The sequence below is a fragment of the Quercus robur genome, chromosome 10 (genome assembly GCF_932294415.1).
Source record: "Quercus robur chromosome 10, dhQueRobu3.1, whole genome shotgun sequence".
NCBI lineage: Eukaryota > Viridiplantae > Streptophyta > Magnoliopsida > Fagales > Fagaceae > Quercus > Quercus robur.
The window spans coordinates 46041284-46113372 of record NC_065543.1 but is presented as its reverse complement, the minus strand read 5'-3'; the positions used below and the strand labels follow the sequence as shown (position 1 = coordinate 46113372).

At 39.3% G+C, this 72089-nt stretch overlaps 1 protein-coding gene across 1 annotated transcript; it reads left to right on the top strand.

Annotated features, from left to right (window-relative positions):
* The first annotated feature begins 59196 nt into the window (after positions 1-59196).
* Positions 59197-60942, top strand: LOC126704239 (G-type lectin S-receptor-like serine/threonine-protein kinase RKS1). Its single transcript, XM_050403256.1, has 2 exons — positions 59197-60493; positions 60748-60942. The coding sequence occupies exons 1-2, from the start codon at positions 59197-59199 to the stop codon at positions 60939-60941; spliced, it is 1491 nt and encodes a 496-aa protein (XP_050259213.1). The 3' UTR covers position 60942.
* The last annotated feature ends 11147 nt before the right edge of the window (positions 60943-72089 follow it).

Below are 72089 nucleotides of genomic sequence, written 5' to 3'. Positions count from 1 at the left end.
CAAGGAGTCGTAGGAGGTTAGAAAGGGAGCATAGAAGGGAACAGCAGCACATACAAGAAGAGTATCATACTAAACATGATTCTAATGAAGGGTTTTCACAAGGGGAATGAAACGTGTCTTATATCCACAAGCAATCGCGTCCTAGTGATCGGGAATGAGAGCTGAAGAATTTACGAAAGCAAGTTAAGGACCTGGAGATTGAGTTGAGAGGCTGATGCCATAGGAGGGACCATGAGGACTTGTCTGATGACCCCAATTACACAGGGGTAGAGTCATCTCATAGTGGCAGTTCACATTGATCGAGGGAAAGATCTCACAAAACCATGGGGCGTCGTCATGAATCCCCTCATCGTGATAGGCATAGGCATCATAATAACACGTTGGACACTATGAGCCGGGTGTTGAGGAGAGCTACTCGTTCACCCTTTTTCGACGAAATAAAGCTTACAAAAATGCTTCAGCATTTCACTCGCCCTCTGTTTACCATTTATGACGAAAAAACTAATCCAATGGAGCACGTAAGTCACAACTTTCAGATGATGTCGCTTTATTCCCAAAACAATGGTTTGATGTGCAAGGTGTTCCCGTCTAACCTTGAGCCAAAGACAATGAGGTGGTTTAATGATTTAAGATAAGGCTCTATTCAAAAATTTCTAGGCATTGATGCAGGCATTCAGAGCACAATTCATAACGTGTAGCAAGGTTCCTCAACCGATCGATGCATTGTTGTCCATGAGGATAAGGAGTGGGGAGAGCCTCCAATCTTATGCAAATAGGTACTGGGAGTTATATAACGAGATAGAAGGGGGGAATGAGCAGGTAGTGCTAATACCTTCGAGCTTGGGCTCCCTTAGGAGTCGAAACTATGGACTTGACACAACGAACCGAGGGAGTTAATGTGACGTTTAAGGATTCAGTTTATAAGATCCTTAAGTGCATCAAGAATGAACCTTACTTTCGATGGCTAAGGAAGATGGGTGGGGACCCAACTAGAAGGAATCAGAGCTTGTATTGTACTTACCATAGAGAGAAAGGTCATATTATTGAGCAGTGCCGTGTGTTGAAGGATCACTTGGAGCAACTTGTAATGGCGAGGCATTCGAAGGAATTTCTGGTCGGCCAAGGAGGGATAGGTGCAGGCTAGGGCTCAGGAAGCCGAAGTAACAACAAACTTCCTCCACCCCTGGGTATTATTAAGGTTATTCATGCAACATCCATTGGAGTAAGTGTGAGTTGTCTGAGGGGCATATTAAGTGTAGTGACCCCACCTGAGGTAGAGGCCACGAACCGACCTGAGAAAAAGCTTAGGAGGACTTCGGTCCCAATCATTTTTGGTGAAACAAATTTGGAAGGAACATCCCAACCACATGATGATGCCTTGGTGGTGACTTCGCAGATTGGTGGATTCTTAGTGAAGAGAGTTATGATAGATCAAGGGAGTGGGACTAAGATCATGTACCCCAATCTATATAAAGGGCTAGGGTTGAAACCAAGGAATTTGAGTAAGTATGACACACCACTAGTGGGATTTGATGGGAAAGTAGTAATGCCCAAAGGGCAAATAAAACTCTCGATAGTAACCGAGGGAAAGGAAGTTGAGGTAAATTTCATAGTGGTTAATGCCTTTTCACCATACACTGCGATTTTGGGACGACCTTGGATTCATGCTAAGGGGACAGTGCCTTCTGCGTTGCACCAGAAGATCAAATTCCCTACTGAAGATAGGGTTGATGTGGTCTAAGCCAACCAAAAGGTAGCAAGACAGTGCTTGGTGACCGCGATAAATCATGAGATTAAGCAGAAGGAGCAAGTTGAAACGGAGCAGTTATAGTAATTATAGGGCGCCGAGAGCCTATCAGGGGTAGACAGTGCGGAGGAATTAGTTCAAGTGCAAATATTGCCTTATACTAACAGGTACTTTCGGATAGGGAAAAGTCTGCAAGTAGAAGATCGGGTAGAAGTCCTTCTGTCATTAATACAAAATTTGGATGTGTTTGCATGGAATCTGTACAAAGTGCCTAAGGTGGACCCGACTTTCATTACACATCAGTTGAATGTAGATCCTCTAGTCACGCCAAAAAAACAGAAACCGAGGAGATTAGCAAAACCAAACGTGGAAGCAATAAAGGAGAAAGTGAAGAAATTAAAGCAGATGAGGGCCATCAAGGAGGTGTTTTTCCGCATGTGGTTATCTAATATAGTGGTGGTGAAGAAGAAAATTGAGAAATGGAGAGTTTGTGTTGATTTTACTGATCTCAACCGAGCATACTTGAAGGACCCGTTCCCTGTACCAAAGATAAGTCAGTTGGTAGATGCCATAGTCAGACACTAGAGAATGAGCTTTTTATGCCTGAGGGTAATTGCTATTACACAGTGATGCCTTTTGGGTTAAAGAATGCAGGGGCTACATACCAACGAATGGTTACTTGAATGTTCAAGGAGCAGATCGGTGAAATGGTAGAAGTTTACATTGACGACATGGTGGTGAAGAGTAGAAGAAATGAAGAGCACATTCCTAATCTAGTAGAAGTTTTAGAAATATTGAAGCAACATAAGTTACGCCTCAATCCAGACAAATGTGCCTTCGGCGTGGGGTTGAATAAGTTTTTGGGTTACATGATAACTACTCGGGGAATAGAGGTTAACCCTAATCAGATTACGGCAATTCAACAACTCAAACCACTCACTAACCCTAAAAAAGTGCAAAAACTAACTAGGATGATTACTGCTCTGAATAGGTTTGTTTCAAGGCCAGCAAATAGGTGTAGACCGTTCTTTCGGTTGTCGAAGAAGTGGAAGGTTTTTCAGTAGACTAAGGAAAGTGATACAGTGTTCAAAGACCTGAAGCCTTATTTGGCTAGCCCACCTATTTTATCTTAACCTAAGCCCAAAGAAGATTTGTATATGTACTTGGCGATTGCCGACCATGTGGTAAGCTTAATATTGCTAAGACATCAAGGGAGGATCCAAAGACCAATGTATTATCTCAGCAAAACATTGGTGGATGTAGAAACTCGGGATTTTCCGTTAGAAAAAATGGCATTAACGTTGGTGCATGCTACGAGGAAGCTGCCACGTTATTTTCAAGCCTATAGGGTATGGGTGCTAACCAAGTAGTACCCCCTATAGTCACTTTTGAGTAGGTCAAATTTCACTGGAAGGACAACTAAATAGGGAACAGGACTTGGGACGTTTGACATACGGTACAAGCTGAGGAATTCTATTAAAGGGTCAGGTGTTAGTAGACTTTGGAGCCGAATTCACCCTCGAACCAGGAGTTCCCATTGGGATATGCTAGGTTATGGTTAAGAAATGGCGAGTGTATGCATACAGTGCATCTAATATATCGAGGTTGTAATGATATCTCCCAAGTGGTTATGATTGGAAAAATCACTAAGTTTGGGTTTCTATGCTTCAAACAACGAAGTTGAGTATGGAGCTTTCATTGATGGTCTTAGGGCGGTTCAGAAGCTTAGTGCCAAGGAAGTTGAGGTATTCTCGGACTCAAAATTGGTGGTAAGTCAAATTGAGGGGAGCTTTGAGGCAAATGATGCCTGTATGCAGCAGTACTTAAAGTTGTTTGGGGCCCTACGAGCGGCTTTTCAAAAAGTAAGTGTGGTCAAGATACCGAGAGGTCAAAATAGTCAAGTTGATTCATTGGCTACTTTGGCTTCGTTGTCAGATGAATGTATTCCCCGAATGATCTCTATAGAGTTATTGGAGCAACCGAGTATAAAGCATCATATGATTGTAGCCTCAACTACGGTGCTTAAACCAAGCTAGATGGATCATTATATTTCTTTCTTATTTGATGGATCTTTGCCGATTGATTCGAAAAAGTCAGAGAAAGTATGGAGAACGTCGACTTGTTTCTAGCTTTTTAAGGACAAAAGTTTTATCGACGTTCATTTGGAGGTCCTTATTTATTATGTCTCCATTTAAACAAAGTGACCGAACTTCTAACCGAGCTACATGAAGGGATATGTGGTGGATATTCAGGAGGAAGGTCTCTGTCTCACCGAGCTATGACTCAGGGATTTTGGTGGCCAAGTATGTAGTAGGATGCGGCCGACTACGTTAAAAAATGTGACCAATGCCAGAGACATGCCCCAATCATTCATCAACCGGGCGAAAATCTGAACCTAGTCACTAACTCTCGGCCCTTCGCACAATGGGGTCTAGATATAATCGGATTGTTCCCTTGGGCAATAGGAAACAAGAGATTTGTGTTGGTTGCTACTAATTATGTCAGAAAATGGGTGGAAGCCGAAGCTTTGGCGAACATTAGGGATGTGGATGTGAAGAAATTTGTGTGGAAGAACATCGTCACAAGGTTTGGGGTACCCCAAGTGCTAATTTTGGATAATGGACTGCAATTTGATGGTAAAGCCTTTCGAGAGTATTGTAGTAATCTTGGCATAATTAACAGGTATTCGTCACCAGCTTATCCTCAGAGCTATGGACAAGTAGAAGTAACGAATAAGACAATAGTGAATGGTTTGAAGAAAAGGATGGAAGGGGTGAAAGGAAATTGGGCCAAGGAATTGCCAAACATTTTGTGGGCCTATCGAACCACACCAAGGAAGACTCCCTTCACCATGACGTACAAAGTAGAGGCGGTAATACCAATTAAGATTAGCTTATCAAGCATAAAAGTTGCAGACTTCTCATGAAACGATAATGACACTCGAATGGTCAGGAATTTAGACTCCTTGTAGAAAAGATGAGACACGGTATCCGTCTGGCTTGCAGGAGACCTTGTAAAGCCTAGGGAATTTGTAGTAGGAGACCTTGTTTTATGGAAAGCGATGGGGAATATGAAAGATCAAAGTGCAGGGAAGCTCGCCCCGAATTAGGAAGGGCCCTACCGGGTGACAGCCATAGCTGGAACAGGGACTTATTACTTGGAGGATATGGAAGAGAGACCTTTACCTTGACCATGGAACATTTGTAATCTGAAAAAGAATTACCCGTAAGTGTAGAAAGGAAGTTGTAAGATATGTTTGAGGTTGTAAATGAGCTTGAATAGAGAACGTGGAAAGAAGTCAGTTATTACATTTTGAGTTGTTAAACAGTTATTGAATTTTTCTAAGGACAGAAACCTGGCCTCGGCCTGACTCCAGTCACCGACGAGGTGGAAACCCTAATAGATTCTCCTAAGGACCGAAACCTGGCCTCAACTTGACTCTAGTAACCGACCAGGTGGAAACCTTAGTATATTCTCCTAAGGAGAGAAAACCTGGCCTTGGCCTGACTCCAGTTACCGACCAGGTGGAAACTATAATAAATTCTCTTAAGGATAGAAACCTGGCCTCGGCTTAACTTCGGTCACCAACCAAGTGGAAACTATAATAAAATCTCTTAAGGATAGAAACCTAGCCTCGGCCTAACTTCGGTCACCGACCAAGTGGAAACCTTAATGAATTTTCCTAAGGACTGAATCCTGGCCTTAATCTGACTCCAATCACCAGCCAAGTGAAAACCATAACAAAATATTCTAAGGATAAGGACCCTGCCTTAATCTGAACCTATTCACCGACTAGTAAAAAAAAACAATTAACAAACGTTTCCCTTGAAACAAAGACTATCCTAATAAGGAGGGCCTCAATTGAAATAGCTCATTGTTTGAACCTATAGTCCAAGGGACTATGATAAATCAACCTATCGAACATGGAACGAAAAAATGTTGCATATGTGTTACCAATCATTCACACTTGGGATTTTTTGAAGTGTAATATTACAATTCCACTTAAAAATAATAAATCATATGTATGAAAGGGTTCGGCCACGCAATCATGCTCTAATTGGAGTATTACAACAGTGTGAAAAGCATATTGAATGTTATATGGAAATAAAATGGAGCAATAAGCAAACAATTTAACTAAAGAAATTCAAACATTCAATATTAAATAAACTAAATAAAGTTTAATACACGAATAAAATATCACTTGGTTACATACAAAAAAGTTTGACTAGCCCTAAAAGAAATAAGAAATAATAAGTACAAAATGGTTCAACAAGTCAGGTGGTTGTGGGAACTTCATGAGCAACTGAAGGGACTGAACCAAGGGTTGATTGGGGAGTGCCTTGCACCTCGATGGGAGTGGCAGTTGTCGGGTTCTCCTCATCAATCACCACCACATGAGAATCAATTTGTTGGGACAACTCCCCATGTCGAGGCTCTCCCCACTCTTCTTCATCAGTGTCCTCGGGTTAATCATTAGCTAGACTTCTATGGGCGGGTCATTGGGCAAGGGAATTTGATGGCATCTCTAAAATGGGAGGTGTCAAGGAGACCAATCGCGTTCACCACTGCCATCTAACCTTCCGCAAACCAAAATTTTCAAGCTTGAAAGACGATTGCAGTCACCGAGTTTTCAACATCCTTCAATCCCATGTTATAAAAGACTTGCTCACAATTCTTCATTGTCTCTTTTAAGTTGGCAAGTTCTTTGTCACGAGCAGAGACAATGCTCGAAACTTTGGCAAGTTTGACTTCGACCTCGTCGAGATTCCCCTGCAAGTCCTCAGCCTTCTGCTTAGCCAGCTCTCGAGCCCTTTTTGTTGTGGTTGCCTGTCGCTTTGCCATGTTCAGCACTAGGGTTTTCTCGTTCAAGCTAGACTCAGCAACTTGCTTCAGAGCCTTCTCCTTGTTGACTTCCTCCATCATGCCCTTTAACCAACCCTCCAGTTGGGCAGCTTGGGATGATAATAAAGCTCATGGCTATAGTGTGCCACTTCTACTTTAGGACGATATTTTTGTCTCGACAGTCCGCGTAATGGTCGAGGTCGACAAGCAACAGTAAAGCCTTACCAAGGCTATTGGAGACTTGTCCCCCAAGGCCATTCCTCCAAGTCCAAACATAGGAGTTGACTATATGTGATTATGAACAATTGGAATCAATTGTTCATAATTATAATCAATTTGAAATTAATGATGTTTTATAATTTGATTGGCTTGGACTACATCTTATGGTAAGGTTGCACACACTTAACTAATTAGATAATCAAACATTAATTATTCAATAAGTAATTTGTGTAATTATCTTTTTAATTAAGGTAAATTTGTAACTGATTAAATCTGAAATAGAAGTGATTGGAGCCTATTAATGTTAATTGGAAACTAATTTGGGGCCTATTAATGCTAATTGTGCTGAAATTATTTTCCAACAAATGACCTCTGCTCACCATTTCGTTGATATCTCTAAGAATATTTGAATCTGTAAGTGAGGTTAATTTTTCCAAAAACTAGACATCCGGAGTTCAATTTGAGCACAAGAATGAGATAATTTCTATCAGAATTGAGTAAGATATAATTTTTTGAACTTTTCTCTACAAGCTGTTACAATAGTTATGGGAAAATCAAATTTTGCTTGCTCATCACTCCCACTAATCTCTTTATTTAATGCACCAGCTTTCCCCAAAGTTTAAAATAGGTTCTAGGTTCATGATTCTTTTTTATCCTTTGTCAATCCTCATTAAATGGCATTCCATTCATATTTTTTCCACTACTACTGTATAAATCCCTCATCTCCTCCATTCCAAAACACACAGAAACACCCTTTCTACACCCTTTCCCTAACTTGTTTTTTATATTATTATGATGAGATTAGGATTAAAGCATGCTAGTGTTTATTTAAATTCCTTGAATATGTTTGAATTTTCTTAAAAATGTTCATATGCGTTCTTCACATGTTCTTTCTTGTTCATCACTTGTTCATGCATAGTACTAGCTTTGATCTTAAATCTACATAATATATATATATATATATATATATGAAAAATATGTTTGTTTCACAATTCTCTCAAATCCTCGAATCTAGGATATCACCATCCACACACATTTACTAGAATTTATTTTTCAATCCAAATGCAATGCTTAATAAGTTGAATTAGGGTTTGTCATATACACACACATTAAATTCAATATGCAAATTGATTAATAACATATTAGATGATATGATATGAATGTTGGCAACCATAGTTTAGAAGACTGGTTTCACTAGGCAAGATGGGTGCCTAATACCTTCCCACCTTGTAACATTGTCTCTGAGCTTAGATCAAGGGTTGATAGATCAATGCTTATCCTTGTGATTTTCAAATTCTAGATTGTAATTAGGAAACAAGGCCATGTACTTTATCTTAGATTGTATTTAGGACCAAAGCCATGTAATTTCTTTTGATCAATTTAAATTCAATTTCAAATTAATAAAATGATGAATTTTTCAATATGGTTTTCTTATTTATCCCAATAATTAAATAAGTGGTGACTTTATTGTAAAATCCTTAATCTAAAGGGGAAAATATAATCAGTCAAACCTTCATTTTGAGAGGCTCCACCTATTCACGTGAATTTGGCCCAAAACTAAAAAAACGGGCTGGGGGTGCAGTCTCTCACAGTAACAAGTGGGATAAAAGATGCCATGATTAAATCGGAAAATTATAAACATGAATACAATAACTAAACTGGACATTATGAATTTAGCTTATAAACATATAGTATGGAACCTTAATAAAACCATAATATAAAATATGTAACGACAACCCAATCCCAAATTCAATATCCCTCAGCATAGAATGAACATTAAATACTATGACTGATTGAAAACATTTTTCATTACTAGTGCTGTCTTGATAACTCTTACCAAACACTAATAATATGTCGTTATTCATTTAGCCACTAAATACTAATAGCTAGAATTTAATTTAGCATAAAGGATATTATAATATTTAGTCTAGTGTACACCATTGCCTAAAGTAATGTGTAGCCACATTTCATCTACCAATAAAAGTTTAATCTCGTAGTACCATGATACAAAAAACCCTTAGCATGGAATGCAAGGCTCGAGGCCAAGACGAGGTGTTTGGTCACACCACCATAAATCGGGAAGTTCAAACTTACAATGAAATTAAACACCCTCCGCATGTAATACTAGGCTCGAGGCCAAGACAAAGTGCCTACTTCACACTGTTGTGAACCAGTAATGGAGGCTGTGAGATTCAACCCTTCAATCTCTCTCCCACTAGAAATTTTAAAAGAAAGGTTTTTTATTTAGAAAACATGTGTAATCTCATCACACATAGCCTTGCACTTTATTAATGTTTTAACACTTATTGAAAATTCAAAATTCAGTACGTTCGATTGGCCGAATCTTTTTCTCAATCAATCGAAAAATTGAAGATATTCAGCACAAAGTCACTACTTGATTTGATTGATTCTCGATTCCTATTCAATCAGTCAAAAAGAACATTCGATCGATCAAAAGGAATTCTCAACTAATCGAGACTTGTGAAATTGAATTTTTCTAATAACTGTTTTTGACGTTTCACATGTACAAAACACAATCCCTTGATTATAATAGAATAGGATTGAGACCGAAACTTAATTTTATTGATGCTATAGTCTTAGAGTTCAATTTGGCATACTCAACATTAAACTAAAACAACATCACAAAATCAATTTCAGTTTTATCCGACAATAGTTCTGAAATCAAACTATGTGGAAAAATTACCGTAGAATTTTCAAATACCATGAAAATAATTTTCTTTGATTCTAAAACTCACTCAACATGTTATACAAACATGAGATTGAAGACCACTCTTACACCAATTATTGGAAAATATTATTTTGCGTCTCATACAAAAACACACAGCAGAAATAAACGAATCTACTTCATTCATGTGAGATAACATGGAACATCTATATTTTGGAAACAAAGAATAGGAAGTCATGCCTTGATGAAATGAACTTAAAAAAACAAACGAAGATTGAACTTGGGAAGACTTTCAATCTTCATCCCAATTCCACATATGCCTAATATGTGTGGTCTTTTAATCAGTTCTATAAGTACTTGTTCAAGAGAATAAGAGAGTGTCTTGAGAAATATGTATGTTTCTCTTTCAATTATACACATATATTTTATTGCACTTGCAGTTACTATATTTAATAACTCTTATTAAATAAATAATTGATTATCTAATTGGGTTAGCCTTTTGGGCTAGCTCAATTGGGTTTTAGTGTATGGCTTGGAGTGAGACCAAAAGGGACAAATAAAACTCTAGATCCAATGAGCTTCGGGCTTATCTGTCATCTCTTGACAAGACCAAAGTTATTATTAATTATATTTAATATTACTATATAAATATAATTGCACTCTAGGCCTTATTAATTAATTATATCTCAATACTTTATTCTCTAAACATATCACCCCTTCATGAAAATATTCGTAGTAATACAAAGTCATAATGTATAACTGTTACTTTGAAAATTACTAACTCTTGATCCTTGAGTATCCGGCTTAATCCTTTAAGTTATAAATATATATATATATATATATTTATGAAATGCAATTTCATAAAATATAAACTTTAGTAACCAAACCCATTAAACTTATCTTAAGGGAATATTTTACATCTCTATAAAGAAATTATGAATTTCATCTTGAGAATATATGTTCCTTCAACATTACGTGTAGTTGCCCAACATACTAAGGTTTTGATTGTTAAATTAGATCTCACTCCTAATATATCAAAGCAACCTACATTTCATGATTGGGTTCACTATTCTCTCAGGATTGAGATTTTATGTAAATAAAAGTCATGAGATTTATTATTCATTTGACAATCGTTAATAGAATAATAAATCTCACAGCGATCCAGTTCAATATGTCTTATATACTTAAAAAATATTAAGATATCAACTAGAAATCTCCATTTCCGTGATCAAGACAAATCATCTTAATTGATATGTTGTAGTCTTCACAGATGAAATGCCCAATTTCATCACTGACTATGAACTAAGATTCTAAGTTTACAAAGAACTTGTGATTTACATCTTTTGTGACTTAATTACATAAATCACACACTATGCATCTCAAGGACTATATGATAATCTGCAAATATTCATGTTACTATTATTTTAGATAATAAAACAACTTTATTACTTATAACATAATGTCATACATGGCATTATACAATAGGATTTTAGGGCACTAATCCTAACACACTGAATCTAAATGACTCTTTGAGATGAGATGAGATGAGAGATGAGAGAGTAACTCAGTAAAGTGAAAGAATGAAGTTGCTTTAGGGCTACATGTGGTTTAAAAATTGACAGTTTTACCCACCGAGCTTAATTCCCTTGAATTGCCGTAAGCCACCTATGTTAAAAACACAAAATACATTAAAAAAAAAAAAGGAAACAAGATTGAAAAATGGTTTTTGTAAAAAGTATTTGGAAGCTTCAAGAGCATCACCAAACCAAGATGATTTTTTTTTTTTTTTTTTTTTTTTTTTTTTTTTTTTTTTGTGTTTGGCTCCAAAATTCTTTTGTAACTCCTTAATTCTCTATTTCCTTTCTCTAACCCCTCAATCTCTTTCTATAGGTAGTGTTGTGATAGTGGAAAATTAAGTATATGAAGTATGAATCTGTGATTAGCGTTGCTTTTTTCGTCACAACTGCCTTAGCAACAGCTCTTGGTTTCTCCTCTATTGACCTTGTACTTGAGGCTGGGTTTTTTTTTTTTTTTTTGGGGGGGGGGGGGGGGTTCATTGATGGTGGGCTTTGATTTCTGTGAGATTTTGGCTGTTTTGGGTTTCTTTGTTTTTGTAGGTTGCTGGGTTTTCCTTGAATGTTCTTGAACCATTGAATGAAACTCTAGCTCAAATACATATAGCTTCCAACTCCATACAATTTCATACCATCTCAAGAACCATGCTATTTCTATTGCTAACATTTTGCTCTTCTCAACCAGAGTGTTCTTGAGCAAAAGCTTCACCATTTTAACAAATATGCTTTTAGATCTTGATTTTTATGTTTTTTATTTTTTTAATGGTGAAATTACATAGGAGGGTTATGGCATCCTAACGGAGCTAACCTTAAGTGGGCAAAGTGTCAACTTTTAAATTACAGGAAGACAACTTAAATTTTATCCAAACCACAAGTCGGTAAATTGTAATTTTCCTTTTTCTTTTTGATAGACCAAGAATGTATTGACCCCCTTTGGTAACTTAATCAATTAATCAACCAAGTGAAATTAATTAGATTCAATTACATGCAATAAGCGTGGTAGCACAAACAAATCACCAACTAAGCTATATGCAACGGAAAATAAATTTGACACTGGTGATTTGTTTACGAATAGGGAAAACCACCGAGACAAAACTCCACCAGGTGAATTTAAGGTCACTACTCCCGAAAATCCACTATTATCAAAATAAGCAGTTACAAGTAAAAAAAATCCTTGTACCTAATACCAACCTATAGTTGAACCCTTACCCTAATATCCAATTGGACTTGCAATGCAGCAGCAATCTCTTCTTTCAATGCATGAATCTTAGTACGTGACTAACCAATGATGCACAGATCCCATTACGTGACTAACACACTAACTTGAGGAAAATGTTGGCTGCAAAGTTCTTCAGTTCATCCAACAATGAAGATCAAGAAACTCCTTGGTTACAAAACCCTTGGCACAAAGACGCAGTAGCTTCTAGAGAGAATATGATGAACTAGGACAAATTCTGTCTTTGGTCACAATTTGCATGCATAATGACTTTGCATCAAGTTGCATCACCTTTGACGACCCTTAAAATAATCCTTATATATGTCTAGGGTTGTGAGAAAAGAAACCCTACACAAATACACAAGGATGTGCATGAAATCAGATCTAGAAATCTGAATTTCGTAATTCTCGACAGATACAGCTTTTGTCGAGCTACTGTCGAGCTTCATCATTAAACTTCGATGAATATTGATCTATCGAGCTATCTGTCAAACTTTAATGAACAACACTTCTTCACTTGTTTCTCGGATAGATTTGCATGACTTCAATACTAAACTTAAACTCTTGTTCCTCGAAGTACTAAACTCATCCTAGATCTACCCAATTACAAGTAAAGTACATTTTGTCAAAGGATTAGCCAATTTACATAACATATGTCTCTAACAATATCCACATATGTCCTAACACTTTTTATTTTTTATTTTTGAGAAGGAACTAAGATATCATTCAACAAAATAGATCGAAAACAGATACAAAAGCCCCTAAAAAAAAAAAAAAGGAAACCGGCAACAGCTTAAACCATAATCACTACTCCGCCTGAATAGCTCCCTTTGATCTATCTAGCACAAACAAAAATTCTGGAGTCTCCATTCTCCAAATGATAGTTTCTCTAATTCTTCTAGTATGTTGAGCTAGTTCATGGGCTATTTTGATGCTAGTCCTATTAATGTGTCTAATTTTTGACTCCGGAATACTACATAAACTTTGCACAATGCTCTTCACAATGTGGCCAACAGCTCCTATAACATCATTTGCTTCAATAGCTTGGATAGTAAGGAGAGAGTCGCTTTCTATGATAACTCTCTCTAGGCCAAGCTTTTTTGCCAACACACATCCCTGCTCCATTGCAATTGCCTCGGTTTCCTCAACAGAATATCTTCCTTGGAGGGGCATAGACATGGCTGCAAAAAATCTGCAATCACTATCTCAAGCTATAATTACAATTCCTGAGTGTCCATTGGCCAAAGGGATAGCACCATCCACATTAATGATATAGAAGCTCACAGGAGGAGGTTCCCAATGATCCTTCTTGTCCATCTTGTGTTTAAAATCCAGCCCATTTGCTTCTTTGAAGTCTTCAATCATATGGATAGCAGCCCCCCAAATGTGAGTTTCTGAGGTTCCATTTGCCTCATAAAGCACATGGTTTCTATTGTACCAAATCCTCCAAGCCACAACAAAAAATTTCTCCTAGTCCCTTTGGGTTCCTTGGTACAGGATCTCAATAGCCAAATCTGGAACATCCATGTTTTCCAATAGACTTATAGGACAATCATCCCACATCCTCCAAACATTACTAGCTATGTTGCATTTTAGTATAGCATGATTAATAGATTCTACTTCATCATTACACAGCGGGCATATGGGATTGAGATAAGGTGCTAATAGTTTTTAGTTGAAAGTTAAATAATAATAAAAAAAAGTTAAGATAAGAAAATATTAAAAGTTAAAAAATTAAAATGGTAAATAATATGTGAGTGGAATGGGATATTGCACCCGTTCCAAATCCAAGTCGTTGGAGTACAGTTTTTAACGAGTTTCACTCCATTGTTTTCTCCATCCATGCTCCCTAGTGAAGTCGTGACAGACTCTACAAAGTTGAAAATTTTGAACAAATGTTTTGGATTCTTCAAAGCTTTGTCTTTGTCTTCATCAGCACAGGCCACGTATTCCAGGCTATAAGCCATATTATTATTGGATTCTTTGTTTTTGTTTTTGTTTTTTTGTTTTTTTTTTTTTTTGACTTCTTATTGGATTCTATATACATGTGAGACATATGCACTAATATATATAATTAATGATAATTTCAAAATAGTACATTAGTGAACCCATTGGTTATTGTGTTCAAGGAAAGCTTTTTTTATTAAGGTGGAGCAATATCAAAAGGAAATAAAATTATTGGATGAAATTTGAGTCAAGATGAAAAGTCATGGAAAATTGCCTCAAATTTTTATTGTGATTTGGAAAGCTAATTTGGTTTTTTTTTTTTTTTTTTTTTTTTTTGGAAGAATGAAAAATTAATTTTGCCATTTCTCGGTTTATTTGGTGTGAAAGGAAAAGCTATTCTTTAGAGTGGAAAGAACGCCTAATCCGCTAATCCTTGTCAAAAAAGTAATGTGTTTTGTCCACGAATGAATAAAAATTAAAGTCTTATAAATTGATAGCGCTACAAAGAAATTGATGGCTTTAGCCAATGAAGATTCAGCTAAATTGGAAACTTTAGCAATGTAGTAGAAAGAGAGAGAAAAAGATAAGGAAGAACGTATGTGGTTGGTGGGGGCATAGTTGCACTTTCAAAAGCGAGGTGGAAACGTAAGAGGCATAGGCTGAGGCAACAATTCACAAAAACAATCTAGTTTTTTCTTTGAATTGGAGAGATTACATTTTAGTGGACTTGGAGAAAAAAAATATTTAGGCCCCACCGAACCAAAAAAAAAAAAAAGCTAAAGACACTTATACTTTTTTTGGATAAGTAATAAAAATACAAGTGACTTTAGTTTACAAATTGATGAAATTTACAAATTGATGAAATAAAGAATGTGATTAGAACCATGTCAATATCATAATAAAATTTTGAATTAGTTTTTTTGTTTAGTATTTACAAATATTAGAACAGATTATTTAGTTTTTTATTGAAAGTTTTTTTTTTTCCGCATAATTACAATAAATAAAAAATAAAAGATAAATAAAATAAAATAAAATAAACTATTCGATTTTTTCTGAAAGTACCAAAGCAAAAAAGTAAAATGGAAAAGATGATTGGGCATTTTAGGCAAAAAAATAAGAATGGGACCCACATTAGTTGTTGGCCGATTCATTCAACAATCAGCTACCTTTACCCAAAAAAATATAATTATAAAAAAAAAATCCTTTTTGCGGGACTCATGCCGAACAAGCTTGCTTTCAATCTTATTCCAAACGAATGCTATTTTTTTATTTTTGGGGATAAGAATTCCAAACTTATACTTAAAAGTTGCAAATCAAACAAGAAATTGACCTTACTTTTTGGCCCAAAAAATGAAAATGGGGCCTACATGAGTGTTTCGCCAGTTCAACAATCTACTTTTTTTTTTTTTTTTTTTTTTTTGCTGAATAGTTCAACAATCTACTTGTGCACAAAAATCCCTTCTTCTTGCGGGACCCACGTGAGACTCACTAGCTAGCTTTTAGTATTTTGCAAACGCATACTTAAAGCATTTACATTAATCACAGTATAATAACATAAGAAGAAAATTAGGTTCATATAAACTTGTGCAAAATAGAACCATAGTTACAGTTACTGTTTATATGTATGTTATAATTTATTCTCTCTCTCGTCAAATACGCTTTCCAAACACAAATTTCCCCACACAGAGTCAGTATCAAATACTTCACAAATACAAACCCATAGTCAAGACCAAACCCACAAAGAAAAACCCACATCTTAGCCACTCCATTGCAACGAACATAGCCATTGCCACTACCTCCGCTTCACATTAGAGGGTGTATAATATAAAAAGTTGTCATATTTACACATTTTTATAAAAAAAAACTACCTACATCAGACATGCAAAAACTGTGTTAATATATATTGTTCCTATAATAATTATGTAAATTTACATTGACACTATTTATTTTGCATTTATTTTTTATTCTTTTTTTATGTATCCCAAAAATGAAAGAAAAGAGTGAATGATTTTTATTGTGTGAAAAAAGAAACAATTATAAAAAAAAAAAAAGACAAATTTATATTTTAATGAAATGTAGTTAAAATAGATAATCTGATATAAGGTATTTTAAAAAGTGAGTATGTAAAATAGAAAAATAAGTTCTTATACTAAAATAGACAAAAAAATTTGCATGAGTTGATGCAAATACTCTAAGGGGGTGTAGATACTCAATTTTGCACCAATAATTTAAACTTGGAAGGTGACCAAAATAATCATTCTAAGTACCCAAAAATCATGATTGCATTTCATGCATTAAATCATTCATCACATATCATAAAAATAAGGGAGTGTAGACACTCAATTTTGCACCCATAATTTAACCTTGGAAGATGACCAAAATAATCATTCCAAGTACCTGAAAATCATTGTTGCTTTTCATACATTAAATCATTCATCACATATCATAAAAATAATCTTAAGATTCTAACGATCACGACAATATGCCCGGTTCTCAAATCGGACCGTCAGATTGAAAGACATCACAAGATCAAGTTTTCATGGTCTGCATGCATTCACTTGGGTGGAACTGAACACACATGATTAATTGAAATTAATTTTGATTGGTTAATAATTAAAATTAATTAAATGAATTTATGTGTTTGTTTAAGTATTTCTCTTAAAGTGAGATTTATTGCATGGGATTAAAATAATTAAGCTGATAATATTTAAAGATTGTAGATAATTGGACTTTTGAGATAATTATATTCAAAACAATTATTTGAAAAATCCTAATTATCACTTTCGGAATGAAGTTTATCATGAAAATAACTTTGAAGTTCATCCAAATATAGTTTAGCCTAGGAAAACACTTCAGAAACATGCTAATCAAGTAGCAGATTTTAGATTCACGTTCTAGAGCACTTTAGACATAGTAAACAGCAAAATTCAGACTAGGTTATTTCTAGAAAAGTTGTAGAGAATCGAATTTCCCTTCTTTTATTAGAATGTTAGCTTAGGATGTGTTTGAATACCATTTATTTTGCTGAAACTGAAAACTTATTGCTAAAAGTACTATGGATAAAGGTAAAAGTTAGTTGAAATAGTACAGTGGAGCCCATGAATAGTACCAAAAAGTGCAGTGGAGCCCATGAATAATAGTAAAAATAAGTTGAATAGTAAAATAATTTTAATTTTCCGTCCCAATCCAAACGCACACTTAATCCAAATTTTGAGTAGAGAGATATGATCAAAAAACTAAAACATGTTCAGATTTGAAAAATCAGCTTACTCTTATCTAAATCTCATTTTTTTAGGATTTTCCCCATACGTGTTTTGCTTATTTTTCAAGTTGATCTAACTTAATTTTTAAGCAACCTTAGCTTATTTTCTAAGCAACTAACACTCTATAAATAGAGGAGGTCTCCCAACATTTAGGGAAAAAAAATGGCTGATACCTCTGATCCCTAGACCCCTCACTCCCTTTATGTTAAAGAAAATCTAGAAACTCTACTTTAAGAATTTCTTTTCCTTTAAGTGACCCTATTTTAGATCTCAAAGAGATTCATTCCCTTTGATTTCTAAAATAATCCCCTCTTGTAGAGTACATTCATGCAGGTATGTTTATTGGTGCAACGTGCGATTGTTGGTGTGCTGCTTTGGGGAGTACACCTTGGCCTAGTGGACCGGGGCAGAGAAATAATGAGTCACCACCTAGTTTTATGGTCTAGGAACCATGAATATAGTGCCCTTATGTGGAAGGATTGATCTTACTACCAAAGCATAGGTTTGGAGTTTAGGTACGATTTTGGGAAAGTGTTTGGCACCCAAAATCGCCCAACTCGTGGGTGTGGACACAACGGTTGGGAGTTGCCACCTAGTTTTTGTAATGGTCTAGGAACCATATATATAGCATCCTCTCGAGGAAGAACCTTTTTGATTTTATTACTAGAGATATGGGTTCGGAGTTAAGGTATGGTATTGGGAAGGTGTTAGGCACCTAAAACGTCCAACCCTAAGGTTGGCTTCCTCTCATTGTGTCTTATGTCTTTACCCTATTAAAGGCACACTCAGTCTTGTTATCTAACTCACACATACACGAGCATACATCTAAGCACACAACATGGCATCAATCATCCCTAACCATACATCTATCACAGCAATCAACCAAAGCCTAACATTCATCTATCATGGCACATCCTAACATACATCTAGCATACATGTCATATCATCGTGGCATCGCATCACACCACAAACCCTAATCATGCACCTATCTCACATCATAAACCCTAACATACATCTAGCATACATGTCAAACTAACCTAGCATTCATCTTACATGGAGTAACATAAACCCTAGCATACATCTAGTATCATGTCATCACATCCTAGGCAGAAGCATATTAAAATTAAGGAAGATGCAAAGCCATCAAATCATGTCATCATCCAAGACATTAAGAACACAAATGTATCATTAGGAAGTCTTCTACTTAATCCACAACCAATTTACCTTCATCATTTGGTAACGAAAAAAAAAAAAAAAAACTACTGACAGCATACTTCTTTGCACTAGCCTCTTCAATATCATATTTTCTTGGCAAAATTATAAGCTTTATCATATTAATTTTAGAAATGATCAACAAGACAAAAGATAGGAGTGACAATTTTTTTTTTTTTTTTGGAGAAACAAGCACACACACACACACACACACCATAAACTCCACTCAAAAGCCATGTAATTTTTAAGGGAGAGTGACAATTGTATTAATCTTTTGTATACTTATCTCTTTTTCTTGATGGAGACGGAGTTCTGCCTCATTCATCTCATCAATGGAAGCCTTAGAAGGATTCTTCTCAATGAGGAAATAAGCAACTTTCACTATTTGGACTGAGATGTGACACTCGCTCTCTTTAAAAAGATTCAAGCTCTTAGTTAACTAAACTGGTAACCGATGCAAATCTTCTTTGGTTTGTCTTCCCCAAGATACAACAGCTCAACAAATGTCGTATGGCTAGGCTAGCAGGTAGTTGAATCCAAGGGGCCAATTTAATTCCAAAATTTGACACCTCCTCCCTCACCTTCCCTTACACACGTATCTAACCCAATATCTATTCCAATACATTTTAGCCAAATAATCACCATACTTAAAAACAATAAAAATAGTCTCTCTCATTTTTAATGTGAGATTACACATTTTACTAATTCTTTATCTTCCATATAAATTTCCACATATTTACATTTAAGTTTCCAGTTTTATTCATTTTAATTATTTAATATTAAAATGCTATAACATACATAATAATAATATTGTTATTGATAAAGATAAAAGAGATTGATCACAAAAGATAAGACGACGGTTTATAGGTGACGGGATCTACTGAGCCGTCAGCCCCCATTTAATGATTAACGACGGGCAAGAGTTGTAGGGAGAGGCACCAGAGGCATCCAAAGGCTGACAGGATCATAAAGCTGAAGGGATCCTGAAGCTGACGGGATGAAGACTGAAGGCATAATGTAAGCTGACGGCACTAGTTAAAGAATGCTTGCTAACTACGTTTACGTGTATAAGGAAATGACTTGCCCTCCACGTTTTGAGAAACCTAAGAGGGATTCTTATATGGAAAGGATCCCGCAAAATACGCCCAAGAAGACTACTATATGGAAAAAACTTCTACTCCAAGGAAAAGGGGTCAACCCCTACTACTATAAAAAGCCAAGCTCCCTCATGAACCAAGGTATGCATAATTTACCCTCTCTAGCACTCTAGAGTTGTGAGAATAGTTCTGACTTAATCTTCGGAGGGTATTTGGCCGACACCACACCGGTGCTCTCTGCTAGGTCCTTTCTTTTTGCTGTGCAGGTGTTGTTTGGAGCGCGCGAGGACCGTGTGGCTTACTGGTGATATTTTCAGCATCATCAGTTGGCGCCGTCTGTGGGAATCATGTAGTGTAAAGTCATATTAACGCTTCCCGAACAAAAGTTGCATGGTGCTCACCCGCTTAATGGCAACCGCTAACGATATTCAAGAAGAGGAACCACCCACCACCACCCTCGAGAAGCAAGTTAAAATTCTCGTCGTTGTCGTGGAACGCCTCACCAGGCAAAATCGCAACCTGGAAGAACAGCTGTGCCAGAAAAACGCAACACCGGACAATCAAGGAGCAGATCAAGAAGGAACCAGCGCTGACAAGAGGAATCAAGAGGGACCCCAAGCCAGTAACGCCCCAAGCAGACCAGAGCATCAGAATGTGAGCCTCTCTTCCCTCGCAGATACGGCTCCGCCACCTATTATCGCAGAGATGCAGGTGATGAAGGAACAAATGGAAGTTATGATGAACGCTCTCAAGGGACGAGTGTCCAGCAATCTTGACGACCTCGTTAACCGAACTGACTCACCGTTCACTGCGCCCGTCAACTCTTTCCTTCTGCCAAGTAAGTTCCGCATGCCACAGATAGATAGTTATGACGGAGTCAGAGACCCTCTAGACCACCTAGAAACCTTTAAAACCCTGATGCACCTTCAAGGACTAGCAGACGCGATCATGTGTAGGGCCTTCCTTACGACGCTGAAGGGTGCGGCAAGAATTTGGTTCAGCCGGCTGACACCCATCTCCATCAGCACCTTCAAGGAGCTAAGCGCTCAATTTACTACACATTTCATTGGAGGACATCGGTACAAAAAGTCTACGGCTTGCTTGATGAGTATCAAGCAGCGAGAGGAGGAAACGTTGAGGGCCTACATATCCCGCTTCAATAAGGAGGCACTCTCGATCGACGAAGCCGATGATAAGATACTTGTCGTAGCATTCACGAATAGGCTGAAGAAGGGTAAGTTTTTATTCTCCTTGTATAAAAATGACCCAAAGACCATGTCGGAAGTGCTTTACAGGGCCACAAAGTATATGAACGCCAAAGATGCGCTGTTAGCTTGAAAAGAAAGGCCCAAGAAAAGAGAAAGGTAGAAAGACACCCGGTAGGACCAAGGCCGAAAGAAAGCAAGGACGAGAGACTGAAGGGATGAGAGGCGCCCTAAGCCCCTGGGGGGAAGATTCACAAGCTTCACTCCGTTGATCGCCCCGATAGATCAAGTCCTAATGCAAATCAAGGACGAGGAGGCTCTGACGTTCCCTGGAAAGCTGAAGAGTGATCCCAACAAACGTTCTAGGGATAAGTATTGCCACTTCCACCGTGACCATGGTCACGATACGACCAATTGCTATGACCTAAAGCAGCAAATCGAGGCCCTTATCAGACAAGGAAAACTGTAAAAGTTCATTAACAAGGAAAAAACAGATCCACCCCCACAAGACCAACACCCCTAACGGGATAATGAGCGGCCGAGACGCCCGATAGGGGACATAAGGATGATCGTAGGAGGAACAGCTGCCGCTAGGTCATCCAAAAAGGTTCACAAAACCTACCTTCGCGTGGTACAAAATGTTCAACTGACGAGAGCCGTGCCAAAGATAGTGCGAAGAGAAGGCCCCATTATCGGGTTCTCAGAAGAGGATGCGCGACGCCTTCACCATCCACATGACGATGCGCTCGTTGTCAACTTACGGGTAGAAGACTACAACATGCACCGAGTGTTGGTCAACAACGACAGTTCAACAGATATTCTATACTACCCAACGTTTCAGCAGATGAGGATCGACAGGGAGCGATTGACTCCAACAAATGTCCCGCTCGTGGGTTTTTGAGGGAGTCGAGTATTCCCCCTAGGCGCGATCACATTGTCCGTAGTGGTAGGCGATTAGCCCCAGTAGATATCAAGGACGTAACATTCTTAGTGTTCAATCGCTCGTCTGCCTACAACGCCATCCTCGGACGACCCACGCTCAATTCGTGGAAGGCGATAACTTCCACTTACCACCTGACGATTAAGTTCCCTACCGACTACGGAGTAGGGGAGCTGTGCGGAAGTCAGATGGCCGCGTGCGAATGCTACATGGCTATGATGGAGATGGAGGATCAGGTCCAGGCCTTGAATATAGAAAAGCACCGGACGGTGATGGAGCCATTAGAAAAGCTAGAAGAGATACTCCTTGACAGTTTCGATCCTGGCCGAACAACCAAAATCGGAACACTCGCTAACCCCGCAATCCGTCAAGAGCTCATAACCTTTCTCAGAGGCAATCGAGACGTATTCGCCTGGAGCAATGAAGTATGCCAGGAATGGACCCTTCAGTCATGGTGCACAGGTTGAATGTATCGCCCTCCTTTCCACCTGTCCTACAGAAGAAGAGAGTGTTCTCCCCCGAACGAGATCGAGCCATAGCAGAAGAAGTCCGCAAATTACAGGAAGCAAGTTTCATTAGGGAAGTATACTACCCCGATTGGCTAGCAAACGTAGTAATGGTTAAGAAAGCTAGCGGAAAGTGGCGGATGTGTGTGGACTTCATCGACCTTAACAAAGCCTGCCCCAAAGATGGCTATCCCCTCCCAAGGGTTGACGTCCTAGTAGACTCAACGGCCCGACACCAGTTGCTAAGCTTCATAGACGCTTTCTTGAGGTACAACCAAATCCGAATGCACAAAGCTGATCGGGAGAAAACTTCGTTCGTGACCAGCCAAGGCCTCTTTTGTTACAAAGTAATGCCCTTCGGCCTGAAGAACGCAGGCGTAACGTACCAAAGACTTATGAACAAAATGTTCGCGCAGCAAATTGGGAGGAATGTCCAGGTCTACGTTGACGACATGCTAGTAAAAAGCTGAAGGGAGGAAGATCATTTGAAAGATCTCGAGTAAACATTCAACACCCTTCATTCTTACAACATGAAGCTCAATCCAGGAAAATGCGCCTTCGGGGTGACGGCGGGAAAATTCCTTGGATTTATGGTGTCCCAAAGGGGGATCGAGGCAAACCCGGACAAGATCCGAGCCATTATGGAGATAGTGCCACCAAGAAATGTGAAGGAGGTACAAATCCTCAACAGGAAAATAGCAGCACTAAATAGGTTCGTGTCAAAGGCGACGGACAAATGTTTGCCCTTCTTCCGCACGCTGAAGAGATCATTCTAGTGGACTGCCGAATGTTAGCAGGCGTTCGAGGAGTTGAAGGCTTATCTCTCCTCCTCGCCACTGCTGAGCCCATCACAGCCAGGAGAAGAGCTTTTTCTCTATCTAGCCGTCTCCCCCGTAGCCATCAGCACTGCCTTAGTCAAAGAAGAAGAAAAAGTACAAAAGCCCGTATACTACGCGAGCCGAGCGCTTCACAGTGCTGAAGAAAGATACCCGCCTATGGAGAAACTTGCCTTTGCGTTAGTTACGGTGGCCCGCAAGCTCAAATCGTACTTTCAAGCCCATACGATGAATGTCCTGATTGACAAGCCCCTGCGACGGGCGATGAGCAATCCTGAGGCTGCGGGTCGACTGGTGTTATAGGCTATAGAGTTGAGCGAATTTGATATTCAGTTTCGCCCACAAACCACCATCAAAAGACAGATCATCGCAAACTTCATAGCAGAATTCACTCATGACGAAGACAAAGGGGCAGAAGAGTCCCCTCATTGGAGCATATATACGGACAGGTCATCAAACAGACAAGCCGGAGGGGTTGGCATTGTGCTACAATCGCCCGAAGGAGATACAGTTGAATGTATGGTCCGTTTCGACTTCCCCGCTACCAACAATGAATCAGAGTACGAAGCATTAATAGTAGGACTCGACCTCGCCAAAGCAGCAGAAGCCGCGAGGGTAGTCATATACTGCAACTCTCAGGTTATTACTAACCAAATAATTGGAGACTATGAGTGCAAGGGCGAAAGGATAAAGAGGTACCTTAATCAAGTAAGGGCAAGAGTAGATGACCTAGAAGCCAAAATCGTTCAAATCCCCAGAAGAGAAAACGAGCGAGCCAATCGCCTCGCAAAGGCCGCTTCAGCAGAACATATGGTCATCCCTGGTAATGTACTCTCTTTTGTTCAGCTTTCGCCACTAATAGATTCCAGCAACGTGCAGGAAATAGGCTCTGACAGTAGCTGGACCGCGCCGTTAATTTCATACTTAAAAAACGGGGTGTTACCAGACGGAAAGGAGGCTGCAAGAAAGCTGAAGGTCCAGGCGGCAAGGTTCGTCTTAATAAAAGACGTCTTGTACAAAAGAGGCTTCTCCCATCCATATCTGAGATGCTTAGGTACGGAAGAAGCAGACTACGTTATGAGGGAGGTACACGAAGGAATCTGCGGAAACCATTTAGGGTCAAGGTCATTGGTGCACAAGCTTATGCGAGTAGGGTACTATTGGCCCACCATGCAGAAGGATGCCGAGGCTTATGTCAAGACCTGTGACAAGTGCCAAAGGTTCAGCAATATTATTAGACAACCAACCGAATAGCTAACCCCGATGACGACCGCATGGCTGTTCGCACAATGGGGGTTAGATATTATGGGACCATTCCCTACAGCAGTACGACAGTTGAAGTTCCTAGTAGTGGGCATTGACTACTTTACAAAGTGGGTGGAAGCTGAAGTTTTAGCCACCATTACAGAGAAGAACGTACGAAGCTTTGTCTGGAGATGCATCATATGCAGGTTTGGCATTCCTAGAGTCTTTGTCTCGGACAACGGGAGGCAATTCAACAACGACTCCTTCTAGGATTTTTGCTCACAGTTAGGAATAAAGAACCACTACTCCTCCCCCGCCCACCCTCAGGCTAATGGCCAGGTCGAAGTCACAAACCGATCCTTGCTCAAGATTATCAAGACTCGGCTCGAGGGAGCAAAGGGTATATGGCCTGAAGAATTGCCAAGCATACTATGGGCATACAGGACGACGGCAAGGACACCCACAAGAGAGACACTGTTCCGACTAACGTACAGAAGTGAAGCAGTCATCCCGGTTGAAGTTGGGCTCACGAGCTACAGGGTGCACAACCATGATAAAAACAAAAACGACGAGGCAATTGGACTACAGCTCGACCTAGTTGACGAGATTAGGGCTGCGGCAGAACAAAGGCTCGCTAGGTACCAGGACTGCATTGCCAAACACTACAACTCTCGAGTCCGACACAGAGACTTCCAAGTTGGAGATCTTGTTCTTAGAAAGGTCATGGGCGCCACTAGGGACCCTACCCAAGGGAAGCTCGGCCCCAATTGGGAAGGACCTTACCAAGTTACGTCGTGGCAGAGGAAAGACACTTACCACCTGGAGACGTTAGACGAACAAAAGCTGCCACACCCATGGAACACCGAGCACCTACGAAAGTATTACCAGTAGAAGCGGCAACATAAAGACCAACCTTTTTTATTTTATTTTTTACATTTCAGCAAATTTTAGTCTTACTCCTCAGCTTTATCATTTACTTTAGTTTTTTGCAACAATATCTCTTCTTCATTTTAAGCCCAAAAGGCAGGATTTGGTTTTAGAACTACTTTTATTTACAAATGCATGGCAATAAGAGGAGTTTATTCAAAATAGATGAAGTATCTATTTTAGAAATCTACAATTTAAAGTTCACAAAAGTGGACGACTAAGTTCACAAAAGTGGACGACTAAGTTCACAAAAGTGAACAACATAAGTAAACGACTAAGTCCATAACGCATGGACTAAAAAGCTAACGGCCTCACCTAATAGATGAGACTATCATCATACGGACAAGGTTCTAAAACCAACGGGCCTATAAAAGATGACAAGCTCATCAAGCCCATGACAGACTAAAGCTAAAAAGCTTATGGTCCCACCTAATAGATGAGGCTATCATCATATGGACAAGGTTCTAAAACCAACGGGCCTACAAAGATGACAAGTTCATCAAGTCCATGACAAACTAAAGCTAAAAAGCTGACGGTTTCACCAAACGGATGGGGTCATTGTAGAACCAACGGGCTTACATTAAGTCCATAAGATGACTGGAAATTAGAAAATTGATGGCCACATTAAAGCAAGTAAAGTAATAACAATGGTGACAATTGACGGGCGAAGCTGCAAAGTCGACGGGCTACAAGCGACGGAGCCATTACTTGGATAATGTAACCAAGAAAAATGACGAATAAGGTCGAAAATCCTAGGGGAAAACCCGTGAAACTGACGAGATAAGAAGTCGCAGAAAGGCTATACCGACGGAGTCTCCCAACCAGTTCAAAAAACTGACGGGGTTCCCAAAACAGACGGGAATATTTACCAGGACTTCGTTTGGCACAATCATTGATTAAAAAATATGAAAGCGACGGGAATAACATGCCATGTAATAAATGCACCTATAAACAAACAAAAGCCCGAGAAAACCAAACGGGCACTTAAACGATTGTTTGTAAAATGATTAGAATACAAGGTTAAAATACAAATAAAAAGAACTAAGGAACAAGAGCGTCAGCAGGCCTCCCGTCAGCTTGTTGACTTTCAACATCTACAATCACAGCCGGAGTATTGGAAGCAGGAGTAGGAGGGTTTGCAGCAGGCTGGGCTAGAACAACGACATCGTCAGCCTCCGGAGTAAGATTAGGCTCAGAAGAGCCATCATCTCCATCACCCATTGTAATTCCAGACAGGTCCAGCTCTAGGAATGTTGACGCGACCTGCTTAAGGCAATCGTCAAACCCAATGCCATAATACTCAGCACAAGAGTCAATGAATGATTGCATCGCTTTAAAGTCTCGAACCGCGTCAACCCCAGCCGTCTGCACCTTTTGGCCTAGATCCGTCACCTCCCCCTGGAGCTTTTCATTCTGACGGTTAGCCTCCGCCAGCTTCTCCCTGACTTCCTTTAGCTCTTGGTTTAGCGTGCGGACGGCATCCTTGTATTGCCCCTGTTCATTCATCAGATTTTTATTATGCTTCCGAACCCGGGTGACGACTCCCTCCTTGGCGACGCAACGATCCTAAAGGGCCTTGACGCGCACCAAGGCCTGAGAAGAGAACACAAACGTCAGTCAGAGTTTATCAAAATAAAATAAAACCAATCAAAAGGTAGCAAGCATACCCTAGTGAGATCAAAAAGGGCTGACGCCCCTAAGTCATCCGCCCCTAATAAATCACAAGGCCCTATGTCCGTCGGTTTTATGAAGGATACAACCTCCCCGACGGCATAGTCCTTATGGGTCAAAAGGCAGCAGGGACCCTTATTGACGGGACCTGAGGAAGTCATTACCCCCTTGCCCGCACCATGACTTGGCATAAGAGGAGATTTTTCCTTTAGAGCACTATCCCCAGGAGTGACAGCAGCCTTCTTAGACGGACGGTCGTCACTCCCGTTGAGCTTCCTCTTTGCAGGCTTAGCAACGGTCTTAGGGGTTGACGAGGTTTGCCCCCCTGCCTCCTTTGCCCTCTTCTCCTCCTTCTGACGGGCTGCGGCAGCCCTCACCCTCTGTTTAGCAAATTCCATCTCTACACAAAAAAAAAAAAAAAAAAGTTAGAACAACAGACGGAGGAGTAGACTGACGGAGCTAATAAGAAATCTACTCACGTCGGCGAGAAAATTTGTCCAACTTTCGAGCTTCAGCTGATGATTTTGGACCCCCACAGTATAAATGAATAGTGTCAAGGGTGATCAAATCCCTACACTTACGTTCCTCCAAAGGGATTTCCAGAACCCGACGGATGAACTCCTCCTGTTCGTCAGTTATGTGGGGACGGGTATGAGCTGAAAAAAAAAAAAAAAAAAAAAAAAAAAAAAAAAAAAAAAAAAGAGAAGAATGTTAGTGGCGTCACTTCAAAACGAAAGGAACATGGTTGACGGGATTAACCTGAATCCCTGACAAAAGCCCAAGTGTTGTCAAAATAACCATGGGGCATCGTCGCCCATTCCTCCTAACGGCAAACCCAATCCGTCCCCTCAACAAAGAAAAACCTACTTTTCCAGTTCCTATTGGAATCTGGCATATCTAATACCAGTCTTAAACTTTTCTCTCGGGCATTAAAATGGTATGTCCCCTTAGACGAGGCAATGTGATGGGGTCTGTAGCAGTAAAAGAATTCTTCCAAGGTAAGCTGACGGTTTCCTCCACTAAGTCGACCCCACAAGATTTTAGCACCTATGAAAGTTCTCCAGGCATTCAGGGCGATTTGAGTGTTGGACAGACCCATAAAATCAGCTAGCTGACGGTGTAGGGACATCAGCGACAATCTCAAACCCGCAGCAAACATGGCATCATACATGCCAACGTTAGCAGTTCTCCCTGAGTAACATCTCTCATTCTCTGTAGGGAGACGAATCGGGATATGGTCTGGAATTTGGTAACGGGCGCGCAACTCCCTAAAAACCTTATCACTCATCATAAGTAAAAACTTGTTGACGGCCCAATACTCAGGAATAATAAAAGGACGGTTATCCCCTGGACTCTCCGAGGTCCCTCCACTGGATTCCTCATCACCATCACTATCATCCCCGTCAACATCGACGTCATCCTTGTCAACATCAACATCACCCCGTCAACATTAACATAATCCTCATCACTTCCATTTTCTCCTTTTCCCTCTTCTACTTCATCCTTACCCCCCTCAGTATAACCCTCATCACCGTCAAGAGATTGGGCCAACCTCTCCCTCTCTGATGAAGGTGAGAAGTCCTCTGACTCATCACCAGAAACAAAGGCCTCGTCGTAGCCCGCTCCTTCGCGGACTGACGACTCTTCACACGACGCGTCACTCGACATCTAACTACCTACAAGTGACGGATCCGATCTAAGTACCTAAGGTGATGTCCTCACTAAAAAATTATTCAGGCATAAGCGAAAATGAAAGGGAAGAGGAAATAGAACTTGCTGGTAAGTTGACCTTTTGGAGACGAACGACTTCAAGGATAGCAACGGATAAGCTGACGAAAGTAAAGGATGAGTTGACGAAATTAAGGGCAACGGTCTCTCTTTCTCGAAGATCAGCAAGGTTGAAAAAGAGAAAATGAGGAGGAGGTGCCACCTATATATGGAATAGAAGTGCGTGGAAGATGAAGCGACGCCCTCGTCAGAAGCAAAGCCAATGAGAACACGCCACCTGTCCAAAGCATTAAATGCACGGCAGCTCGAGAAATCCCATGTAAATAATTTTCCCGCCTCCTTAAAGAATATAACAATCAACAAAAACGTTAACTCCATAACCCGTCAATATGGAAAGTGACGGAGATATGGAGTAGGGGGCAATTGATAAGGATAAAAGAGACCGATCACAAAAGATAAGACGACGGTTTATAGGTGACGGGATCTACTGAGCCATCAGCCCCCATTTAATGACTGACGACGGGCAAGAGTTGTAGGGAGAGGCACCAGAGGCATCCAAAGGCTGACGGGATCATAAAGCTGAAGGGATCCTAAAGCTGACAGGATGAAGACTGAAGGCATAATGTAAGCTGACAGCACTAGTCAAAGAATGCTTGCTAACCACGTTTGCGTGTATAAGGAAATGACTTGCCCTCCACGTTTTGAGAAACCTAAGAGGGATTCCTATATGGAAAGAATCCCGCAAAATACGCCCAAGAAGACTCTTATAAGGAAAAGACTTCTACTCCAAGGAAAAGGAGTAACCCCTACTACTATAAAAACCCAAGCACCCTCACGAATCAAGGTACGCATAATTTACCCTCTCTAGCACTCTAGAGTTGTGAGAATAGTTCTAACTTGACCTTCGGAGAGTATTTGGCTGGCACCACACCGGTGCTCTTTGCTAGGTCCTTTCTTTTTGCTGTGCAGGTGCTATTTGGAGCGCGCGAGGACCGTGTGGCTTACTGGTGATATTTTCGGCATCATCAATTATTATTAACTAAAAATTGATAGGAGAAATGAGAAATGCTCAATCTTGTTTTGAACAAACCAAACCCATTTTTTATTTTGGAAAAATAAAAATATTTTATTTTTATTTTAATTCTCAATTTTGAAAACAAAAAATAAAAGTAGTTACCAAACATAGACTAAGATTTTGTTTTGAGTTGAAGACAAATGAGATAAAGGTATTTTGGTCTCATTGGAAAAAAAATTAACTTGTCGTGAATGTTTCCCTTATCCATATGAACATGATAGATTCTTTTGAGTATAAATTTGACAAAGCTTGTGCTAAATGCTCTCTAAGTGTTAATCCAACTCTTAAAAAGAAGAGAAGTGTTACATCTACAACTTTTTCAGAACAAATTTTAGGTGGTAAGTTATTGCTGATTTTAATTCATAACACACTGCTAAAATTACTTTAGTCCATCAATAACAGCCAGTAACAATCTACCACTTAATATTTATTGTTAAAGTATTATAGACATAACATTTTTCTTGAATTAATTAAGATAATATACAACATTTCTCTCAAATTAATATATATATATATATATTTATATATATATAACCGAAGCCCTTGAAATTCTCACAATTTTTCACGTCAGCACAATATTTTAAAAAAAAAATCATTATCATTTTTTTTTTCAAATAAAATTATTTTGTTTAGTCCAAACTTAATGTTAGAACATATGTAATTCACTTGTTAAGAATATATGTCACTATTTTATGTAATTGGCTAATCCTTTGACAAAACGCACTTTACTTGTATTTGGGTAGATCTAGGATGTGTTTAATACTTCAAGAAACAAGGTTTCAAGTTCAAGTGTTAAAGCCATGCAAGTCTGTCCAAGATTCAAGTGTGAAAAGTGTTGTTTATTAAAACTCGACAGCTAGCATCTATCAAGCCTTGAAGAGCTGTTCCAGCCCGTGGCTCAACAGCTACTCGATAGACAAGTATCTGTCGAGGTTTATAAAACTCAGAATTTCTAGTCTGTTTTTCATCCAATCCGTGATTATATGTTTGACCTTTCTTTTCTCACAATCCTAGACATATAAAATGATTATTTTAAGGGCCGTCAAAGGAGACATAAGTTGCACAAGTGTTAAACAAAGTTTGTTCAAGCAAATTGTGACCGGAGACAAAATTTGCCCTAGTTTATCTTTCTTGTGAAGAAGCTACTGTGTTTATGCACCGTAGAGTTTTGTAACCAAGGAGCTTCTCGATCTTCATCGTGTGATGAACTGAAGAACTTTACAGCCAACAACCTTCTCTAGTTGGTGATTGAAGTCGCGTACTAGGATCCGCGCAATTGGTTAGTCACGTACTAAGAGCCATGCATTACAAGGAGAGATTGTCACTACAGAACAAGTCCAATTGGGTATTAGGGTAAGGGTTCAATTGTAGGTTGGTATAAGGTACTAGGTTTCCTTTACTTGTAACTTTTTTTTGTGATAATAGTGGATTCTCGAGAGTGGTAACTTTAAAATCACCCGGTGGGGTTTTTACCGTGTAGGTTTTCCCAATTCGTAAACAAATCATTGTGTCAATTTATTTTCCGCTGCATACTTAATTTAATTGGTGATTTGTTTGTGCTACCACGCATCTTGCATGTTAATTTGATTTATCACAAGGGGTTAATTCATTTTTGGCCTATCAAGTGGTATCAGAGCGGGCACATTCTGATTAGGGTTAATCTTTGCTGTATGATCCATTGACCCCTGTTTGTCATGGATAGAGGACAGTCTCTCATTATACCTCATTTATTTGATGGTACTAACTATGCATACTAGAAAGTACGCATGAGAGTTTTCTTGCAGTCTCTAGATGAGAAAGTGTGGCAAGCTGTGGAGATAGGCTGGACCAAGCCAAAGGAAGCACCGGCTGATTAGGATGATGCCAAGATCAAGGTGGCAAACTTCAACTGCAGGGCATTGAATGTTTTGTTCAGTGCAATCACTAATAAGGAATTCAAGAAGATATCCTCAACTGAAACTGCAAAGGAAGCATAAACCATCCTCCAGACAATCTATGAAGGAACTAAGGCTGTCAAGGATTCAAAGCTTTCGAGGCTCACTACAAGCTTCAAAGAGATCAAGATGGAGGAGGATGAGTTATTCGATGAGTTTTATGCCAAGCTCAAGAACATAATGAACTCAACTTTCAATCTTGGGGAAACCATTCCTGAACCTAAGATTGTGAGAAAGGTGCTCAAATCTCTACCTGAGAGATTCCGTGCCAAGATCACCGCGATCAAGGAATCAAAGGACATCGACAAGATTCCTTCTGGTTGGTAATCTTTAGACCTATGAGTTAAGTTTAACAATAATTGGCAAGTCGGGTAAGGGTAAGAGCATAGCATTGAAGGCCAAGAGCAGTGATACTGATAAATCTTCAAACGATGAAGATTCTAAGATGAAGTCCTATATTACAATGCAATTCAAGAAGTTCATGAAGAATGCCAATGGGAAGGGCTTCAACAAGGACCGTAAGCAATCTAGTTCCTCTCAGTTCAAAAGCCAAGACAAAGGGAAGAAGGATGCTAAGGATGGCGGGCAGTATAATGTTTCCTCGGGACCAAAGTGTTTCGGGTGTCAAGGCTTTGGTCACATGAAACAAGAATGCCCCACATATCTCAAGACCATTGGGAAGAGCAAGGCACTTGCTGCTACTTTGAGTGACACCGAGCCTAAGGACGATTCTGACAATGAGGATGACGGAATCCTAAATGCCTTTACTGCCACTATCGATCCTACTAAGAGGATTGTTGAAGATGTGGATGAAGAAGAGGAATTGGTGGAGTCCAAGTTTGAGAAGATGGATGAACAAGATGACATCCACACAGCATATGCAAAATTATACAAGGTCTCAAAAAAGCATGAGAAGATGTATAGGTTGACCACCAAGAAGCTTAGTGATGTGGAGTTGGAACGAGAAGAGCTTTCCACAAAGTTTGATGAAGTCAATCAAACTATTGGAGTACTGAGATTTGAGAATAATTTCTTGGTTGAGAAGACCAAGAAGCTTAAGGTAGAACTATTCCAAGTCAGACCTCAGCTAGAAAGGACTTCAAGTGCTAAGCTCGATGAGATGCCCAATCTTCAGAAATCTGCTTTTGATCGAACAGGTTTAGGGTATGCTTTCTCTTCTCCTAGTATTGCTTCTACTAGTTCTATTGTTTTTATTCCTCCTACTAATAATATTGAAACTGATAACAATGTTGTTAAAAATAACTTAGCTAGTGAGAAAATAGACAAGGGTAAATCCATTTTAGGAGCACCCTCTAAGCAGGATAATAAAGAAGTTAAAAACACTAAGGCTAAGAAGGCTAACTCTCAAAAGCCTAAACAGAAGAAGCAGCATCTCTGTCATCACTATGAAGCAGCCAGTCATACTCGACCTAATTACTATAAGTGGTTAGCCACTCAACAGAACAACGGCATGATTGCATTAGGAAACCAGAATCAGTTTCCATCCTCTTTTTCTCCCCTTGGAGATCTTCTCAAAGCCCTTATGTTCCTTTCAAACCTGAACAGTTTCAATTCTTCCTCCTCACCACCAAATCAAGGGTTCGCTAAATGGAAAGGTTCTTCCAAAATGTGGAAGGAAAAGGGTTCCAAGTGATACTATCACTTTTTCTCTCTCCTCTTCTTGTTTTTGTTTGCATTACTTGTGTGTTTCGCTTTATTGTTTTGAGTCAGTCTAGTTTTATGCATTGCTTTGTTTAATTTGTTTTTGTTTGTTTTCTTTTTAGTTTTGGTTTATTTTGTTTTTCATTAAAAAAAAAAATGTATGTGTTTGTGTACATTGGTACTTGTGTACTTTGGATGACCATTGAAACAAAGTTTTCTAAACTTTGTATCTTTTGTAGCTTAGATGAGCATCTCTATGCACAACTAAGCAAGTGAGCTTTGTGGCTCGTGTTTGTGATGAGTAAGATTAAGTAATCTCTTGTACTTAACACTCGTATCACTCTTTTTGATGGGAATGACTAAAAAATCCTAAGAGAAAGGCATAAATAACTATCTCACCACTGTTGCTCACCAATCATGAAATAACATCAATATGCTTCGGCATAGCAAAAGTGCAATGTCAAAAGCTTAACATCATTGGGTATTTCTTTTCTATCTCTTATGCCCATGCATAATTTGCGTAAAAAGAAAATTAGCAAAGAAAAATAAAAGCAAAAAGATCAAAATGTTTTAAATATGATTGCAAGCATGTCTTCTAGGAGATGTGGGAGTTATAGGATGTACCTCGAAGGTGATAGTCCCCATCAAACGGTTATGATTGTGTGTGAGTTAAATTGATTTTCTCATATCTCAAATCGTCATAACATGTAGACACTTATGCAATCTTGCGATGTTTTTCACACACAACACGCAATATTCTTTGCTAATTTTGATACATGTGCAAGTACAATATGATTTGGCCATCACAAGGTTTACATGTGTTAATGTATGCTCACAAAACTGTCTTGAGTTGTTTTTGAAATATAAAATTGGTTAGACTTGTTTAGTATGTGTGTGTGTTTTGGGATCAAAATGCTTAATATATTTTTTTTCTTGAGAGATGTTTTTGAGAGGTCAAAATGTTGTTTGGATCCTTGGTTGAGTTGTATATTTGATTGCATTCATATCTGTGTTTTTTCTTCTTGAAAAACTGTTTTAAAGCAACCTCGATAGCTCCTTAACACCTCTCGATACCTGCCTTATCTATCGAGCTCTTTAGTTGCTTTTTATCGCAATCTCGACACCTCTCGATAGCTAGGTGGATCTATCGAGAAAGTTTATGTCTCCTCGATAGCTCCTCAATCCATCGAGCTTGTTTTGCTGTGGACACCTTTGGACACCTGCTCGATAGCTGCATTTGTTGAAGCTTTTTAAAGCTCGATACCTCTCGACACCTGCTATCTATCGAGATTTACTGAACACCTATATATAGGGTCAGAGTGATCCGATCTTCATTTTCCTCAACCTCTCTCGATCTGTCCATGTCCTTTCACCTCCCAAACCTCTCTCACTCACTCCAAACCTTTTCCTTAAGGTGTTTTCGGCCTAGATCAAGTTATTCTTCACTTGGTAAGTGTCTAAATCCCTCATATTCATGCATTTCATGATTTTTAACATAATTTTTGGGATTTTTGAGAATTTTGGGGTTTTTCAAAATCAAAGAGGTTTTAGCAAAATATTTAGGATGGGTTTTGAAGATTTGATCTTAAAAACTTCATACGTTGCATCTCATGACATGAGCATTATAACTATATTTTCATGCATTTAGATGTGTGTTATATATGTTATCTGATTATGTGCTAGTAGGATTGGATTGGGCTGAGCCCATAATGCAATTTTCTTTGCATGTCACATGTTCATGCATTCCCATGCAAACGTACTCTCTTTTCAATATATTTTGATATATTTGAACTGTTTTGGGACTTTTCTGGGTGTTTCTTTCTTCCTCTCCCCCCCCCCCCTCACTCTCTAGTTTACGTTAGTGCGTCATGGCACCTAAACGTAAATCTGCTTCATCCCGGAACCCTCTTCGTTCCAAGGCATCTTCTTCTTCTGATCCCACCCCCTCTTCTGTTCGGTTCCATGATGAGGATGCCTGAAAGGACTTCTCGGAGAACTTTTCTTGACGAGGCATTCATTTGGAATGCCAAGTCATTTTGTCGGACTTCTCCAACATTCACCTACCCACTGTCATTCACAGTTAGGGTTGAGAGTCACTGTGTGACGTCCCGGTCACATGTCCATCCGTGCTGATCCAAGAGTTTTACTCCAACATGCATGGATTTGATTATTCAGTACCTCTTTTTTTTACTGGCGTTCGAGGTACGCGTATAGTTGTCACATCGGATATTGTATCTAATGTGCTTCATGTCTTGAGGGTAGAACATCCTAACTACCCCTGTTGTGAGCATCTGAGGACTGTGTCCAAAGACAAGCTTATTTCTGCTTTTTGTGAGTGTCCCTCTGATTGGGGTGATCATTAGTTTACTCCATGTTCGACCTTTGCTAAAGGTCCTAGATTCATGAACATGGTTATGACTTTTGTTCTTCATCCCCTTTCTCATTATAACTCTATTACCGAGCCTCGTGCTCGATTTTTGCTTTTTTTTGTTAGAGCATCTCACTATAGATTTTCCCTCTCATTTCATTCTTTCTATTATAGCTGTCTATAGGGATTCAACGTCCCGTGATAACCTCATCTTCCCTTCTGCTATCACGAAGATCTTATGCCATTTTTCTGTTCCCTTTCCCGTTTTCGACCACTTTCACGTTATGTGTGCCATTGACGCTTCTACCGTTAAATGAAGTGAGGCGCAATTTCATTCGAGGCGGTCCGGTACGACAGCTCCTCCCACTCCTTCAGCTCCATTCACCTCTGCTCCCTCTACTTCAGCGAGATGTGTGACTCTAGATGCGATCATGGCGTAGCTTTAGTGCATGGATGCTCGCCTTGATACACTCTCTACTAAGTTGTATCAGGTGAACACTCGTGTCAGCCGTATTACTAGACGGCAGGCTCGCCTTGGTGGCTTTGTAGAGTCTCCCTCTCCTCCTCCTGTGGCATCTGAAACATCTGAGGACGATGACGACTCTGACGACGATGATGATGTTGAGGATGGAGATGCTAGCCCTTCTAGCACTAACGAGATGTCTACTTGACACTTTTACCCTTTGTCACTCATGACAAAAAGAGGGAGTAGTTTCGGTTATGAGAGTAGTCATAGTTAGGGGGAGAGTTAATATAGGAGATTTTTGATAGGGTGAGAGTGCACATTGAAGGATGTAGTGAGGTTTTGATGTATTTTTTTTTCTTTCTATTTGAGATACATCACATCTTGTATATTGGTCTTGTGACCGTTTTGACATACATTGTACTTATATTCTTTATATATTGATGTATGTATGTTTTTCACCTACCCTTACATGTGTTGTTTCTTTTATTTCTTTATACACATGGTTCTTATATATTGTATGCAATCTATTATATCTGTTTCACACTAAAATGCCTTGATCTTCTTATATATTGTATGCAATCTATTATTTCTGTTTCACACTAAAATGCCTTGATCAATTTTGTTTAAAGTGTTTCAAAAATACAGGTTGTCAAAGTCTTTCTTGCCATAGACTCTCTTCTTGCAAAGTTTTTCAAGAGTTTGTGTTATGATAGATTTTATTGTATTCAACAAGTGAATATGAGTTGAGTAATTTATGACTTCTCTCATATCTCATTTGTTAGTTGTGGTTTTGTCACGGATTGCCAAAAGGGGAGATTGTTAGAACATATGTGATTCACTTGTTAGGAATATATGTCACTATTTTATGTAATTGGTTAATCCTTTGACAAAATGCACTTTACTTGTATTTGGGTAGATTTAGGATGTGTTTAATACTTCAAGAAACAAGGTTTCAAGTTCAAGTGTTAAAGTCATGCAAGTCTATCCAAGATTCAAGTGTGAAAAGTGTTGTTCATTAAAGCTTGACAGCTAGCATCTATCGAGCCTTGAAGAGTTGTTCCAGCCCGTGGCTCGACAGCTGCTTGACAGACAGGTATTTGTCGAGGTTTATGAAACTCAGAATTTCTGGTCTGTTTTTCATCCAATCCGTGATTATATGTTTAGGCTTTCTTTTCTCACAACCCTAAACATATAAAAGGATTATTTTAAGGGCCGTCAAAAGAGATAGAAGTTGTACAAGTGTTGAGCAAAGTTTGTTCAAACAAATTGTGACCAGAGACAGAATTTTCCCTAGTTCATCTTTCTTGTGAAGAAGCTGCTGTGTTTGTGCACCGTAGGGTTTTGTAACCAAGGAGCTTCTCGATCTTCATCATGTGATAAACTGAAGAACTTTGCAACCAACAACCTTACGAAGCATACTGGGATCCGCGCAATTGCGTAGTCACGTACTGGGAGCCGTGCATTACGAAGAGAGATTATCACTACAGAACAAGTCCAATTGGGTATTAGGGTAAGGATTCAACTGTAGGTTGGTATAAGGTACTAAGATTCCTTTACTTACTGCTTGTTGTGATAATAGTTGATTCTCAGGAGTGGTAACCTTAAAATCACCCGATGGGGCTTTTGCCATGTAAGTTTTCCTCATTCGTAAACAAATCATCGTGTCAATTTTTTTTCCACTGCATACTTGGTTTAATTGGTGATTTATTTATGCTACCACGCATCTTACATGTTAATTTGATTAATTAAAAAACTAGGATAATTAATCAATTAATTTATCACAATGGGTCAATTTATTTTTGGCCTATCACTTAACAATGAATGAAACTCTATCTCTCTAACAAGTCTAACTTAAACTGAAACTTATCATTCTTATTTTTTTAAAACAAAATTATTTTTATTTAGTCCAAACTTAACAGGGAGTGAAACTCTAAAACCGAAACATCTAAAACTCTCACACTTTTCCACGTCAACACAATATTTAAAAAATAAAAACTAAATCATAATCATTTTTTTAAAATAAAATTATTTTTGTTTAGTCTAGACTTAACAAAGAGTGAAACTCTATCTCTGTAACAAGTCTAACTTAAACTCAAACTCATCATTCTCATTTTTTTAAACAAAATTATTTTTGTTTAGTCTGAACTTAACAAGGAGTGAAACTCTAAAAACCGAAACCTCTGAAACTCTCATAATTTTCCATGTTAGCACAATATTTAAAAAATAAAAGAAAAATCATTATCATTTTTTAAAATAAAATTATTCTTGTTTAGTCCAAACTTAACAAGGAGTGAAACTATCTCCAAATTTTATTAATAAAATCCACTATTAAGTGAAATATGAAAGTATCACCTATTTTCTATATACAATAAACGAGGACTTTTACAAAGCAAACGCATTATAAACCAATGTGAGTTCTCATGTGATGATGCCGAAAAATCAACAGTAAGCTACATGGTTCTCACGTGCTCTAAACAACACCTACACAACACGAAAAGAGAAGACCTCACAGAAAGCACCGGTGTGGTACCGGCCAAATACCCTCCGAAGGTCAAGTTAGAATTTCTCACAACTCTAGAGTGCTAGAGAGGGTAAAATTATGCGTACCTTGGTTAATAAGGGTATTGGGGCTTTTATAGTAGTCGAAGGTTAACATCTTTTCCTTGCTGTAAAAGTTTTTTCCTTATAGGAATCCTTACAAAGCGTATATTGCGAAATCCTTTCCTTGTAGGAGTCCTTTTGATCAACACTAAATTTGAAGCACAAGGTATTTCCTTATATATGCAAATGTGGAGATCAAGCTAAGCTTTGTCAGGATCGTCAACTCTACTTGATCCCTTTAGCTTTCTCGTAGTTAGCCACCCATGCCCTTTTCCTAAGGTCATCCTGTCAACTCTGAGGCACGCTACGTGATCTCCTTTACGCCGTCATCTCCAATGGATCCCGACGGGTTTAACTAGGGTGCTACTTTATATCTTTTCAAGGGTGAATACTATTGCTACAATTTTTCCCCTTATCAGTTGCCCCCTACTCCATATCCTTGTCAGCTTAAACTGACGGGTTATAGAGTTAGGCTTTGTCATCGCTAATCTTCTTCTTGGCCAGGAGAGAGAAAAAAAATCTTTTATGGGCGACTCCTCGAGCAACCATCATTAAATGCCCGAACACGTGGCGCATTTTGGTTGATTCCGCTTTTGGACGAAGGCGTTGCTTCGTCTTCCGTGCACTTTCCCTCCTATATATAACTCACCTCCTCCCCTCATTTCTCCTATTTTATTCTTGCTGATTTTGGGAGAGAAAGCTCGTCACTTTTACTCCGTTGATTTGTTGACACTGTTGCTTATGCTACTACCGTCACTTTCGAAATCACTGCTTTAAAAGACATACTTGTAAGTTCTTTTTTCCTTTTTCTTATACATATGTTTTTTATTCTAATTGATTAACTCCCTAGCGAGGTTGTCATTTTAGGTTCTTAGAATGAATCGGTAACTTGTAGGTAGTCAGATGTCAAGTGACGCGACGGGTGAGAATCGTTAGTCCGCGAAGGAGTGGGCTACGACGAGGTATCTGGTTCAGGTCATGAGTCTAAGGGTCTTCCTAGTCGTCGGAAAGGGAAACGTCAACCCAATCTCCTGACGAGGAAGTTAAAAGTTATGGAGAAGAACGTGAGGAAGAAATAGTAAGTAAGGAGGGTGAAGTTAAGGAAGGAGAGGGAAAGTGACAGAGATGAAGGCGATGAGGAATCCTATGAGGGAACTTCAGGAAGTCCTAGAGGCAACCATCCCTTCATCCTTCCCGAGGATTGAGCCGTCAATAAGTTTTTACCAAAAATGAGTGATAGGGTCTTTAAGGAGTTGCGTACCCATTACCAAATCCCAGACCACATCCCAATCCATCTACCTAGAAAAAATGAAAAATGCTATACAGGGAGGTTTGCAGACGTTAGTATGTATGACTCCATGTTTGTTGCGGGGCTTAGATTACCATTGGCGGCTTTGCACCGTCAACTGGCTGATTTCATGGGGTTGTCTGTTAGCCAAATCACTCTAAATGCCTGGATGATCTTTATAGGTGCTAAGATCATATAGGGTCGTCTGAGTGGAGGGAACCATCAGCTTTTGTTGGACGAGTTCTTCTACTGCTACAGACCCCAGCACATCGTCTCTTCTAAGGGGGTCATATCATTTTGCCACTCGAGAGAGGGACTTGAGACTAGTGTCTGATATACCAGACTCTAACAGAAACTGGAAAAGTAGATACTTTTTTACCAAGGGGACGGATTGGGTGTGTCGTCAGGAAGAATGGGAGACGATGCCCCATGGTTATTTTGACAACACTTGGGCTTTTATCAAGGATTCAGGTTAATCCCGTCTACTCTTCTTCCTTTGTTTGTTCGTTCCAAGCTTTTAACACCATCTAGTCTCCTTGTTTTCAACTAGCATTCATCCTCGCATTATAGAGGAGCAAGAAGACTTTATTCGCCGGGTAACAGAAATTCCTTTGGACGAGCGGAGGTGTCGGGATCTCATCACTCTCGACACTTTGCACGCTTATTGTGGGGGTCCCATGCCAACACCAAAGGCTTTCAAATTGGATGAATACTCTCATCGTCGTAAGTGCATTTCCTACCATCCCCGTCACTTTTGTTCTTATCGTCTGCTTTTCCAATGTACGTTTGTTGTCTTTTAACAGAAATGGAGGCGGCTAGACAAAGGGTGAGGGCAACCGCAGCCCGTAAAAAGGAAGAAGAAAGGAAGGCTAAGGAAAGGGCCTCCTCGTCAGCCCCTAAGGCCGTTGCTAAGGGTTTAGCCAAAAGGAAGGGTGACGAGAAGGACGATCGTCCTTCCAAGAATGCAGCCGTCACCCTTGGAGATGAGCACCTCAAGAAGTCTCCTCCCAAGTCGAGTCGGGGTGTGGGCAAGGGAGTGATAACTTCTTCTGGTCCCGTCATTAAGGGACCCCATCGCCTTCTGATCCACAAAGATTACGCCATCGAGGGAGTGGAGTCCCTCATAAAGCCGACAGACATAGAGCCTTGCGATCAACTAGGAATGGAGGACCTAGGGGCGTCAACTCTTTTTGACCTCACCCGGGTAGGTTTACTTCCTTGGCTAATTTTAACTCATCTCTTTATGTCCATTAACTGATGACTATATCCTTTTCAGGCTTTGGTGCGTGTTAAGGCACTTCAGGATAGGTGTGTTACCAAAGAGGGGGTTGTTAACAGGGTTAGGAAGAGTAATAAAAATTTACTAGATGCACAAGCACAGTACAAGGAGGCTCACCAAACTCTAAATGGTAAGCTGAAGGAGTTAAAAGAAAAGTTGGAAGAGGCAGGTCATCAAAAGGAGACGCTGTAGGAAGAGCCGTCGACCTTGCGCGGGAAGATGGAGAAGGCTAGGGCTGACTCTGTTATGGAATTCAAGGCATCTCAATCATTTGTCGACTCTTATGCTGAGTATTATGGTACTAGGTTTGAGGACTGCCTTAAACAGGTCGCGTTCTCCTTCCCAGACTTGGATCTATCCGAGATTACCATGGATGCCCCCATTCCGCCAACCCCTGCTAGTGACGCCATCATTGATGAGAGTGACAACTCCACTAAACCAGATCTCCCTCCCAAGGATGATGGCGTCGTCCTTGCTCAACCTGCTGCGAATCCTCCCGTCACCACTTCCAACCCGTCTATTGAGCTTGTAGATGTGGAGAACCCTTCTGCTCAAGATAAAGACAATAAAACCCAAATAACGCTTCTACTGTTTAGCCATAGCCTATATTCTTTGCCACTTTTATATTTCGTTTAATTTTCAAACAATGTTTAAATGCCCTAGCGTTTTTGGGCTTCGTTTGTGAAGACTTTATTTTATATTTGGTATCTTATGCTCATTGCTTTTAACATCATCTAGCTTTTTACTAGTTGACATTTGTACACTTGTATGCTATTTTCACAAGTTGAATACAAACCCATCTTCCTTACACGATAGGCTTATTCGTCTATAGACATCTACTATGTAGACTTGCCTTCGTTCCTTGGCCTTTTACTGAGCCTGTCAGCTTAGTTAGGTCTGTCTACTTGTATGCATAATTATGGACCCGTCTACTTAGTTATAGGTCCGTCCACTATCTTGTGGACTCTATATTTTGTTCTACTGGAAAGAACTTGCCCATTTTAAGGATTGACAAATCTGTCTACTTTATAAGCTCGTCAAATTTCATGGACGTCTGACTTATGTACTTGGGAAACTCATCCACTGTTAAGTAATGATATTTTCCTGAGGCCGTCAGCTTCAATGACCATTTTTAAGTAATGACAATTTTATAAAGCCATCAGCTTTAATGATTTTATCCACTTTATCAAGTAACGGATTTCATTCATCAAACCCGTCCCCTTTATGGATTTTAATAAACTCGTCCACTTTATGGACTTGATAATATTTCATCCTTCTAGGATGAAGTCGTCCACTTTATGGACTTTAATAAACTCGTCCACTTTTTTGGACAATAAGCTCATCCACTTTATGGAATTGATAATATTTCATCCTTCTGGGATGAAGTCGTCCATTTTATGAACTTTAATAAACTCGTCCACTTTTTGGACAATAAGCTCGTCCACTTTATGGACTTGATAATATTTCATCCTTTCGGGATGAAGTCGTCCACTTTATGGACTTTAATAAACTCGTCCACCTTTTAGGGACAATAAGCTCATCCGTTTTTAGGGACATGATAGCATTTCATCCTTTTGGGATGAGGTCGTCCACTTTATGGACTACATATTAGGGTCGTCTACCCATCTACTTCGTGGACTATTTTCCGTAGATAAAAAATTTAGCCATATTTGAATAAACTCCATATTTGAATAAACTCCTCTTATTATAATAAACCATATAGAAAAACTAGTTCTTCAAAGGAGAAGACCTGCCCTTTGGGCTTAAAAAGAGTTATCGTAGCAAAATCAAAAATAGAAAAAACTGAGGAGTGTAGCTAATTTTAACTAAGGTATGCTAAAAATAAAAGGGTGCTCCTCTTCATGCCATCCTCTTTACTGGTAGTACTTCCGCAGGTGCTCGATGTTCCATGGGTGGTGTAGCTTCCGTCCATCCATCGTCTCCAAGTGGTAGGTGCCTTTCCTCTGCCATGATGTGATTCAGTAGGGTCCTTCCCAATTGGGGCCGAGATTTCCTTGGGTAGGGTCTCTAGCAATGCCCATGACCTTTCTCAAAACGAGATCTTCGACTTGAAAGTCTCTATGTCGAACCCATGAGTTGTAGTGCTTAGCCATGCGGTCCTGGTACCGCATGAGCCTTTGTTCTGCTGTCGCTATAACTTCATCAATTAGATCAAGTTGTAGACGCATAGCTTCGTCGTTTTTTCTTTCATCATGGTTGTCCACCCTGTAACTTGTGATCCCAACTTCGGCTAGAATGACTACTTCGCTTCTATACGTTAGCCGAAATGGTGTTTCTCTTGTGGGCGTCCTCACCGTTGTCCTATATGCCCATAGCATGCTTGGCAACTCTTCAGGCCATATGCCCTTTGCCCCTTCGAGCCGAGTCTTGAGAATTTTGAGCAAGGATCGGTTCGTGACTTCAACCTGTCCGTTTACTTGAGGGTGGACAGGGGAGGAGTAGTGATTTTTGATTCCTAACTGCGAGCAAAATTCTCGGAAAGAGTTGTTGTCAAATTGTTTCCCATTGTCCGAGACTAAGACTCCAGGGATTCCAAACCTGCATATGATGGATTTCCAGACGAAGCTTATTACGTTTTTCTCAGTGATGGTGGCCAAGGCTTCAACTTCCACCCATTTCAAGAAGTAGTCTATGCCCACTATCAGGAACTTTAGCTATCGCACCGCTATTGGGAACAGCCCTATGATGTCTAAACCCCATTGAGTGAACGGCCATAGGGCTGTCATAGGGGTCAACTCTTCGGACGGCTGTCTTATGACATTGCTGAATCTTTAGCATTTGTCGCAGGCTTTGACATAAGTCTGAGCGTCTTTTTGCATGGTGGGCCAGTAGTACTTGCTCAAATCAGCTTGTATGCCAACAATCGTGACCCTGAGTGATTTCCACAAATCCCTTCGTGGACTTCTCTCATGACGTAGTCTGCTTCCTCGAGACCCAAACACCTTAGGTATGGGGGGGAGAAGCTTCTCTTATACAAGACGTCCTTCATTAAGATGAACCGCGTTACTTGGACCTTCAGCTTTCGTGCAACCTCCCTTTCGTCTGGTAAGACGCCATTTCTCAAGTAAGAGATCAACGGCGTGGTCCACTTGCTTTCGAAACCTATCTCCTGCACATCGATGGTATCTATTAGTGGAGAAAACCGAACAAAAGAGAGTACATTATCAAGGGTAGTCATATGTTCGGCTGAAGCTGCTTTGGCAAGGTGGTTGGCTTGCTCATTCTCTCCTCTGGGGATCTAAATAATTTTAGCCTTCAGCTCGTCTACCTTTCTCCTTACTTGATCCAAATATCTCTTCATTCTTTCGCCTCTGCATTCATAATCCCCATTTACTTGGTTAGTGATGACCTGAAAGTCGCAATAAAGAACCACTCTTGCAGCTCCTGCTGCTTTGGCGAGATCAAGCCTTGCTACTAAAGTTTCGTACTCCGCTTCATTGTTGGTGGTAGGGAAGTCGAGGCGAACCATACATTCGATCAAGTCTCCTTCAAGAGAGAGAAGTACAACACCTACACCCCTGGCCTGCCTGTTGGACGACCCGTCTGTATGTATACTCCACTGTGGATATTCATCTGCCCCCTTGTCTTCCCCGTTGGTGAACTCTGCTATGAAGTTAGCGACGACATGCCCTTTGATGGCGGTGCATGGGCAGTACTAAATGTCGAACTAACTTAACTCTATCACCCATAATGCCAACTGACCAGCAGCTTCGGGGTTGCTCATTGCCTGTCATAAGGGTTTGTCGGTTAGGACGATTACCATGTGGGCTTGGAAGTATGGCTTGTGTAAGGTTGAATTTATTCAACCATCTAATTGGCTTTATTCCGTGCCAAATTTGCTTGTAATTCAGCATTTAGTAACCCTGTATTTAGGTGGGTTTGTTGTAAGGGTAGTGAGTGAGATAGAGAGAAGTTTGCTCAAGAGTGTGCAAGAAAACAGAGACTCGCGGCTGGGACTCGCGAGTGGACTCGTGGCTGCAAGCCGCCAGAAGCTGCACACGTGCCAAGCATGCTGGAAGATGAATAGTCATGCTAGCTGGAGCACTACAGGACAAAACAGGACAACTGGCCATACGGTTAACTCGCGACTGGATCTCGCGACTTGGTCAAGCCGCGAGGTCAAGCCGCGAGCCACCGCTGTTTTGTAAAACCTGACGTTTCACATTCCTCTCCCACTCCAGTATAAATACCCCTTTAACCCACGATTGAAAGAGAGCTTCCAGAGAGAATTTTGAGAGAGAAACCCTAAAGAAAAACCAGATTGCTTCACCCACAATCTATACCTTAGAGTCTCTTCAAATTCCCTTACTCTCTTCCTCTCCATTGTCAAATCCTTGAGAGGCATTATACCAAACCTAGTTCTCACCATTATCATCTCTGTGAGATAGTTGTTTGGAGTTCTGGGAAGCAGTTAGGAAGGAGCCAATCTTCATTGGTTGATGCTACGGTCTAGTAGCGGAATCCGGGAAGCTAGAAAAGAAAAAGGTTCGGCGCAATCTTGTTGGAGCAAGAAGCTTGGAGGGCTTAGGTGCACTGGGTAGATTAGGCTTGGAGGGTCTATTGCTGTCCTTGTATCCCAACTGTATTTTCTAGTGGATTGATTACCGCTTGGAGGGCGGCGGAGAGGTTTTTCGCCGAGGAATTCGGTTTCCTCTTCGATAACACATCGCGTGTTGTCTTTGTGTTTGCATCTTCCTTCCTCTCTATCTTTGCCTTTACATTATCTGCTGTGGTTTTATTTTGTTATGGCTTAGATAGTTTATAACCAATTTCATATTATAGCATGTGTTAAGTTTCCGCACACTAGTTGTTTGACATATTGCTTGAGTTGGTTAAGTTGTATTTTGGGGGTCTAAACGTTCAAATGTGTTTTGTACACGTTTTTGAACTTTCAATTGGTATCAGAGCGGGTACACTTGTTTTGGTTTTATTACCTAAGTGTGATCCTTGACCCCTTGTGTATTTTGCCATGGATAATGCTTTGTATGCTTCTATGGATATTGTTGATTGTAACATGTCATGTGTTTGTGAAAATGCCTCTATGAGTGTTAATCCTCATAATTGTGATGACATGTTACTTGAATCTATGGGTGTTGTTGACAAACTCTTGAAGAAAGGAGCTAAGAAGTTTCAAAAGAATTTGAGCAAGTTAGTTTGTGAAAAGGATGATTTGATTGCTAAACTCAATGAATCCAACAAATTGGTTAAGAAATATAAGAATCTTGCTAAAATTTCTCTTGAAAAGCTAAAAGAGTTTGAATGTTTAAATAAGGACTTGGATGCTAAACTTGTTTTGTCTAACAAACTTGTTGATGATCTTAAATCTGAAAATGAATCTCTTAAGATGCATGCCAAGTGTTTGATTGCTGAACATGTTGCTAAAATGGAAGATAATATATGTTGCAATCATGTTGTGGTACCCGATTTTGTGCCAACTATGTGTTCTACCTCAAAGGACAAATCGGTGTACATTCCTCCACACAAAAGAAATCAAAAAGTGGAGAGAAAGGCTCTTAAGCCTAAGCCTCTGTTTAGGTCCCAATCTAGGGATTTGAGTGGATCTAAGTTTGTTCCTACTTGCCACCATTGCGGTGTGATCGGTCACATAAGACCCCAATGCCTCAAGTTAAAAAGAGAACAAACCTTTGTTGTTAGATCCCTTCCCAAAAAGCCTAATGGACCTAAATACATTGCTTGTCACCATTGTGGTGCCTTTGGTCATCTTAGACCTCATTGCTCTAAGTTTCAAGCTCTTAAGAGAATCAAAAGAAAAGAGAAACTTGAGTTTTTTGGAAGTTGTGCTTTGAAAGCTAAACCGGATTGGATGGAAAATGGTAAGTTGTTGAAGAAAGTGGTTAATGCTCTTACCTCCTTGTCTATGTGCATCTCCGGTTTTCATTCTTCCAACCCTCGTCTCACTTCCCATGAGACACTCATTCCAAACAATCATTCCGTTTGGATGAGGAAGGGTTCCTATGGTTGAGCTTGTGCTCTTTTTGGTCCTTGATCTAATTTTTTCGATCTTTGTAGGACCCTCCATGCATTAAATGTCATATCATCATGCATTTTGTGCATCTTGCATTTATTTGTATGCATTGTTTCGTTTTTTATCTTACTTTTATGTTTCTATTTTGTGTGAGTAAAAATCCAAAACCACATAAAAAGTGAAAAATTCAAAAAGTTTGATCGTATTTGTTTGAGCACATATCACATGTGAGTTTGGCCTTGTACCTTTGTACAAATGGCTTTGTGCATTTTCGAGCTTAGCTTGTTATTTTTGCACTTATATCTTTGTGGGAAAAATCTTGACATCTTTGTGTGATTGTTGTAAATCGATCTTCAAGCTTGTCATGAATGATTAGTCAATAGTCATGTTGGTTTTGATACTTGCGTAGACTTGTGCTTATATCTCTTCCCACTCTTTTATTTTTATTGCTTAAAGAGCTCAATAAATGTAAATCTCAAAATGAAAAGAGATAATGAGCTGCAAAAGCCGTCGCAAATACTAGTATTCGACTAGGAAAAAGGGAAAACGACTTAAATGAAATTGTATGATGCCCAAAAAGCCAAAGGCTTGTTCGTCAAATTGAAATATTACAAATTTCAGGCATCGATCTCAAAATGAGATGTTTTGATTTAAAATGATCAAATGTTATGAATTGTAAAGAAGCTAAATGAAAAGCTTCATCATATGTAATCATTTTCTTGTGGGAGGTCATATATGTTCATTTCTATAATTGAGATAGACCACTTGACTTAGCACTAGTTGTGTATGACTTGATTGAATTGATCATTGAAACTTCACTCTAGACTAAGGACTATTCCACATTTGATACACACACACAACACACATGCCTAATGTTCAATGAATGTCTTATTCATTTGTTAGATTGTACTTGTCTAAATGTGATGTGTGTGTGCTCAATCATATATGGTTCAATACAAAAATATTTTTGATCATTTTATATGTTTTTGGAAGTGATTTTTATCACTCTTTGAGTTCATGTTTAGTGTTTACTTTGTTTTTCATTGTTTAAACATGTTTTGTTTCGAAAAACAGGTGTCAGAGTTTTTCGCGGCTCAGCTGGCGACTCGCCAGTCGCGAAACCCCAGTCGCGAGCTCATCCAGAAGCTTTTGGCGACTCACTCGCGGCTCACTCGCGACTCGCGAAAATTTTCGCGGCTGAAACTCGCGGCTCGCGGCTGAAACTCGCAGCTCGCGGCTTGCTCACGACTGAACCTCGCGACTCGCCCAGTCGCGAAACGCCCAGAAACAGCTTTTTAAAGGGCTTTTTGTGGGAAACTTGTTTTAAACCTCTCACATCCTCTCTAAAACCCCTCTTTCAATATTTTTACATCAAAATCCAACCAATTTGAATGGTTTTTCATTCCATTAACATTTCTAAGGTAATTATAAATTCTTTTCATTATTTTTGATCCTTGGATTATGTTTTGGAGAGTTTTGTGCTCTTGGTTGGGATTTTTATCATTGGGGTTGGGAAAACTTAATTTTTGTCAAATTTCTTTATGGGATTGGTTTCTTTTGTTGATATGCATTGGATGTTGGCCCCTTGTGGCAGAAAGAACATGTATTAAGGGTGGATTTCATGATGTTCATGCATTGTTTCACATTATTGTTCATAGTGTGCATGCTAGGTGTTTGATAAAATGCCTCTTAGACATTTTCTCGCTTGTTTGGACTCCGATGAGTACCAAACTTTGGGGTTTCTCATGTTTCCTCATTAGGAAGATGTTTGGTTCATTAGTTGTGTATTTTGCACACTTTGCCCCACATGTGCATTTTTCATGCATTGGTCATGCATTGCACTTAGCCACCTCTTGCACACACTTTTGTTACCCTTGTCATGCCTTGGTCTTTACCTTATTTCTTCATCCTAGCATGTCATGCTTACCTTATGCTTTGTAGCATGTTACTTTGTCCTAGGTTTGAGCTTCATTTTCTCATTCATCTTACACCCCTCATGCATCATTAGCATTGTTCATACCTTCATCTCTTGCCCTCGTTTCTTCTTGACCCTTTGTCTATTCCTGACAAAAAGGGGGAGAGTATACTCTAGAGTATGTTTCGGAGTATTTTGTCATTTCTATATGACTCTTGTGCACATCCTTAGGGGGAGAAATTCTATTTCTCATGCACATTTATAGGGGGAGAGATATTCCATAGGGGAGATGCATATACCAAGGGGGAGAAGACATTGTGTTAACTAGAAAACCTTGTTCTGTTTGTTTTCTTGTTGGCTTTATGGTGCTTTGTGTTATGCTTTGGTGTTCTCATTGCATCATGTTTGTGCTTTGGACATGCATATATCCCTATGCTATTGTGCTTCTTTGAATGCATGTTCAGATGATCTTTTGCTTTGCTATGAGATCATTGTAGTCATTTCTATATGACTATTTTGGTGTATGATCAAGTTGCTCACATGTTTCTCATCATGTTTACTTGATCGCAATTTACTTGTTACATTATACTTGTCCTTTTATTACTTGCTTTACCTTGAGGGTCTAATGTGTTTTGTGCAAGTGTTTCAGGTTACAAGTATATATGTTCCAAGTGCATCACAGCTTCTCATCATTTTGAAGGGGAGAAACTTTAAGCACTTTTAGTTTATATTGTTTAAGTTTTTATTCAATATAATGTGTTTGTACCCATGTGCTTTTGTAAGCTTTTAGGGTTAATGTTTTATGCATAGTTTGTAGGCTTTATGGTATGTACCTTGCTTAATGCAGCCTTTATGCTATGTTGAAATCAGTACTTTAATCTAAAGGTTCTGCATTTTGGTTTATGTACTGTCACTCTTGTGCCCTTGTAGGATTGTTCCTAGATGCATATGCCTTGTGTGCTATGCATTGGTTGAGTGTTGAGCATACAAGTGTCTTGCCTTGTGCTTGTTAACTTGTATGTCCTTGTGTTCATTCCAAGTGTGAATGAGCACTGTGATCACTACCTTGTGGTGTTCACTTGGTTGATCAAGCCATGGTTTGTTTATTAACTCCATCTTTGCTCGATCACATATTGCCTATTTCATATGCATTTATAATTTTCTGCTTACAATGATCATGGTGTATTGTTGTGTTTCAGGAGTATTATGTTCATATGATTCAAGTGCTTCACAGCTTCTAGAGTTAGGTGTGAGTGAGTTTTGTTCAACTGTTCCCAACTCACATGTTAAGTCTAGAGTCTGTTTTAGGGTTTTGTCACGGAATAGCCGAAGGGGGAGATTGTAAGGTTGAATTTATTCAACCATCTAATTGGCTTTATTCCGTGCCAAATTTGCTTGTAATTCAGCATTTAGTAACCCTGTATTTAGGTGGGTTTGTTGTAAGGGTAGTGAGTGAGATAGAGAGAAGTTTGCTCAAGAGTGTGCAAGAAAACAGAGACTCGCGGCTGGGACTCGCGAGTGGACTTGCGGCTGCAAGCCGCCAGAAGCTGCACACGTGCCAAGCATGCTGGAAGATGAACAGTCATGCTAGCTGGAGCACTACAGGACAAAACAGGACAACTGGCCATACGGTTAACTCGCGACTGGATCTCGCGACTTGGTCAAGCCGCGAGGTCAAGCCGCGAGCCACCCCTGTTTTGTAAAACCTGACGTTTCACATTCCTCTCCCACTCCAGTATAAATACCCCTTTAACCCACGATTGAAAGAGAGCTTCCAGAGAGAATTTTGAGAGAGAAACCCTAAAGAAAAACCAGATTGCTTCACCCACAATCTATACCTTAGAGTCTCTTCAAATTCCCTTACTCTCTTCCTCTCCATTGTCAAATCCTTGAGAGGCATTATACCAAACCTGGTTCTCACTATTATCATCTCTATGAGACAGTTGTTTGGAGTTCTGGGAAGCAGTTAGGAAGGAGCCAATCTTCATTGGTTGATGCTACGGTCTAGTAGCGGAATCCGGGAAGCTAGAAAAGAAAAAGGTTCGGCGCAACCTCGTTGGAGCAAGAAGCTTGGAGGGCTTAGGTGCACTGGGTAGATTAGGCTTGGAGGGTCTATTGCTGTCCTTGTATCCCAACTGTATTTTCTAGTGGATTGATTACCGCTTGGAGGGCGGCGGAGAGGTTTTTCGCCGAGGACTTCGGTTTCCTCTTCGATAACACATCGCGTGTTGTCTTTGTGTTTGCATCTTCCTTCCTCTCTATCTTTGCCTTTACATTATCTGTTGTGGTTTTATTTTGTTATGGCTTAGATAGTTTATAACCAATTTCATATTATAGCATGTGTTAAGTTTCCGCACACTAGTTGTTTGACATATTGCTTGAGTTGGTTAAGTTGTATTTTGGGGGTCTAAACGTTCAAAGGTGTTTTGTACACGTTTTTGAACTTTCAGCTTAAGTTTGCGGGCTGCTGTAACTAAGGCGAAGGCGAGCTTTTCCATGGGTGGGTACCTCTCCTCAGCACCACTAAATGCCCAACTGGCATAGTACACAAGCTTTTAAACCTTGTCTTCTTCTCTTACCAAGGTCGCGCTGACGGCCGCCAAGGAGACAGCTAGATTCAGGAAGAGCTCTTCCCCCGGTTGTGAAGGACTTAATAGCAGTGGGGAAGAAAGGTAGGCTTTTAGCTCCTCGAATGCTTGCTGACACTCAACTATCCACTCAAAAGATTTCTTCAGCGTGCGGAAGAAGGGTAAGCACTTATCCGTCGCTCTCAATACGAACCTGTTCAGGGTGGCTACTTTACCGTTTAGACTCTGCACTTCTTTCACTTTCTTCGGGGGGGCCATCTCTACTATGGCTTTGATCTTGTCTGGGTTGACCTCGATACCTCTTTGGGACACCATAAGGCCCAAGAACTTTACCGCTGTCACTTCGAATGCACACTTACTCAGATTAAGCTTCATGTTGTAGAAGCGAAGGGTGTCGAATGTTTCCTCGAGATCCTTCAAATGGTCTTCTTCCCTTCGGCTTTTTACCAACATGTCATCGATGTAGACTTGAACATTCCTCTCGATTTGGTTCGCAAACATCTTGTTCATGAGCCTTTGATACATCGCGCCCATGTTCTTAAGGTTGAATGGCATTACTTTGTAACAAAAAAGACCTTAGCTAGTAACAAATGAAGTCTTCTCCTGATTTGCTTCATCCATCCGAATCTAATTGTACCTTGAGAAAGTGTCTATAAGGCTCAATAGCTGGTGCTGAGCTATAAAGTCTACCAGTACGTCGACTCGAGGAAGGGGATAGCTACCACCTTGTTAAAGCGAGCTATGTAGGATCTTAGCGTCTCGTCCTCTCATTGCTTGATACTCATCAAGCACGCAGTAGACTTCTTATACCTATGCCTTCCAATAAAGTGCAAAGTGAACTGGGCGCTTAGCTCCTTGAAAGTACTGATGGAGTTAGGCGTTAGTCGGCTAAACCAAATTCTCGCAGGACCCTTTAGCATCGTAAGGAAGGCCCTACACATGATCTCATTTGCTACTCCTTGAAGGTGCATTAAGGTCTTGAAAGTCTCTAGGTGATCGAGAGGGTCCTTGACTCCGTCGTAGCTTTCTATCTGAGGCATGCGAAACTTCTATGGTAGGGGGAAGGAGTTGACGGATGCGGTGAAAGGCGAGTCGGTTCGGTGACTAGATCATCGAGGTCATTGGACACTCGTCCTTTGAAGGCGTTCATTATAAGGTCCTTCTTTTCCTTCGTCATCTGCATCTCTACGACAATGTAAGGGGGAGCCGTGTCTGTTGTGGAAGGACGGCTCATGTCTTGTCACTTCGGTCTGCTCGGGGCGTTACTACCTTCCGACCCTTCTCGGTCTCTCCTCTCAGCACTGGTACCTTCTTGGTCTTCCTTTTGGGTACCCATAGCGGCGTTTTTTAGCCGTAGCTGTTCTTCAAGGTCCTAATTCCATTTAGTGAGACGTTCCACTACTGCCATGAGGGTTTGGACCTGCCTCTCCAGGGCAGTGGGTCGCGGCTCGTTTCCCTGAACGTTGTTAGTAGTTGCCATCAAGCGAGTAAGTACCATGCAACTCTTTGTCTGGGAAGCGATAGGCTAAAGTGCGCTTTTCCCACAGACGGCGCCAATTGATGATGCCAAAAAATCAACAGTAAGCTACACGGTCCTCACGTACTCGAAACAACACCTGCACAACACAAAAAGAGAAGACTTTGCAGAGAGCACCGGTGTGGTGCCGGCCAAATACCCTCCGAAGGTCAAGTTAGAATTTCTCACAACTCTAGAGTGCCAGAGCAGGTAAAATTATGCGTACCTTGGTTAATGAGGGTGTTGGGGCTTTTATAGTAGTAGAGGATTGACATTTTTTCCTTGCTGTAAAAGTCTTTTCCTTATAGGAATCCTTACAAAGTGTATATTGCGGAATCCTTTCCTTGTAGGAGTCCTTTTAATCAGCACTAAACGTGAAGCGCAAGGTATTTTCTTATATATGCAAACGTGGAGATCAAGCTAAGCTTTGTCAGGATCATCAGCTCCACTTGATCCTTTCAGCTTTCTCGTCGTTAGCCACCCATGCCCTTTTCCTAAGGTCATCCCGTCAACTCTGAGGTGCGCTACGTGATCTCCTTTACGCCGTCGTCTCCAATGAATCCTGACAGGTTTAACTGTGGTGCTACTTTATACATTTTCAAGGGTGAATACTATTACTATAATTTTTCCCCTTATCATCATGCAATTGTAGTCATGCCATATGTAACCACATAGAAAACCTAATCAGCTGCTCTTACCAAATACCACCAACAATCCTATTCCTTTCCTCTCTCAAATTCAATTCTCCACCGCAATCTTAATTCCCTCTCTCTCTCTCTCTCTCTCTCTCTCTCTCTCTATATATATATATATATATATATATCACACGCATTGTACCCTTTTCTTCAATATCTCTATTCCTCTTCTAACTCTTCCATCACTGAGTAGAAGTCAATGTGTCTCTTACATTTGGGTATTTTAAAATTGTTTTCAAATGATTGTACCAATAAAAGTGAATGTGTATAAATTTTGTTTAAGGTTGCTGCTATTGCATTTGTCTTTTCTTCACCTCGCCATATGAAAGTATGTTAATTTCTTGGGTAGAAAACTTATATATATTAAGTGGAGGTATGGTTTTCATTATTTCAACATGGCTCTTACTCAACATTTTTTAGCAAGTGCCACATGCCGATAAGGTTCTTTTAAAGTTTAGACCTGTTAAAATTTAAAACTTATTATTTTATGGGGTACCTTTTATTTTTTTTTCTTTTTTTCTCTTTTGAATTGTCATATATTTTTTGAATTATTTCAATAACTTATTCTTTGATTATATATCTTTTTTGGCATTTTGGAAATTTTAACATCTAAATTTGTGTACACACACATATATATTATTTATAATTTGTAGGCTCTAAATCTTTTAATTCCTTTCAATAGTTATAACCATGGATTATTCTTTTCAATATAACCCATCTTTCTCTTATATTTTTTTATTGTTTAGTCATATATATTTTGTTTTGTTTCAATAATTTCTATGCAATGAATTATCTTATTCTTTAATATTTTTCGGTCTTTTAGAAGTTTTAATATCTGAATTTTTGAGTTATTTTTTTACAGTATCTAAAACTGTTTGACAAATTTTTTGTAAGTCATTACACGTTCAAGCATACAAGAGCAAATTGTAACACAAATTGAAGTTATATAAGAGCAAATCATGGAATAATATAATTTTTTAATCAATTTAAGATACCTCACAAATAGATAGGTTCCCATACATAACACGAGTTAACGATTAGTCAATATACATTAGAATGGTGGAGCAAGGAAAAAAGTGTATACTTTGATTATTTTTACCACCTGTTAAGACCTTGGCCATCAAAGTCAAAAAAACCTTGTTCTCGAAGAAAAAGACGTTAACGTGGAACTATATAAAAAATAATAATAAAAAAAGACTTTTTGAAGAAATTTGAGTCAAGATATAAATTTTGGAAAAATTGCCTTAAATTTCTATTTTAGAAAACTAAATTGATGTTGCAAAGTCAAGAAAAAGAAAAGGGTATTGTCACAGTGCGAGCATAATAAGAACAAAAAAAGTGTTGGTGAGGGCAAAGAAAACAATAAGACTTTCTTAGTTTCGAGACATACAAGGGAATGAAAAATAAGGGGCCGTTTGAATTTGTTATTTCCATAACTCATAACTCAAAAATAGTGGGACCCATGACTGGGAAGTCCGTTTGGATTTTGTTTCCAATTTTTTTGTTCCCATCACTCAATTCTCTGATTTTTGAGTGATGAGTTATGGAAACTGAAAACACATTTTAGGTGTTTTCAATTTCCAAAACTCAGTTTTCAATGGCATTTTCGTAATTAAACTCACAACTCTCTCACTAATCAGCCGCATTGTTTGACTTTTGGTTTTTTCTTTTTTTCTTTTTTTGGGTAAACAAAGCCCAGCCGCATATCTTGACTTTTCAAAATTTTTTTTTTTTTTGAAACAAAAAGTAACAGCAGAACTGAGTGATAAGTGCCAAACGGGTGGAGTTAGGGAAATTGGGGTATTTTCAATGATGAGTTATGAGTAATAAGTGACGAAAATTGAATGATGAGTGATGACAAAAATAAAAAAATAAAATAAAATCCAAACAGCCCCTAAGATTTTCTCTAGGGAGATGCTTTTTGGGATGCTACAACCACTGAAAGTTGTTGTATACAAAATAAGTGAAGATCTCATATAAGTTCACATAAATTTCTTAAAAGATATATTATTATATTTGGGGTGGGTCTCAAGTTAGACATAAATTAAGAAGGGCTATTGTAATTGATTTTATAATTGTGGAATGATTCAAAATTGGTCCTATGATTTTTCAGTTCAAGGAGAAATATTTTTCCATGTGAATCTCTATGTTCTTGTATGTGATTAATACTTTTTTTTTTTTTTGAGAATGTGATTAATACTATTTTGGTTCTTATATTTTGGGATTACTTTCACTATGGTTCATACTTTTTCTTAGCATTGAACTTGGTCCATATTATTTTTAATTTGTTGTCAAGTTATTCCCTACGGTCAACTCACGTGTCAGACAATGTGTATTGTTGACAAATTAAACTTACACGGTTAATAAAATAATAAATTTTTTTAATAAACATTAAAAAATGCGGCTCATTATTTGAATAAAAAAATCCGAACAAGAAAAATGATTAAAAAGTAAAAATCACCGCAGTAAACACAAAGAAAATTGGGATGTATATAAAAACATTTCTCTTCTATCTCCATAAAAATATCATACGAAATTGAAGTGTGTATCAAAGATTTGGTGTGATTCAATAACTGAACCCGTCACTTTAGCTTCATAAGATCTTCTTCCGCCTTGGTGTGCATTTGGGTTCCAACTAAAACTGGATTTTTGCTTAAATTCAAACAGGTTTCATGTGGGTCCCATAACTAAGAAGCTTATTTTCCGATAGCTTATTTCTTTACATGACCATGTATTGTTTTTGGTCAAAAAGCTATGCCCAGATACTGTTTGTTTGTCTGTTTTTCTGTTTATCAATAATGTTAGAAATACAAAATTTTTTTTAAAAGAAAATTTTATAAACTACTGATATGGTGAGTTATTGCTAAATGAAAAATAATGTTAATAATAGGTTTAGATAAAAACTAGTAAGAAATTGGTCACATCAATAGTCTGTAAAAATGTTGTAAAATAATTTGTTGCTGTAGCATTCCTCTTTGTTTATTGTGGTTCCACTCCACTTTTTTTTTCTTTTCTTTTTTTCTTTTTTTGCTAGAATATTTTCATTAAAAAAATTAGCTTATTTTATTTAACTTTTATCTACAGTACTTTAAGTAAAAAAATTTTAATAAAAAACATAAATTGTTTTCAAACAAACACTTAAGTGACTTTTGTCTAGGTGAAGCCACATTCATTACATCTAAAGAGCAAGGTAGAGAAATTTGTTGAGGATAGATTTTAATAACAGGTAAAATCTATTACTCACACTATTCGTAACAAACCACCCTTGTAATAATTGACTACTATGAGACTCATGAAAAATGGGAATAGAAAAACGAAAGTTTCTTAAGTAAGCTAAATTAATGGATTGACTAACAAGGGTAGGGAGTTTCATTATGAAAAATGCTAAGATCACAATTTTTATACTACTTTTGTCACAATTCACAGTAGGGTAAGTTTTAAGTAGTAGAAGTGTGAATTTACATATACTCACCATTTTCTACAGTACTTTAAGCAAAATGTTTTTAGTAAAAAATATAAGTTGTTTTCAAATGAACACTTAAGTGACACTCGTATAGGTCAAACCACATTCATTAGGTCTAAAGAGAAAGGTAGAGAAATTTGTTAAGGATAGATTTTAATAATGGGTAAAATTTGTTACACTATTCGTAACAAACCACCCTTATAATAATTGACTGCTATGAGACTCATGAAAAATGGGAATAGAAAAACAAAAGTTTCTTAAGTAAGCTAAATTAATGGATTGACTAACAAGGGTAGGGAGTTTCAATATAAAAAACGCTAAGATCATAACTTTTGTATTACTTTTGCCACAATTCACTATATAGTGAGTTTTGAGTAGGTAGAGGTGTGAATTCACATGTACTCGCCATTTTTCTCCAAATTATAATCACAGCATTTTTCTCTCGATATCAAAAGGTAATTGTAAATCTATAAAAAGCAAGTAAAAGATAGAAAAAGACTAAACAGTGTGGGTTGAAATTTGAAAAGAGATTTGTTTGGCAAGGCAGGTGGGGTGGGGCTCTTATAGTTGGAATTCCCAATTTGATATAATATAAAGGACTATAAATGGACAAAGTTTCCTCAAACTTCTCTATATCTTTATATTGAGTATGAATTTTGAAAATCTAACCAATGGATTGCATTTTCTTATTTATACTTCATGCTTGCAAAATATCAACAATATCAAAGATCAATTGCTATATCATCAAACCAATGTTAAAATTTCAAATTTTTGTAATCTAAAATTATGTATAAAAAATTAGTTTATTAATCGAACAGTAACTAATATCCGATTTGAAAGAAATTTGATATATATGTTAAGAACATAAAGAACATGAGATTCAATTGTTAGATTTTCAAAATTCATACCCAAAAAAAAAGTTAAATGAGAAGTTTGAAAAGTTTTTCTCCAAACTAGTTTAAAGAGAAACTTTGTTCACTACAAATAGCCGAGAGAGGGATTGCCTTGCTGCAACTTCCTTTGCCCTCGTTTCCTTCCCTTTCTTTTACTTCTCTTTTTCCCTCTTAAAAGTTAAAACCCGCTACCTATCTATTTATTCCTTGCATGTCAAATTGCCCAGCTTATGATTGCCCCTAAATCGAGCTCGTGTTAATTACTAGCATTCAATTGACACCAGCTGAAACAGGACAAAAAAATTCCTGTCCTCCAATAGCCATTTCTGAAATTTTCCGTTCATCAGGACCCAAACATTCCTAGACAAAGGGCAACTCCAAAGTGCATGTATCATTGACTCATCAGTCTGTTCGCAAATCCCACACCTGGCCACATCAACTCGGACCTCCCAACCTCCCTTCACCCATTGGCCATTACCCATTTCCCAACTTTCACGCATCAAATACCAGGACTTCAACCTTATCTACGCAGCCTCTTTTTCTAGTAAGCAAAAAGACATACGCACAATCTTACTCGTCATGATCATGTACTTTACGAAGGGGTTTCTCCTTCTACACACATTGCTTGTATTCCTTATTCCCCAGTTTGACACTTTACAAGACATCTTAACCATCAGCAATCCCATCAGAGATGGTGGTGACCCTTTAGTCTCTAACGGAGAAACCTTTGCACTTGGTTTCTTTAGTCCCGGAGAGTCCACCAACCGCTATGTTGGCATTTGGTTTTATAAAGCTCCTGAAAAACCCGTGGTCTGGGTTGCAAACAGAGACAGTCCTATCAATGATAATTCCGGGGTTTTCTCAATTAATCTTCATGGAAACCTAGTGCTCTATGGCGAGGACCAAAAACAACCCATTTGGTCCACAAATATTGTCACAAAATCAAACTACAATACTACTCATGCTCGGCTCATTCATTCAGGAAATCTAATGTTGTTGATTAATGAAACAAATGAGGTGCTATGGGAAAGCTTTGACAATCTAACTGATACATTTCTTCCAGGCATGAAACTTGGGTTAGATCGAATGAACGGTCTAAATCGAATTCTAACATCTTGGAAGTCCAAAGATGATCCAGGAATTGGCAATTGCTCCCTCATTCTCAATACCAATAGCTCCTCCCCAGAGTTGTTTTTGTATAAAGGTAATATTTTGTGGTGGCGTTCTGGTCATTGGAATGGTATTGGATGGAGTGGAATACCAACATCGTCAAGTAATGATTCGGTCATGAATTTCAAGTTATTTAACAACCAGTATGATACTTCTACAATTTGGGGTTTACGTTACCCAGACGTGTCATTATTGTCAAGATTAGTGGTGAATGGATCTGGATCAATTCAACGCTTTGTGAGTGAAATTTCAGATCAAGAATGGGACATTCTTGGGACAGTTCCATTGGACCGGTGTGACAATTATGGGAGGTGTGGTGCATTTGGTAAGTGTCAAGTTCAAAATGGTACTGAATTTGAATGCACTTGTCTACCTGGGTTTGAACCAAGATCACCAAGTGAATGGTCTGCGAGAAATGCGACGAGTGGGTGTGTGAAGAAGCATGGGAGGGCATCCATCTGCATGAGTGGTGAAGAGTTTGTGAAGGTGGAAAATGTGAAGCTTCCGGATAGTTCATTTGCACGAGTCGATGAGAAGCTGAGTTTGAAGGAGTGTGAGCAAAAATGCTTGGAGAATTGTTCTTGCACGGCGTATGGAGGAGTAGATGTGAAAGAGGAAGTTGGTTGCATAAGATGGTATGGTGAATTGATGGATACAAGAGTGTTGGATGGGGGCCAAAATTTGTATGTACGTGTTGATGCAATTGAGTTAGGTACTTGACAATTTACTGAGACAAATTATTTGAGGCAATTTTTTTTATACCATACATGCACACAACAATATCACTCTTATTTTTTTTAATATGTGATTTCATAATTGATGCATGATAAAAATAATATTGGGAGTATGCCTATTTAAAGGTGATGTTATTATAATTACAATTTATCATCTTAATTGTAAAAATAGTTTTCAAAAATTTTGCACCACTCTTGTTGCATAATGGAGAAATTTTCTTGCTGTTTCCAGATCATTTCAAGGGATTCTTTGCCAACAAGAGGAGGCAGGCAATTATGATACTGGCTCTGGTTGTTACTTCATTACTAATTTTCCTCTGTGTGCATTGTTTAATAAAGAGGAAAAGAAAAGGTATGTGCAATTGGTTAATAAATCAACATGTGCATGTGAATTATAAGAGTGATACTACACTTATTATAGACTAGAAAAGGGGCCGTGTGATACATTATAAACTGCCATGTGAAAAAATTATATAAAATATTCAAAATATGTTGAAGTGATAACATGAAGCAATGTCATGATAACATGAAGAGGTTTTTGTTAAATAAAAGTAATACGAAATTAATGGGATAATTTTTTTTTTTTTTTTTAATCTCAAAGGTATGAAGAATTTACGCTATAGCATAATTGTCATAGAAAATAGATAAAGTGACGAATTCATCATGAAAAGTGAAAATTTAAAATTGCACATAAATGTTGATTACACTTTTTCACTTAAGGTAAAGAGTAATTAAGGACAAAAGAACAACATAGGGGTTTGTTTAGGATCCGCTTATTTTGTTGAAACTGAAAATTTTTTGCAAAAAGTACTGTAGATAAAAGTAAAAGTTAGCTAAAATAATACAGTGACACTCATGAATAATACCAAAAAGTGTAGTGGAGCTCATGAATAATAGCAAAAATAAGCTGACTTTTTAATTTGGAGGCAATTGCACACAGGATATATAAAAGAATTTTAATCCATTCCATATTATTGATGTTTATTATGTAGTATAATAAGTTGTTTGTTTGCTTAATTATAGTTTTTATTTATTTAATGTTTTGGAGTTTTTTTTTCTTTTTCTTTTTTTGAGTAAATAATGCTTTGGAGTTAGCATAAGATATTTATGATATCATTTTAATATTTGGTTGGCTTAAGGAAATATCATAGAATTTTTATGATGTCATGTTTATGTTATTAGAGTGTGATAATAGACCATTAAACGAAATATCTTTTTAATGGAATTTTAATATGATATTTATGTATTTTTCCCTAAAATATGCATATATTTTGAAATATTAAAATATTTCTATTAAAATATATTTTATTTCTCAACTTGGGATCATATTTTGAATTTTTTTTTTTTGGTAAATGGGAGAAAAAAAATAAAGAAACTACACCGGCAAAAAGCCAATAGGACAACGCCTAATTATAAATAAGTCAGAGAGATCATGATTGAAAGCGGGGAGTAACTCCACAAGAGGGTACTCAAAAATGCAGAACACTTCATCTTGTTTCACACCTTTCTTGCGAGAGGGTCAACGCATCTATTAGCTTCTCAGTAACAATGGCTGAACCGAATCTATGGAATTTGAATTGCCAACTGTTTACAGTCATCCAGAGGGGGAGAAATAATTGGATTTGTCTGAGTGGGATTTTGCAAAACATTTATTATGGCTTTTGCATCTAGCTTTACTTCAACGGCTTGGAAATTTTTGTTCACATAGATGGTTAGGCCATCCCTTAATGCCCATAACTCCACTTCAAAGCTCAAAGTAACACCAATCCTTCTTGAAAAGCCTACCACCCAATTACCAGATTCATCTCTGATCAGACCTCCTCCACCAGCTAAACCCGAGTTGCCTAGGGATGACCCATCCGTGTTTTGCTTTCTCCAATCACTTCTTGGCCTCTCCCATCTAATATTCTTCATTGCAAAACTGCTGGCTTTCTTCCAATCCGTGGCACACCAGAAGAAGTCACAGGCTTGACTAATTATATGGTTTGCCAAGTTTGGGTTGGGATTACTATTTTGGAAAATTACTTTGTTCCTTTGCTTCCATATCATCCAAATGGCAAAAAGGAAGACTATGTTCTAGGGAGATTCGCTAGGACAAAAACATTGATCATTCCGTGCATTCACGGTCAGCCAAGTATAAAGATCACATGTGAAAAAACTCCTCTCTATCTCAAAGATGCCAAACTGCTTCCAAAGATCCTTACTACCCCCGCAATCTCAAAGTAAGTGAATAATAGTTTCAGGTTTGTCGTGACACCGAGGACAAGAAGGGTCAAAACTGATTCCTCTTGATGCTAAACAATCTTAACACCAATGCTATTATGAAAGCATTTCCAAACAAAGAATTGAATTCGTGCAAGGATTTTTATTCTCCATATCCAATGCCCTTTAAATTCGTGGTTGACATTCCCCAAAGTTGCCAGTTTATACGTGCTTTTTAGATCAAAATTCCCATGGGTATTAGCTGCCCACGCCATTCTATCCTCACTCCTAGCTACAATGGCGTAGGGAGTAGCCTGAATTCCCAGCTTTATACTCAGAGGAAGATCAAAAGAAATTTTCGACCAATTCCACCCATTTGCCGATATCACTTCCTTCACTTTCATGTTACCTTCCTCCCTGTTCAAAGGACCTTGCACTAAATCTCTAATTGGACCTTAAGGAGACCAATTATCTGTCCAGAACCTAAGATTGTTATCACTCCCAATCACCTATTTTGTTCCGACATTAAAAACCTCTTGACCTTTCCTCATACCTTTCCACACTCGAGAGCAAGGAAGTTTGTCACTGTTGGCCTAGTTTGTTCTCCGACGAGTGCAGTATTTGTTCCTAAGAACTCTAGCCCATAAGGTTTCTTTTTCTGAACGGAACCTCCAGTTAAGTTTTGCCAACAAAGAGGTATTCCTTCCCTTTGCAGATTGTAATCCCAGACCACCCTCCTTCCTAGGCCTTGTCACCTTTTGCCAACCCACCCAATGCATCTTTTTAGAGGCCTCTATTAATCCTCACAAGAAATTCTTACTGATCCTGTCTATGCCTTCGAACACTTTACTTAGGAGGTAAGTACACTGCATTGAGAAATTAGGGATAGTAGACAAGGAAGATTGGATAAGAACTATTTTGCCCACCATAGACAAAAGATTTGCTTTCCACCCCAAAAGCTTTTGCTTCATTCTATCCAGGATAAAGTTAAAATCTTGATTCAACTGCCCCTATTTAGTAATAGGAATACCCAAATATTTCCCAATAGAAGAATTCGCTCTAAACCCAAGAAGACCGCACATATCCTCCCTGCTCTCCTTATCAACATTTGGCGAAAAAAACACCCTTAACTTGGACTCAGTAATAGTCTGCCCAGATTTTTCACAAAAGGTATCAAGCACCTCACAGATGGCAATGCAATTTGCTTGATTAGCTTTAGCAAAAAGCACCAAATCACCTGCGAAGAAAAGATGAGAGAAGCTTGGACCACTCCTAGATACTTTAACTGGATTCCACAATTTCTCACTGCATTTCCCCTCAATAAGTTGGCCTAGAAATTCCATACACAAAATGAATATGTAAGGGGACAGAGGATCTCCTTGTCTGATACCTCTAGAAGGGTTAATAGGCTCCAACATACCCCCATTAAATAAAATAGAGGTTGAGACTATGGAAATACAACTCATTATGATCTCCACCAGGTCCATAGGGAACTTGAAACCAAGAATCCTCTCCCTAATGAATCCCCACTCTAGCTTGTCATAAGCTTTTTCAAGATCTATCTTTATGGCCATGAATCCCTCTTTAACTTTGGCTTTGCTAATGGAGTGAACAATTTCTTGAACTATAATCGTATTATCAATACCCTTCCTTCCTGGAACAAATGTAGATTGAAGAGGGGAGACAAGCTTATCTAAGAAAGGTCTAATCCGAACCACTACAACCTTTGTGGTGACTTTATAAACAATATTACATAGACTAATTGGGCGGTAATTGCCCAACATTTCTGAGCCTTGGATCTTAGGAATAAGGGTAATAAGGGTTTCATTAAGATAATCTGAGATTTTTTTTCCCAGAGAAAATCCCTTTAATTTCCTCAACAAGAGATTTCCCAACCACCAGCCAAAAGCACTGGTAAAAACCTGCATGAAGCCCATCAAGACCTAGCGCTTTAAAAGGCTTCATCGACCAGAAAGCATATTTTATTTCCTCCTTCGTGACCTTAACACAAAGGGATTCACAATCGTTCTTCGAGAGATAGGCCTACCCCTGAGTCAAAAGTGGGGGATTCCTCTCTGATAGTGCTAGTGAAGAGCAGAAAAGGCCCTTAAAACCACCTCTAATATGCTCCATAACATCTCTCTTGTCATACAGCCACTCCCCTACACTGTTTTTGATGGTTAAAGTCCGGTTCCTGCTTCTTCTAACCATAGTGGACATATGATAGAAGGTGTTCCTATCTCCTTGAATCATCCATTTAACTCTAGACTTAAGAGCCCAAATGTCCCTTTCCTGGTCTAAAATAATCTCTAGCTCTCTTTGAAGATGCTTCTCTAACTACAATAGATTAAATGACGGTCTTGAGGAAATAGCCTTTTGAATTCCATTGAGCCAGGCCATAATCCTCCTCTTCTTACTAAAAACATTACGAAAATGATCCTTATTCCACTGCTTCACTTTAGTAACAAAGTTGTTTGTGGCCCCCTGAAGGGAATGAGCCTGATTCCAAGCAGACAAGACCACTACAAGAAAAGACGGATCAAACAACTAGTAACTTTGGAACCTAAAAGGTCTAGGAAGTTGAAGCTGGTAATGCTGTGCGGTTTCCAGAAGCACAGGGCAGTGATTAGAGTGGCAACGGGTGAGGTGGGTAACTTTTGCCTCTGGAAAGTTTTAATACCAATCAGGGTTTACAAAAAACCTGTCAATTCTCTCCTAAATTAGCACAAAAAGTTCTCTTCCATTAGACTAGGTGAACCTCAGCCCCGAGAACCCCAAATCAACCATGTTTCATTTATTAAGACAATCTTTGAATTGCAAAGATCTATTCATACTGACAACTCTGCCACCAAACATATCTTCCTCCACCAAAGGTTTGTTAAAATCCCCCACAATAACCCATGCCATACTATGAAGCTCAGCTAAAGCAGATAGATTATTCCATAGGATGGACCTTTCCTCAAATCTAGGACTAGCATACACCGCAGAAAAAATCCAAGAAAAGTCAGAGGCACATACCTTAACTGTGACATGAATTTCCTACTCAATCTTCGAAATCAACGACACCTCCACTCTCTCTAAATTCCACAACAACCATAAAACCCCAGCATAGCTAATAGTATCAGCATGAATTGCCCTATCAAATGGCAATTTATCGGTAATGGCTTTTGCTCAATCACCACCTATTTTTGTTTCCATTACCACCATAATTGCAAGGTTATGGTTATGAGCAAGTTCAATAACATATTTCTGAAAATTGGGTTTCAGAGAACCCCTACTATTCCATATGATAATATTCATGGGTAACAATATGAATTAGAACAAGCACAAATCAACAAGTAGAGGTATATTCACCTCGACCATCAAACTCCATCCTGTCCTCCTCCATCACTTCCTTACCTTGTCCCTCCCTGGCATTAGAAATAGCTGGCAAAGTAAAAGACCCATCACAGTGGTCTCCAATCTAGATTGAAGCACCTAGAGAACATTTGCCTAAACCTCTATCAACCTTCTTACCCACTACTTCTTCCATGGGGTCATGATGCATCACATTAGGTTCGGTGGGATTAAGTACAGTACTTTTCAATTTGTTAATCTCACCATCACCATCTTCAATTAGTACCTTCGAGCTCACCCCCAAGGAGTCGGACTCACTTTTCTTGCAGGATCGGTGAGCATCAGCGAACCCAACCTTGCAATCTCTTCTTATCACTGTGGGACGGCGCTCTAGGCTTCGTTAAGCACTGAACTGGACTACCTCCTTAGCCACTACTTTGTAATCCTTACCACTACCCTCACCACTTGTAACACTTCCACGACAAGACCCCCTAGAGTTATTACCCATCTCAACACCCATGGAGACGATGAAGCACAGTGGTTTGTCAGAGTAAAAGAAGCAGATTTATGGTGATTAGACTTTACAGTAGTCTTAGAGATATTGGAGGCTACCCTACCTTTGGCAAGGACCTTTTTACCCTTAGAAGCTTGTTTTAGACTTAATGATTTTGGGATGAAGCTAGAAGCATTAAAGCCCACAGGCTTAAGGCCCAAGAAAGTTGGGCTCACTTCTCGTGGGTTTGGATTAAAGATATTTGGAATCCTTTTCTCATCAATCTTGACCCATTGGGGCCCATTACTAGTCTGGGCCATACCATTCTTTCTATTGCTATCATTCACATGCTCCTTAATGGTGTCATTTTTCTAAAAGGTGGTGCCAGTGGGATTTTGTCCTTCCTCAAGATAACGGCCGTACCAGAGGTGCTATTGTACCTGCTAGGTTTGTACCCATTTCTTTTACGTGTCACAACCATCCAAGGTCCGTAGGTATTGTCCTCATTTGTACTAGCCTTAGCTGACTCAGCATCATGCCTTTCATATGGGCTTCCCTAAACCTTATCCACTCCTTCCTCTTCCTCCCTTGTCGATGGCTGAATTGGATGAATAGTGTAAGGGTAAACTTCCTTCCAATGTCCAATCGTACCACAGGAAAAACACAATTTATGGATTCCTTCATATATAACAGGCTATTTGAAATTCCCGATAAGTAAAGCAATGATCAGCGGCTTCTCCACATCTATCTGCACACATATTTGAGCATAACAACCCCTCGCTTCCAAAGCAATATGAGTGTCAATCCTCAGGACCTTCCCAATGGTGCTACCAATCTCCTTCAATGCTTCCACATGGTAGTATTCAATAGGGAGTTCATTAAGTCTTACCCAAACTGCAATAAATGATACATCGGTAGAGCATGGTCTGAAATTTGGAGCCCAAGGCCGTATAGAGAGGAAGTGCTCTCCAATGAACCAGGGACCTTTATCTAGCACTAAATCATTGTCTTCCATTGCCAAAATTTTGACTAGAAAAAAAATCCTTACTCAGATCCACATAGTCAAGTCTTCCTTTCAGTTTCCATAAGGCAGAGATTTTTTGTTGTAAGAAATTAAATCCCACCGTTCTCCCATAAACCTTAACAATCAATGCTCTTGCCCACGGGGCCCTGATTTTTTGCTTCAACTTTTCAGTTATACTCACTGCAGCAAGTCCCTTCCTAAGGCTGGAAGTGTCAAGTTCAACCTCAGGGGACACTTCCATCTGGTCGATAAGATCAAAAGTTCTTCGATATGCCCCTGGGAGCTCACCCACGAGTTTACCTTTAAAAGATAACTGATGATTTGCATGACCCTTTCCCCACGAGAACTCCTTCTCTGTGTTAGCATTCTCTTCCATGAAATTTGCATGATGAATGTCTTTAACCTTTTTGTTACTCCTGGTCAGTTCAGCTTCTTCCTCCGAAGAGAGACCCCGAGAGGTTCCCCAAGAGCTCATGTTCCCCTGGCTTGGCTATACAATTTCCAGACAAAGATCATAAGAATAATAGAATATGCTTCAATGGTGCTACCGACCCATGGAAAATAATTTTTAATTTCTCCATATTGTGAAGTATGTTGAACACATCCAGCGTTTTTAAAGACAAATTGTTTCCTCTGTATGTTCTACTGCGCCTGTGCTTTAGGCTAGTGTGTCTCCATAAAAAAATCAGTTTGTTTTAACTTTTAAAAGCTTAATGGGCTTCGACTTTTTGAAGGCCAATCTTTCACCAAAACTAATTTAAATAAGACTCACACGACCTTAACCTCTTTTCTTTTCTTTTCTTTTATTTCTGTTTTTTTGGGGGGAGAAGAGTGCAAAAGAGGCTAGGTAAAAGGCTAAATAAGAAATTACCCTAGTAAAGTGCCATATGAAAGAACCTCATGGTCTCTCACATGAGATTTTTGCATTCTTATATAATTTCTTTTATATAAAAAATTTAAAAAAAAAAACTAAAAAAGCTATATATATATATATATATATTTGTGGGGCCCAATAATTTATGGGTCAGGTCCACTTGCTCGTGGGAAGTCCAAAGGCCCAAGCCAAAGAAGGCTACGGCCCAATCTCAATAACATAAAGCCCAAATGGCCCGGAGATGTTGCCGAGGACAGTTCAGTCCTCGGCAGACCCAAAATTCCACCGAGAATAGGGGCAAAAACGGTATAGGACCAGACTGGAAAGGAGACCTAAAATATCTCGGGAAAGCTGCCCTCATCACCCTTCCCAGATAAGACTCTACATCCAGCAAAGCCGGATTCTTCGGCTTTATCAACCACCCCCAGTGATTCTGGGATTAGACTGGCGGGACAAATATCAGTCTTGGAAAGTTTGACCCTACACGTGGACGAAGGACAGCGAGCGTCAGCGAGTATAAAAAAGAAAGTAAGTAATCTAGATGGGGGGCTCCTATTCTACCTCCAGGAGAAAAACTCCATGGGTGAAAACCCCTTGACAAGGTATGCACACCACATAAAAGAAAAGAGAAAGAAACCCACCGCCGGATAACCGGAGGAAGACCTTAATCGTCCTCGGACTAAATCCGAGGAGTCCAACCCCTCAGGATGTGACGCTATAGGGCTTAAATGTTCAAGTCCAACTCCTTTTTCTACATAAATGCCCCTAAAAACAAGACCGGACCATCGCCCCGTGATCAAAGACAAGCCTTTCAAGCCCACTCTCTACAAATCATATTGTGAGGGATCTTTCATGTACGAGCCCAACATCATCATTGGGCCGTTAAATAATCGTGTCCCTACAATTGGCGCCGTATGTGGGAAGGCTTGCGCGTTGGCACAGGTGGCGTTTGAGTCAACTCTCTAGCAAGCAGAGATTCGCAGGTTTTCCCCCATCTCCGGTGACATGCAGTTGTTATTCCGACATAGACTTGTGCCAGGGCTTACCTCCTGTAGCGCCAACGGCACGGGCAGCTCTAGGGGCTTCCGACCCCAAGTCAGCTCTCCCCGCCATGGTCAAGGGGCTGACCTGCGAAAAAGAAAATAAGTACAAAAAAGTACTCAAAAAAGTTTTGGACAGAACCAAGGCCTTGCATGGTCCTCGGACTCAAGCCTATGGGAAAACCAAGTACTCAAAAAAGTTTTGGACAGAACCAAGGCCTTCCATGGTCCTCGGACTCAAGCCTATGGGGAAACCAAGTACTCAAAAAAGTTTTGGACAGAACCAAGGCCTTGCATGGTCCTCGGACTCAAGCCTATGGGGAAACCAAGTACTCAAAAAAGTTTTGGACAGAACCAAGGCCTTGCATGGTCCTCGGACTCAAGCCTATGGGGAAACCAAGTACTCAAAAAAGTTTTGGACAAAACCAAGGCCTTGTATGGTCCTCAGACCCGAGCCTCTGGGGAAACCAACTACTTACAAAGAGAATACAAGTTTTGGACAGAACCAAGGCCTTGTATGGTCCTCGGACCCAAGCCTCTGGGGAAACCAACTACTTAAAAGGAAAAGCTACGTTACGTGGACCTTAGAATCTCCCCGAGGAAAACTCTCCATTAACAATTGGGTTAATTCCTGAACTACATGGATTCTCTAGTTTGCCCTCGGATCCTCAACACCAAAGGGACCAGTACGGAATGGAGCAACATGTTTCCAAAAGCATAATCGAAGTCATTCAATGCTCGGTCACCCCCTCGGATGAATTATTTAGAATTTATCGTTCTCGGACAATATTTTCGCACTTATTACAGAACGTTCAACCGTTATCTCGATTAGTTTCCTAAGTTTTAACTTACTATGAATTGTTATTATTATGCCTGGTAGTGTCGATAAATTAGAATTAGTTGGATTGTGTTTCAAGGGTTTTTACTCTAAATATCGCTGAGGAGAAACACACACATGGAGCACACCCATTCACAAAGTGGTGTTGCCAAAAGAACAGTGTTCAAAACAAGTAAATAAATTTCCATTCTTACTAAAACAAAGAAATAGTACAGCGTACAATGAAAAGCTAGAATCAGCTTATGTCAAAGCTCACTACATAATCAAAAAGAAAGATACAAGAGAATAAGATAAAGCCGAGGAAGTGGCACAGAGGAGAGGTTGGCTACTGCTCCAAAACCTTGTTCTTCCTTAATGCTTTTACATGCCTATAACTCAGGCAGCAAAAGAAACCCAACTTGAGCCTCACACCGCTGAAGGAAAGGTGCAGGGAGCCAGAAGTTGAGGAGCCTTCACCAAAAATTTTCCTGCGACAGGGCAAAGGCGATGATGGCGGAGAATCTTTCTTCTGACACACCAAAATTCTAGCATGAACAAAACGTGCTTCGGATTTTGACTAAAAGAGGGAGAAACACCCTTTCCCCTCTGTCGAAGTGGAATATTCTTTTGAATTTATGCTTACTTTGCCCGTAGCTCACTATTCTGAGTCTCAGGAGGACACGGCACCTTTGTGGCAGAGAGAGTTCTTTCTCCCCAACCCTCGCCTCAAACATGTTATGCTAAGGGGGGATAGCACTGGATATGGGAGTTGTGATTTGGGAGGAAACTGAAGGATTGGTGCGTAGGTGAAGCAACTTTCTCTCCTATTTATTTAAAAAGATAAGGTGGTGGCATTTAATTCACGCAGCATCCCAAAAAACGCTACAGACAAAATGGCTCCGACTCAATCTCCAACGCCACCTGCAACCATGGGATTAAAGGAGTCTCGGGAAGGTGTACCTCGAACACTAGGACGCCAAAAAGTGTCGCGTGGCCAAAGACTACAGAAATACCTCTTAATTTGTGGGCCTAGTGAATTTGCGGCCCAAACCCGTTCTACATGGGGGCCCAACGACTATGGCTCACGCCGAGGAATAGTCGTTGCCGAGGACAACCTCCTGCTCGGCACCTCGTGAAATACCTGAGGAAAGGGAGAAACTGAACTCAAAAAGTTTTGGACAGAACCAAGGCCTTGCATGGTCCTCGGACTCAAGCCTATGGGGAAACCAAGTACTCAAAAAAGTTTTGGACATAACCAAGGCCTTGCATGGTCCTCGGACTCAAGCCTATTGAGACGCCAACTACTCGGATGGGGAAAGTCTTCGGCTCAAATACTATAAAATGTTAAGGCCAATAAAAGTGTTAGGATGATGGCGAGACGCCCCACTATTCGGTAGCCTAAGGGGGCTGTTCATTTTTGCGGGTGATATGTCTTCGGATGATTACTTCCTACCCCGCATAGAGCATCCAGTTCTAATCTCGTCATTGTTTTGGGTAAGTATCGTTATTCACAGGTAGGCATTGCTGTGTCAAACCATTCTATTAAAATTATAATGATATCTTTTTGTTAGCAAGTATTTTGGCCTTAGTTATCATTGATTCAAATGCTATACTATTATGCCGAGCAGCGTTTGCAAATTTGTAAAAACATAGAGACAGAACATGCGAAGTAAGATAACAACAATTTTTATTAATATGAAAAATTATTACAACGTACAAAGAAGGGCTTAAACAAGCCTATACAAAAGGTGAACTGCCGAAGCAGCGATAACATCCGCAATACAGATA

What these genes read in the sequence shown, in the direction of transcription:
- LOC126704239 (XM_050403256.1), top strand. Translation starts at nt 59,197, where the DNA reads ATGTACTTTACGAAGGGGTTTCTCCTTCTACACACATTGCTTGTATTC. An exon ending in TGTTGATGCAATTGAGTTAG is followed by an intron (nt 60,494 to 60,747) that starts GTACTTGACAAT and finishes TGCTGTTTCCAG; the next exon opens with ATCATTTCAAGGGATTCTTT.